This window comes from Phoenix dactylifera, chromosome 5 (genome assembly GCF_051530095.1).
Source record: "Phoenix dactylifera cultivar Ajwa chromosome 5, Ajwa_hap1_PhDact_Kaust_v1.1, whole genome shotgun sequence".
NCBI lineage: Eukaryota > Viridiplantae > Streptophyta > Magnoliopsida > Arecales > Arecaceae > Phoenix > Phoenix dactylifera.
This window is the reverse complement of record NC_143194.1, coordinates 20,559,945-20,630,850: the sequence shown is the minus strand read 5'-3', so window position 1 is coordinate 20,630,850 and position 70,906 is coordinate 20,559,945. Positions and strand designations below refer to the sequence as shown.

At 41.6% G+C, this 70,906-nt stretch overlaps 4 protein-coding genes, 1 long non-coding RNA gene, 1 other non-coding gene and 1 pseudogene across 6 annotated transcripts; 3 read left to right on the top strand and 4 right to left on the bottom strand.

Annotated features, from left to right (window-relative positions):
• Positions 1-3,791: 3,791 nt before the first annotated feature.
• On the bottom strand, positions 3,792-3,878 carry LOC149753485 (small nucleolar RNA U61). Its single transcript, XR_016395590.1, has one exon. It is a non-coding gene; the product is annotated as a small nucleolar RNA U61 (small nucleolar RNA).
• A 28,280-nt stretch (positions 3,879-32,158) lies between these two features.
• LOC148703451 (laccase-14-like) lies at positions 32,159-38,328 on the bottom strand. The gene is made up of 6 exons (XM_088721784.2): positions 37,965-38,328; positions 37,527-37,678; positions 35,744-35,988; positions 35,513-35,641; positions 33,244-34,197; positions 32,159-32,460 (listed from the first exon to the last, which is right to left on the bottom strand). Exons 1-6 carry the CDS (start codon positions 38,052-38,054, stop codon positions 32,330-32,332), a joined length of 1,701 nt encoding a protein of 566 aa, XP_088577910.2. The 5' UTR covers positions 38,055-38,328; the 3' UTR covers positions 32,159-32,329.
• Positions 38,329-39,456: 1,128 nt separating this feature from the next.
• On the top strand, positions 39,457-41,067 carry LOC149753484 (uncharacterized). Its single transcript, XM_089923529.1, has 5 exons — positions 39,457-39,895; positions 40,106-40,245; positions 40,366-40,635; positions 40,720-40,806; positions 40,996-41,067. Exons 1-5 carry the CDS (start codon positions 39,457-39,459, stop codon positions 41,065-41,067), a joined length of 1,008 nt encoding a protein of 335 aa, XP_089779655.1.
• A 7,239-nt stretch (positions 41,068-48,306) lies between these two features.
• On the bottom strand, positions 48,307-48,732 carry LOC149753483 (wall-associated receptor kinase-like 15 pseudogene; annotated as a pseudogene).
• A 5,986-nt stretch (positions 48,733-54,718) lies between these two features.
• Positions 54,719-55,906, top strand: LOC149753482 (uncharacterized). Its single transcript, XM_089923528.1, has 4 exons — positions 54,719-54,926; positions 55,007-55,251; positions 55,335-55,733; positions 55,831-55,906. The coding sequence occupies exons 1-3, from the start codon at positions 54,719-54,721 to the stop codon at positions 55,563-55,565; spliced, it is 684 nt and encodes a 227-aa protein (XP_089779654.1). The 3' UTR covers positions 55,566-55,733; positions 55,831-55,906.
• Positions 55,907-56,150: 244 nt separating this feature from the next.
• Positions 56,151-56,652, top strand: LOC148703449 (uncharacterized). Its single transcript, XR_015987756.2, has 2 exons — positions 56,151-56,375; positions 56,478-56,652. It is a non-coding gene; the product is annotated as an uncharacterized LOC148703449 (long non-coding RNA).
• Positions 56,653-60,584: 3,932 nt separating this feature from the next.
• On the bottom strand, positions 60,585-66,639 carry LOC148703448 (laccase-14-like). The gene is made up of 6 exons (XM_088721783.2): positions 66,381-66,639; positions 65,942-66,093; positions 64,147-64,391; positions 63,915-64,043; positions 61,672-62,625; positions 60,585-60,876 (listed from the first exon to the last, which is right to left on the bottom strand). The coding sequence occupies exons 1-6, from the start codon at positions 66,468-66,470 to the stop codon at positions 60,746-60,748; spliced, it is 1,701 nt and encodes a 566-aa protein (XP_088577909.2). The 5' UTR covers positions 66,471-66,639; the 3' UTR covers positions 60,585-60,745.
• Positions 66,640-70,906: the final 4,267 nt, after the last annotated feature.

The window sequence follows — 70,906 nt, the reverse complement described above, 5'->3', positions numbered from 1 at the left end:
GTTCTAAACTTAATTAATCTAGCACCCAATTAATCTCCGAATGCCCATCGAATAGGCTCTGAAGATTACTCCGTGAGGAGCCCCAAAGGAGGAATGAACCCTCGGGGTATTGGATCCAATCTAAAATGTTAGCGAAAAATCTATCTCTAGATAAGTTTTTAGATTCATACCTTTATGAAAATAGAAACAAATGGATCTAACGCCTGAGCTTCGCAGCCACACAGTCGTCTGGCCTCTACGGGTGATCCACGCGAAGCTCCTGAAGAGATCTTCTTCTGCGGGAGTGCTAGCAAGCGCAGAACAGTGAAGGCTGAGGGATCTTCTTCTTCTTCCTTTGTCTTTCTTTTCTCTTTGATCTTGATGAACTTCAAATCAGAAGGGATGAAGAGGAATGAGTGGAGGACTCAAGAGATGAAGAGGATCTATGATGGCGTGCTAAAGGAAGAGGGGAGATCGCATGAAGCTTTCCTTCATACGTTTTATCATCATCTTTTTTCATGGCGACAACCCTAAATGAACCTTTCTTAAGGATGTCGCCCACCCCCTCATTTTCCTCTTCTTCGCACGCCAAATCCCCTTAATTTAGGCTGATTATGGGTGGTGGGTTTAAACACTAGAGCTTGAATTCAAAATTCAAACTCAAAAGGAAAGTGGGTAAGTGGGAAATTAAACACATGTTTTAAACATGTGTGTTGACTCCTTTAAACTTGATGAAGATAATCTTCATCAAGTCGCCATGCATCAGCAAGAGGACAAGTGTCTTCCTGCACCGCTATGATGAGAGATCAACCACTTGCTCTCATCAAATTCAAATGTTTGAATTTCATCATGGCGCATGCATGGGAAAAGGACATGTGTCCTTTGGAGCATGGATTAGATGATCACATCATCCTATCCTTTAAATCAAATTTAATTCTTTCTTAAACGAGGAGCCATGCATGTCAAAAGGACAAGTGTACTTTAGAGTTCACATAAATTGGATCAAACCCAATCCTATTGAGTCAAGTCCCAATCGCCTTAGGTTGAACCTAATCAGATTAGATCCAAACCTAATGGAACACAGATTGAATCTAATTCAATTTGGCTTAGCCTAAACTCATTCACTCAATCAACTTGAGTTCATTAGCAATCTAATTGCTAATAAATTCTCCAATAATTACTTTAATTATTTTATAGCAACAATTGTTTAGGGTAATTTGCCAATTGAATTGACCAAATTATCCCTGAATGATTCTTAATCATCCGTCAGCCAACTTGATCAATCAGAAAATTTCTATGCGTGTGACCCCATAGGTTGTAGCCTAAGCCGGTAGCACAGGAACGTGATTAGTGCAACCATCTAGCAATGGCATCCGACGTCCAGATAGGCCGAATATATGCGAAGCAATATTCTGAAATTCTAGACTATGGTTACTGTATAATTCATCCCTTTGACTCTAAATGCCAGGATGAATACACAGTGCTGTCAACTCTGTAATCAGTACATCCACTTTGTGATTCAATTTTAGAAATCCCGTGACTCCTCACAAGGATTATCCTGGCCAAGATTTTGCTAAATTTAACACAAGGGTATTATCTCCTGTCACCAGAAGGGGTCAAATTCCATCTTGACTCACGCACCGATTTTCAAGTACCTGATTGCACCCAGTGGCTTTTCGTTCCTAAATTAGAAATTCAGCTAGTCTGGTACCAAAGTACAGTGAGTTGCTTGCTAATCACCGTGGTGATCTCAGGTTTGAGGGACACAAATACCTATATCCACTCGGAACATCTCTTGACAATAGAGTTTTGCGAAATTGGTCACGTTCAGTGAAGTGTACTCTTATACTTCACCTGTGTGACATATCAGTATCTCCACACTCCTTGGTTAAGAGGACAACCAGTGTATATATCACACAACAATCTAATCTCGACAATGCTGTCATCCTAGTAACAACATATCATTAGGTCGCGAACAAGTTTAAGGACTCACAGATAAATCATCCTTTATCACAAAAGGAGTCCTAAGGACTTCATCATATAAGAGTTCATTTGAAAGATGTATAACAATGATGAATAATGCCAAATAATATTTTATTAATTTATCAATTTATTTACAAATTCAATCATCAACATGCTGACAATTGACTCTTAGGATACAAATTCCAACATCGAGGTATGCCCCCTCCCTCTCTGTCTCTCTCACCCCGCCGACACGATCTCTATGTACTTAACTGGTTTCTGCTATCTTTTGATCTTTCCTGCTCGGTTCCGCTTTATAGTGATCTTCCTAGCTTGTGTTCTGATGAAACTGTTGCGTGCCATACCTCTGTATAGTCATCTTCCTAGCTGTCTTTTATAGAATAGATTAATTAATTAATGTTTGCACTAGGATTTTTGCATGTTAAGGGGATAAATTAATTGATTAGCATGTGGATTAGCTATTCTTTCCATGGCACAGCAGCCTTCAACCCCAATCTGGTGATTGCCCTGGAGTTGTGCTAATGCATTTCGCTTATATTCAAGGATTTACCTCTGGAAGGTCTGCATCCAATTTTTGTAAGTTCTTTGGGATCCCATGAATGGACCGAACTTGCATTTTTTGAATGTTTGAAAGTATTTAGGTTAGTGCTATTTGAGTTTGCTATGTTTTTATTGTTGGTCTTTGCCTTCTTGTTTGATTGTGTTGTATCAGGCATCCTAATTGCTCATACTTGGATTTTTCCTTCTTTTTGATTTGATTATTAGTGAAGTACTTCCATGTCATCTGATACAAGGAGATTAGTCTTGGGTTGAGAACTTTCCTCACTGTACTAAATTTCCCTGTTTCCCATTCTTAGCACCATGGAGGTTACAAACTGTAGCTTAGTTCTAGCATGGCTTAGAATTACTGTATGCAAGGAAACAACAGTCAACTTGCATTTACTTTTACGTAACAAACTTTCTATTTCTCTACCTATTCCAAAGTGGCAATTATACATGTTCTTAACTGAGACTTCTTTAGAAGATATGCACGATTTCCTATTGGAAGGGAGTTATGAACTCGACAGAAAAGTATGGAAAAATTGTGTAAATTTAAAAATTTTATTCAAAATAGGATTCTCATTCTGCATATCCACAGATTCTTTAAATTCTAGAACACATGAAGTCATCTATTTTAATTTTGGAAAAAAAAAGTATTCCACTGAAACAAAAAAGCAAAATCATGAAATTCTCATGACTTTGTAATAGATCAATTCCTCCTTAAAATGTCAGGATTCTAATTATTTGCATGCTCTTCTAGTTTACTGTCCGTGCTTGTTCTTCATTTATGCTGATTGATGTTTATGGTAACTACCGTATGAAAGCTTTGCTATTGAGAATCATCTAGGCAAAATGCAATCAAAAACCGAGATATGCACAAACTACACTCTTACCTGCATTAGAAGGTACATTTCGCCATCTCCTAGGCCATGGACCATGATGTAGTCTGATAGTAGCTTGTTTTCATAGCTTGTCCAAGCTCTCCCTTGTTTAGCCCCACTTCCTCACCATCTTCTCCCTGTATTTTCCTTGTCACCATGCACTGGGACTTGCATAATGCAGTTTCTTTGGTGGCACTTTTCATGACGCAATATAGCTATAGAGAATCGAAACCGTCCCGTTACGGTAATGTTTAAATTCAGATTTATGAATAGTCAGTTTTTATAAATTCAGGGGAAAAAAATTTATACTCATTCGAGAAATTCTTAAATTAAAATCATCGGCAAAGAGAAACTACCAACAGTAAATTAGCTTAAAAAATATGGGGAAAAAAAAGGATTGGCGAAGGAAGGCTCGGAACTTCTTAGAGGGTTGTGTTACCATCACCGATGGACGCATCCATCTCCGGTACATGAGATCACATATCATCACAATCTGAGTATGAGTAAGAAAAAGAAAGAGCTTTTCTTTTTATGCTATCCTTCTTCATATCCTAATTTTGTTTATCTTTTTTATATAAATTGTAGTTCAATCAATATTCTAATAGAATGGACAAAAGTTGTACAAATAAGTTGAGTTCAAGTATCGAATATTTGAATGGAGTTCAGAATTTCATTAAATTTGCTTTTGAAAAATCTAATATAAACGGAAAGATTTTATGCCCATATCAAAAATGTGTAAATGGTTCTGCTCTTGATCTAAAAATTGTTGAAGAACATTTGGTGTGGAATGGTTTTCTAAAGGATTATACTGAATGGGTACTTCATGGATAATTCATATTGCTGTCTCCATGTAACTAACCCTCCTATCTAGAACACACCTCAAGTTTGGATCCAGTGACACGGAACGAAATTCTGTACGAGAAGATGATATAAGGGGCTTACTCAGAGATGCTTTTGGACATAGTATTAGAAATTTAACAGATTTCAGTAGAGGACAAAAAGCAGCCGTAATAGGTGATAAGCGTACAGTTATTGATCAGTCCATGCATGTTGAGAAACCTATACATTCTGATGACATAACTCGGTATGATAACTTGGTGAGAGATTGTGATCAAGAACTGTATCCGGGTTGTAAGAATTTTTTGAAGATTTTTTTTCTTCTGCATCTATTATATTTGAAATATTTGAATGAGTGGTCCAGCAGGTCTTTTACTATACTTCTTCAATTATTAAAGGATGCATTTTCGGAAAGTGTTATTTTGCCATCATTTACATATAAAGCCAAAAAATAATAAAAGAGTTGCTACATCCTGCTACAATCTTTATATTCTTTGGTGCTACATCCTGCTGATAGGAAGCTCATAAAACTTGCTTGTGGTTTTTTAAATTTCGTGTATGCTGCACACGTCCTTATTTGGTCCCTCCAGCTTAGAATCATTATGCCATGAAGTTTTATGTCTCACAATTTGACTTATTATTATACACAAGATGAGGAAATAGATGAAATGACAAGGCAGGGTAGGTGTGTAGGCTTTTTTAGTGGCAGTTGAACAAGTATTATGTTGCATCTTGTTTTGTTACTTTTAACGTGTATCAATTAGTTTGATGTTTTCCAACTATGGTGTGGATAGGTTCCTTAAAAGATACATTATATAATAGGTCTAAAATGTTTATTATACATGTTAAATAGTTCAAATATGAAACAGCTCTTTCCTTAGAATTTTGACTTGTTGAATTGCATATCATCAATAAGCTCCAGATCTTACTCAACTACGTACGATCACACGGCTGGTCTATTTGAACATGTTATGGTTATTACTCTTCTGATATTAATTCCAATCCTAGAAATGCTTAATGGTTAGCTATCATTGAGATTCAAGTCATAGCTGAAGCTGATAGAATTAAAAGCATGCATTATCTTTAAGCTGTTTTTCTTCGATTAACTTTTGTTTTACAAAGCTGCTGCCTCCCTTCAAGGACCGCTGCATGGAATGAGCACATAAGCTTGATTGCTAGCTTGACTTTGCAGATAGGATGTTTAAGTGCATGGTTCCTTTATTGCCAATCACAAACTATGCCTAAGGTGCAAAATCAGTATATAGCAAGGTTTGTTGTACCGCCCTACCATATAGAGTGGGAACCGGTACGAAACCTAAGTTTGGATCGGTACAGGTCCTGCAGTGCCTCGTACCAAGGTGCATCACCTCTTATCAAGACGTACCAAAGTATACCGAGATGGGTACCAACCCGTACTGAGGCATACTGAGATAAAAAGTTAGAAAATGGTCAGAGGATTATTTCAGAACGAGATGCATACCATATGGTACTGATCATACTGTACCAAATCTATAAGGTATTGGTATGGTATCTAGTACCGAGATTATAGATGTTAGTATATAGTATAGGAATAATTTGACTAGAACATGGCAATAATGGATGGAAAAAATGTACTAATGATGCAAGGAACTTGTTAGTAACTGTAACATATATCAAATATTTCATCTTTCAGCAACTTTATTACCATGCAATCTGAAAATGTAATTTAAGGCATGGTATTGAACATCAATGTGAGAGGTCGTAACTGTGTATCATCTTCGTCGGTGTTTTAAAATGCAGTTCATAGTGCTGCGCGCATACTCGCCCACATGTATGCATGCCGTCTCTTGACTGCACCGGCACAAAAAAACAGTCAACTTGCACTGCAGCAAGATATCTAGCTTTCTTAGTATCATGCGACTGCATATGTTAGCCTACGTAGCATTCTAGAACCACATATACAATCCATTCCCATGTTGGCCATGTAGGTGAAATGGGTTCAATTTGATGGTTAGATTTGATATGTGTTTTAGGTGAGCATGAGATGGGTATTCATAATGCTAAAATGCTATTTATATTTATTGCTATTGGATGTTACAGACTAAGTAATAAGCACTAATTGTTAGTTGTTTTCGTTATTAATATTGCTACATTCATCCATAAAAAAAATACTATCATTTTTGTTGTTTTTGTTGCACATAATATATTATTTATATTGCTAAATAGTTAAAAATATATAGCACCCGCATGTGCTGCCCGCATATTGCGTATGCATCAGGTTTTCCCTTGACTGCCTGCACATTGCAGCTGCTTTTTAAAAACACTGGTTTTCATTAAGATGGTAGCGAGAGGGTAATGTTGACAGTGTTGAGTGGACACGAACATGAGAAGAAGATTCATGGAACAAGTCTATTTGACAAGTCTATCTTGGCAAGAGGAAAAGGAGATACATGGATATGTAAAAAAAATATTTTGAACCATATATAATATATCACATAAAGTAAAACATTCAAAGACATTATTTGTTAAGTTCTTTCAATATGTATGTTTCTCATTCTAACTTCCTAATTAGCTTAAGGATTATAGAAAAATGATAATTTGTAATAATATTTTAATGGTACGGTCTTAAACAATCTCTAGAAAAGAACAAAGCCTCATTTTAAGCATAATTATAATTGGTTAAAGGAATTGTTGGAGACAACTCTCTACCAATTTCAAAAAATTGAAATTAGTAAATTTTGATAAGTAGCCATGCATCCGATGCATATTTGACTTGGATACATGTTAGATATGGATTCTAGGAGTTGGGTGTGAATGTCCAGGTAACATGGACATTGACTCATGATGCTGGTGTTGTCTCTTATTCCAAACATATTAAGGTCTTATGTCTTTCTTAATGACTGAACCTCCCCAAATATAATCAGAAACGTGGAATGGCAGGGCCTTATGGAAACTCATATGCCGACGTTTAAGGAAAAGAATCCACAGCTAGAGGTGGTAACAGAGCTTATTCATGGTCAGCGCCCTCATTCGAAGGGCCTCTATAGTAAGATCTAGCTCTTTCTTTCTTTATTTTTTTTAGGTACCTATACACGTGTTCCATGTACTCAGAATATGAACTGAAATTTCTTATCAACTGATTATGCAACTGAGTGGAACACCCAATTTTTGAGTTTTTATGTATTTATTTTAGAAGGAAGGTTGATGGACTATTATACTTACCTTTAAAGTGAAATGAGGTTTTTATTACTAATTTTTTTGCAACATTTGCTGAATGACGCTAGGGGCATTGAGAGTTTTTTTTTTTTTTTTGAAACTAACTTCATGAGTACTAAAAAATATTTTTGTTTGAATATTCAGTATGCCATGTGGTTCATATCGTGTAGTTATTCACATGGAATAATACTTTCATCTGGATCTATATAGTTCACAGTCAATATAATCTTTTCTATCCGGTGTAATGACTAGCCGGAAAACACTCTTTAGTTTAGGTAAGAATCTCGCAATAAATGGTTTTGTCAATGTGCAAAAAACCATAACCAGCTGGTGATTTGTGACAAAAATGCGACACCAGAGGACATACTATTGCATGCAAACCAGTCTAAGGAGAATGCTTTGGGAAGGAAGGTTGCGAAGCTTAGGGCAAGGCGCGCATGTTACCAAGCACCCAAGTGTTCAAGGGGACAACTGCGCTCAAATTTTGCGTCGAGACAACCCAGTTTCTCTTAGGTGCTGCTGCTTCTATTACATGTCGAAGATATGCTCCTTTGAGTGGGCTCATGAGTCTGTGATTGCCGGATGGAATGCCAGCCAATCAAAAGAACTTACAGTTCATCTGTTGTCTTTTATGCATGTTTTTTAAGGTACTTGGTTTCATCTTTCTGACATTCAAACGTGTCATGGGCTTCTCTGTATTGGTGCACATTAAAGAACTGCGAGGACAATAATTTCGTAAAGATAATCTGTGAAGGCATTTGTAGAATAATACCAAGGCATGTGGGAACTCACAAGCATGCATGGTTGGCAGGTTCGCCACCGACTGCTTCAGAATGGGTCATTAATTGCATGGCACATGAGCATATAGATTGCTGTCGAGTGTCGAGTTGTCCTCCGCTAGGGTTCTCGTAGTATTTGCAAAGTTGCCGAGGCACAAGCAACCTCGGAAGGCAGGATAGAAGCATTAGAACTCTGGCACCGGGTTTTTCCTGCCCTCCTCCATGTTTGAATTATGTTCTTGGTAAGTGGCAAAATTATTGGTAAATCATAGAAGATGAGGATCTCGGAGTTACCAAGCGGGAAGTTGGTGGGGTGATGAGCTGATGACGGATGCCTGTGCCCCCATAGCCGTTGTTTGTCCACAAATCTTTCACCACCTTAGCTTTAAATCTTCCATATTCCCCAGGCCTCACATTGACCAAGCTGTTGATCAACTGCGAGAGGCGGCAGTAAAAGAATTCAAGTTTAGATTAGTTGCTTAGGTATGATTGAAACAAATGGAGATAAATCACGCATACAACTTGTATGATCACTATGTACGCTTTTGCGCAGCCTAACAGACCTTGTGAGCTAAGTACAATGCATGTTCGTATGTTACAGTGCCTTGCCAAATGCCACATCTATGACTATATACGCTTTTGCGCAACCTAACAGACCTTATGAGCTAAGTACGATGCATGTTCATTTGTTACATTGCTTGCCAAAAGCCACATGTATGACTATATACACTTTTGCGCAACCTAACAGACCTTATGAGCTAAATACGATGCATGTTCGTGTCCCATCTTAACTCTTCGAATTATTCTTTGTAAAGGAAATAATCAAGAACTACTCCATTTATCAAGAAAAAAACATGATTTATTTATAAATTGTTCATGACCGATTATGAAATATTTGTAAACAATATAAATCACCAGCAAATGCAGTATTGCTCATAGTATTTCTTTTTGAAATCATTTTTTGGTACTCTTGCCACTCCCCATGCATCCCAATGCAGTACTGGAGATTGGTTATCTATGATTTCTCTGTCTGTCCTCTTATTTATTTCCACTGCAAATATATATAAGCAGGACTTCTTTAATAACCACGCTCCTCAACAGCACTGGCCTACTTTGTCTAGCTCTTGAAAAATGGAAAAAATATACATGTAAGATAAAAGAATAAACTACACGCCAAGCAAATCTTATTTTTATTATAACGTGAGAAGAATATAAATTAAACCTCTAGCTAGAAAGGAGTGGGTGTGCTGAGCTGCTAAGTATAGCTTTCAATCACATTGAGTTGTAACTTGTAGCCAGTGCAGGCTCTTGGCTAATTTGAATCTTCACTATCTTTGCAAGGAAATTTTTGTTTGGTGTTCAGTGTGACAAAATGGCTTTCATCTTTTTGCCAGTTTTATTTGGGTCGAATTGAGTAGAATCGAGTTAGTAAGCAAAAAAAAAAAAAAAAAGGCATAGAACTACCTTATACGAGTTCTTATTTGAATATAAACAGAGGCCGTTTTTGACTTAGGAAACGAGTAAAAAAGGAACGGCAACATTCGTATATTCTTGCGAAAATAATCATATCATGCAGCATTACAATTCATTTTTTGATTACAATTTTTTTGAATAACTTTTATTTTGTAATCTTTTCGTTTATAAAAAAAATAATATGCATAAGTAATAACTTCGTTCTATGAATAATATATATCATCTCTTTTTCGAAGGGCATCAATCTCTCTATTCGGGAATCCGAGTTTAGGTCAATACGAAGAAAGAGATGCGGGTAACGCGAGAACGTGAGGTTAGAGTTTAACTATTTTAATTTGAAAGAAAAAGCGACCGGGATCTATTAAAAGATGTCCATGTCTGCCAAGTCTGTCGGTGACTTGCCATCCACCTACATGCGTATGAAGACGCGTGGACCATTTATTTAAAAAATACACACCCAAAAGAGCTCCATAGTTATTATATGCATCCATTCGACCAATGGAGTTGCTTTTCGTCGCAAATGGTGTTGAAGCTTGTGACATATGGGTTGGACTGCGAAGGAACACACCGACCTAACTTTGGCATGCTTTTCCACATAATCTAAGGAGTATCCCAAGATTCTCCTTTATGAGGTTGACTACGTATTAAAGTATCATCTTTTATAGCATATTAAACTTAAAAGTATCCTTTGAATCTACTAAATATATTTGCTTCCACACACGAAGATATGGGCATGAATCTAGGGGAAGGAAGAGCGAGTGGATGACACAATAAGATCTCATTTTCAAGAGACATTGTGAAAGCGAAGGGCATGGTAAGAGTTTTATTTGACATTTTGAGCAGATTATATGAATACTTTTTTAAAAAATTTATTGTATTGGTAATCATCATGTGGTCAAATCCACTACAGAGTCGGCCAACTTTGGTTGCTTTTAGGATATCATTTAAAATGAAGTAAATAAGTTCTCATCATGATATTATGAGGATGTTCTGATCATATTTCACAATCTCATGGAGTAGTTATTTGACCGACAAATTAAAATTATACTTAAAAGGAAAGTCATAATAGCTTGTTTGGGGGTTTCTTGTTAGATATATTGAATTTACCAACCTAATATAAAATTTGAGAACGATCTTCTGCATCCTCTGTTTCTTTGTGCTTAAACAAATTCTTTGCTCCGGTCGATATCCAAAGATTATCAAATCATGATAATTAGAAAATTCAGTAATGTCCGAACAATTAGCTTTCAAGAAAGTTTTATTTTTATTTTTTTATCTAAATTTATATCGTCGTCACCGACAAGCTTTACCTAATTGTTTGGATTCGTTTTATAACTTAATCACCCTGCATTACCTATTCGTATATTAATTTTATATTAGTGATTCAAAGTTGGACTTTTCTTTCTGCTAAAAATTTGAAGCATTGTTTGACTAATTGTTAAAATTATGTTAAAATTAAGGAGTATCCCAAGATTTTCCTTTATGAGGTTGACTATATGTTAAAGTATCATCTTTTATAGCATATTAAACTTAAAAGTATCCTTTGAATCTACTAAATACATTTGCTTCCACGCACAAAGAATTAAGATATGGGATGAATCTAGGGGAAGGAAGAGTGAGTGAATGACACAATAAGATCTCATTTGCAAGAGACATTGTGAAAGCGAAGGCACGTGGAAAGAGTTTGATTTGACATTTTGAGCAGATTATATGAATACTTTTTTTTTTTATCGCATTGCTAATCATCATGTGGTCAAATCCGCTACAAAGCTGGCCAACTTTGGTTGCTTTTAGGATATCATTTAAAATGAAGTAAATAAGTTGTCATCATGATATTAAGATTGTGAAAATGTTCTGATCATATTTTACAATCTCGTGAAATAGTTATTCGACCGACAAACTAAAATTATGCTTAAAAAAAAAGTCAAAATAGCTTGTTTGGAGGTTTCTTGTTAGATATATTAAATTTACCAACCTAATATAAAATTGTTCGCTTCTTTGTGCTTAAACAAATTTTTTGCTCCGATCGATATCCAAAGATTATCAAATCAAGGTAATTAGAAAATTTAGTAATGTCCAAATAATTCGCTTTCAAGAAAGTTTTATTTTTATTTCTTTATCTAAAATTTATATTGTTGTCACCGACAAACTTTACCTAATTATTTGGATTCGTTTTATAACTTAATCACTCTACATTACCTATTCGTATATTAACTTTATATTGGAGTTTGATTCAAAGTTGTACTCTCTTTTTTTTTAGGTGAAAATTTGAAACATTGTTTGACTAATTGTTAAAATTATGTTGGGATGAAAATAGTCAAATCCGCCGCCACTCGACAAATTGTTATATTATTGAAGGACTTAAGTTTGAGAATCAAGCAACAATTGAGGCTTTTTGAGGTTCCATTATGAACTCTGCCTAAGTTATGCGTAATATTTGATTAAACTATATTCATGACACATGGCATACTATACTTGTTTTGATGTAGTCTTGAGATAATCCAACTTTTATCTACCATGTTAAGTTGGACCAAAAATATGCCCATAGAATAGATGTCAATCCTAATTGAAGTTACTATTTAAAAATAGTATAAATATGAGCAGACATAAATTCTTTTTAAAAAAAAAAGATCTTTGAGCTTTGCTCATGTTGCACTTATGTAACTTGTTCTTGAAAAAAAATAATAATTGGTTTCTTTAAGTTACTTAAGTGACTTAATGCGACTCCGTTATCTATCTTTATTAACCCGATTGGAAAAAAAAAATTTCATGTGACCATTTAAAAATATTTTAGAACAAAATATCAAAAGAAGCTATTATGCGTAAAAGAAGCCAGCCATCCTAAAGCTAAAAAAAAAAAAAAAAGTCAGCCATCCGTGAGATCTGTAGGTTGGGACACCCGACATTGCAAGCAAAGTGTTGGATGAAATACCAACAATTAGAATGGATGACGGATTTGTGCATAATAATCGGTTCAAAGAAGCTCTTTGTTCTTTGGTTTCATTACCGACTCTCAGACCATGATGAATGTCCCTCTAGGTTTTATTGGTTATGGCTCGTATTGGACTACATGAGAGCATACAAGATAATGCTGTTAAGCTTGCCTAGATTTAGATGTCTTGGTGATGAATTCAGTGTTTTGATATGAAGCCAAGCTCTGAGAACTTAAAAGATCGCTAGACCTTTTCTCCATAAAAAAAAAACAACCAAGATTCGGTCTTGAGCGGGTGAGCGGGTGAGCGGGTGCATCAAGATTCGTGCACTGAGGGAGAGTCACAGCGACCTTTTGTGGAACGGGGGCTGGGTGTGGGTCATGGCGGATCTCGGAGCTGGAGCACCGGCCATGCTGGTGTCGGGGAAGTTCGGGGGGTTGAGCCATCCTGTCTTTGGGGATGAGGCGAAGGCTTCTTCATGGGCGGAGGTGGCGAAGGGTGCGTCGAGGCTTCCTGCTTGGACGAATCACCGCATCTCCCCTCGGAAGCTAGAGATGGTACAAAGTAAGTTCACCAAGGTTCTAGAGGTGCCGGACGAAGAGTTGGAGGGAGCTAGATCGGAATGGAGGAGCTCCATCGTCATTGTAAGGAGCCTAGGGAGAAGCGTTCCAATGGAATGGGTTGCTAAGGAGATCCGCCGGGTGGGCAAGTTGCAGTATGATGTGGAATGTTTCCTGCTGTCGGAGGGTTGCATTGCCGTAAGGTTTGCCAACGAAGGAGATCGGGAAGTGACATTGCTGAACGGTCCTTGGTCGGTAGCTGGGCGGCTGCTTGCCATGGATCGGTGGAGGCCTAACTTCGTCCCTGTTGCTGTATGGACTTGGTCGGGTGGTAGTATGGCTCCAGCTGCCGGGGCTCCCCTTGGACTATTGGAAGGAACCGACCATACTCTAGATTGCAGCGAAGGCGGGGACTCCTCTGGTGGTGGACAGCTTCATGGAGCAGGGGAAGCGCTTTGGCTTTGCAAGGGTGAAAGTGGTGTTGGATTGCACTGTCCCGCTGAAGCCGGGGATCTTCGTGAAGGGGAGATCGGAGGGGGCCGAGGAAAAATTCTGGCAGGGTTTCATCTACGAAAACCTGTCGGCCCCGTGCCCCCAATGTGGGAGGATTGGCCACCCATCGAAGGAGTGCGGCTTTCCTTCACCGGCGATGTTTGGAACGGGGGCGGTGGGCAGCTTGGACTCAGGGAAGCAGCCGGCCGAGGCGAGGCAGCCGAAGACTTCGATGCAGGCGGAGGGGATGGGAGGCGCCCCGGGGGAATCGGGAGTTTACGGCCCTTGGCTGGTTACGAACCACCTTCGACATCAACGGCCGGCTAAAGCCCCTACCCTGAGGAAGGAGACGACCGAGTCAGAGGGGAGGTAGAAAGCAGTGTCAACACCCGCCCGAGCTGCACCGAGTCCCATCGGAAACAGGCCGGACTCCAATTCCTCACCAATCGACCTTGAGGGATGGCAGAAGCCATCCAAGGTTGCCCGGTGGCGGACGCCGGAGAAGAACGTCTCGGTCGCCGGCTCGGTGTGTCCAGGGTAGAACCGAGTCAACCCGACTTAGAATCTGTGGAGTGATTGATTAAAACCCCATTTGATTTTGATGAGCTCAAAGCATTTGAGTATATCTTTTGATTACTAATGAATTCAATTGAGTGTTTCAGTGAAAATCCTGTCTAAGTGTCCCAAGACTTGGTTCATAATTTTTGGATAAGTTAAGGAGTCTGTTTGAACCAATGTCTGAGACTCGAGTCGACTCCCGAGTATCACGAGTCGACTCCAAGCGTATCAAGTTCACTGGCACGAGCTCGAGTCGACTCCAGATAAGTACGAGTCGACTCCGACTGAGAACAGACAGAAGGACAGAAAGCTTCAACTCAGAACCTGTCAGCGAGTCGACTCCCGAAGTGCGCGAGTCGACTCCGATGTTCACCGAGTCGACTCCAAGGAAGTAAGAGTCGACTCCAAGCAGTCACAGGCAGAAAAGTCAGAGAACAGTTTTCGGGTCTGAGATTCGAGTCGACTCCAGTGGAACGCGAGTCGACTCCGATAGGTGGCAAGTCGACTCCAGAGAAAGCAAGAGTCGACTCTCAGCGGTACACAAAGAAAAAGTCAGAGAGCATTTTATGGACTCTGAGATTCGAGTCGACTCCCGCAATACGCGAGTCGACTCCAAGACACCGCGACCCCAAGACAGACAGAAAACCAAGTTACTGCCTCTGAGATTCGAGTCGACTCCCAGACAGCTCGAGTCGACTCCAAGACAGCTTCACGTCAAAAGGCAGAAGACCATATTTCGGAAACTGAGAGCCGAGTCGACTCCAAGACTGGACGAGCCAAAAGACAGAGGATCGAGAGTTCGGGCTCTGAGATTCGAGTCGACTCCCAGGACAGTCGAGTCGACTCGAGTGGACAAAATTCAAAATTGGATCCACGGACTTCAGTGGATGAGCCGACTCCAAAATTGCCAAGTCAGCTCCAGAAGTTGACGAGTCGACTCCAGGTCAAGACGAGTCGACTCCCAGTCGTGAAGGCAACTTTAATTCAAATTTGGAACAGTTGCCGAGTCGACTCCGGAAAAGCTTGAGTCGACTCCCGCTACAGCCGAGTCGACTCCTGATCGCGCGAGTCGACTCCAACCCACCAACGGTCATATTGTCAGGCTGCGCAGAGTGTTCAGAACGGGCAGAAAAAGCACTCTAACGGCTAGTTTCCGTGGGGGTTGGCTTAAATAGCCACAGAGGACTGTAGCAAGGAAGAGAACAACCATTCCACTCCAACTAATCAAGCATTCAAGCTCTGCAACGTGCTCTTCAACGAAAAAGAGGAAGATCTGCATTTACTGCTTCCAACTACATCTTTCCAGCAATTAAAGCCTCCTTCTCCTGCATTCAAGTCGACTACTCTTTCTAGAGGAGACCAGAAGTTTAAGAAGCCATTCCTCATCTCCAATCTAAAAGCGTTTGAGGCTTCTTAACTTCATTTATTGTTCATATTGTTTTCATCTGCTTTTTGATAAGCTCATTTTCTGTTTTCTTTCTACAACTTGTATTTACTTGGTTCAATCAGGGATTGAATCAAGGGGATTGTGGTTGGTTGGTGAGCCGAGTTAAAACCAACGTGTGTAAGGGTTTGATTGTGATCCCGGGAAAACAATCGGGGCGGTTCTAGTCGGTGAGCCTGGGAAAACCGACCGAGTTCGTTGTGAGCTCGTAAAACAACAAGTTTGGTTGTGAGCTTGGAAAACAACCGGCTGTAATCCAAGGGGGTTATAGTGAATTCCCAAGTGAGACTTGGAGAGTGGACGTAGGAGCAAGGGTTAGCTCCGAACCACTATAAAACCTTGTGTTTGTGTTGGATTGTCTCTCTTCTTCTTCCCCTCACATCACTCACAGCACTTAGCATTAATTAAATAACTTGCAATACTTTTTAATTAATCAACCACATCGTTTTAATTATTCAAATTATTTTAAAACCCAATTCACCCCCCCTCTTGGGTTGTCTATCTGGGCAACAAGTGGTATCAGAGCCTAAAACTCTTCCACCCAAGAGTTAAAAGATCAAAATGACAACCCCATTTGGATCTTCCCACATTGAGGGTCAGTCCACCCAAAGACCCCCTTTCTTTAATGGATCCGACTACTCATACTGGAAGGCTAGGATGAGAATATTCATCCAAGCCCAAGACTATGAGATGTGGACCATTGTAGTAAATGGCCCATACATCCCATCCATATATGTAGAGGGTGCCAAGGTACCCAAACTAGAAAAGGATTGGGATGAACATGACATGAGGAAGGCACAACTTAATTCTAAAGCTATGAATGTACTTTATTGTGCCTTAGATAGAAATGAATTTAATAGGGTCTCTACTTGCAACTCTGCAAAAGAGATCTAGGATAGACTTGAAGTGACCCATGAGGGCACAAATCAAGTTAAAGAATCCAAAATTAATATATTGGTTCATAAATATGAACTATTTAAAATGGATTCTAATGAAACAATTACATGCATGTTCACTAGGTTTACTGATATTGTCAATGGCCTAAAAAGCCTTGGCAAGAACTATACTAACAGTGAGCTTGTCAGGAAAATCCTTCGGTGTCTACCAAGGTCTTGGGAAGCTAAAGTGACGGCAATCCAAGAAGCCAAGGACTTGAACAAATTACCACTCGAGGAGCTCCTTGGATCCTTGATGACGCACGAGCTAACCATGAAGCAACACAACGAGGAAGAGTCCTCTCATAAGAAAAAGGTATTAGCACTAAAATCTACTTCATCTAACAAGGACTTATCTTGCAGCAGCAGCAGTGAAAAAGAAGAAGATGAGGAAGATGATGGTGAGGCACTTCTTGTGCGCAAGTTCAAGAAATTTATCAACCACAAGAAGGCGTATCATCAAAGGAGAGGCCCCTCAAATTCCTACCGCAAGGACAAAGGTAAGGAAAGGGAAAATAAGGGGATTGGGTGTTACGAGTGCAAGAAGCCGGATCACATAAGAGCAGAGTGCCCCTTACTGAAGAAGGGGAGTAAGTACAAGAAGAAGAAGGCTCTTGTCACTACACTATCCGACTCCGACTCATCATCCTCCTCATCAGATGATGAACAAGAAGAGAAGGCCAATTTCTGCTTCATGGCCAACGAAAACGAGGTAACTTCCGATACGCATCTTGATTTTTCTTTTGATGAACTTTATGATGCATTTACTGAATTAATGGTAGAATATAAGGCCATAAATCTTAAGAATAAAGAACTAAAAATAGCTAATCAATCATACCTACATAAATACGCTAAATTAGTTAAGGATAAGGATTTAATCATCAAAGAAAATATAGAACTTAAGACAAGCAACCAACTTTTAACTCAAAAGAATAGTACCTTAACTAAAGATAATGAAAAACTAACTAAGGAACTTTCAGAACTTAAAAATCATAAACAAATCTTAAATAAGGATCTCACAAAAGAACTTAATGACCTAAAAGCAGAAAATCAAACTCTAACTAAAGAACTTAACAAATACAAACCCTTAGTTGAAAAATTTACATATAGTTCTGAAAAATTAAACATGATACTTAATAGTCAACGAGCCGTATTTAACAAAGCGGATTTAGGGTATAAACCAAAAAATAAACAAAAACTTCTTAGTAACTTCTTTGTTAAAGCTGGAAAAACTAAAACTAAGAAAATAACTTGCTTTTGCTGTGGTACTATAGGTCATAAAGCAAATGTGTGTAATTTTAGGAAACATAAAACAAACAGGAAAATTAAAAGGGTATGGGTTCCAAAAGAAACCAACTTGACTAACCATGAAGGACCCAAGAAAACTTGGGTACCTAAGATGACATGATTTGCTTGTGTAGGAGTGTCTTGCAGCCAAGGTCAACAAAAACTGCTGGTACTTGGATAGTGGCTGCTCAAGGCACATGACGGGTGACAAAGATCAATTTTTCACCCTTGAAGCTAAGAAGGGAGGTGCTGTGACTTTTGGAGACAACAACCAAGGTCACATCATTGGTATTGGTAAAGTTCAAATCACCCCTTCTACTTTTATTGATAATGTTAGATATGTTGATGGTCTTAAGCATAACTTATTAAGCATTAGTCAATTATGTGATAAAGGGTATGATGTTATGTTTAAGCCATCACTATGCATTATAACAAACCCTAATGATAATAGTTTAGTTTTTAAAGGGATTAGACGTGGAAATGTATATGTTGTAGACCTAGAAGATTTTGCAAAACATAACCAATGTTTAGTTGTAAATGAAACTAAAGATAATGATGCTAGTTGGTTATGGCACCGTAAGTTAGGTCATGCAAGCATGGACACAATAACTAAACTAGTTAAAAGAGACTCCGTGATAGGTTTGCCAAAATTAAAATTTGAAAAGAACAAAATATGTGAAGCATGTCAATTTGGCAAACAATCTAGGAACTCTTTTAAATCCATAAAATGTGTCTCTATCTCTAGGCCTCTAGAATTATTACACATGGACCTATTTGGTCCAACTAGAACAACAAGCCTAGGTGGAAATAAATATGGTCTAGTTATAGTAGATGATTACTCTAGGTACACATGGGTCATGTTCCTAGTGCATAAGGATCAAGCATTTTCTATGTTTAAGAAGTTCCATAAGGAAGTAACAAATGCTAGAGAGTCTTCAGTCATAGCCATTAGAAGTGACCATGGTACCGAATTCGAAAATCAGTCATTTAATGAATTTTGTAGTAAGAAAGGGATAACCCATAATTTCTCAGCACCTAGGACACCACAACAAAATGGAGTGGTGGAAAGGAAGAATAGAACACTAGAGGAAATGGCTAGAACTATGTTATGTGAAAGTAACCTCCCTAAGTACTTTTGGGGAGAAGCCATTAATACCTCTTGTCACATACTAAATAGAGTTCTATTGAGACCCATTATAAAGAAAACACCTTATGAACTGTGGAAAAACAGAAAACCAAAGGTTAATTATTTTCATGTTTTTGGATGTAGGTGTTTTGTGCATAATAATGGGAAAGATAATCTAGGAAAATTTGACCCTAAATCTGATGAAGGAATATTCTTAGGTTATTCTACAACTAGTAAAGCCTATAGAGTCTTTAATAAAAGAACCTTAGTTATAGAAGAATCTATACATGTTGTTTTTGATGACTCTAGTGACATCTCGTCTAGTAAGAAGGTTAATTTTGATGATGATGTTGAAATACTTGAAGAAAAGATAGATAAGATGGGATTACAAGATGATAATCAAAAGTTGATTGAAGGAGAATCATCAAGCCAAGAGGCTATTATGGATCATGGGCTAACTAAAGCTTGGAGGTATGCTCATGGGCATCCTAAGGAACTAATTCTAGATGATCCATCTCAACCCGTTAGGACTAGAGCATCTCTTAAGAATTTGAATAACCATCTAGCTTTTGTTTCATACTTTGAGCCCAAACATATAGAAGAAGCCGAAAATGATGTAAATTGGATAAATGCAATGCAAGAAGAACTAAACCAATTTACTAGAAACAAAGTATGGAATCTAGTAGAGAGACCTTCTGAATATCCAATTATTGGTACTAAATGGATTTATAAAAATAAACTTGATGAAAATGGAATTGTTATAAGGAATAAGGCTAGACTAGTAGCAAAGGGGTATAATCAAGAAGAAGGTATAGATTTTGATGAAACCTTTGCTCTCGTAGCTAGACTTGAGGCGATTAGACTACTATTAGCATATGCATGCTCTAAGGACTTCAAACTATTTCAAATGGATGTAAAAAGTGCATTTTTAAATGGGTATATTAATGAGGAGGTATATGTAGAACAACCTCCTGGTTTTGAAAATCATCAATACCCTAATCATGTATATAAACTGAACAAAGCACTTTATGGCTTAAAACAAGCACCTAGAGCATGGTATGAGAGGCTTAGCAAATTTCTATTAGAACATGAATTCTCTAGGAGAAATGTAGACACAACATTATTTCTGAAAAAGCAAAATAAAGATATGTTATTAGTACAGATTTATGTTGATGATATCATTTTCGGTGCTACTAACAATCGCCTCTGTGAGGAATTTGCTGATTTGATGCAGAGTGAGTTTGAGATGAGCATGATGGGAGAGCTGAACTACTTTCTCGGGCTTCAAATCAAACAGTCTGAAGGAGGCATCTTCATCAATCAAGCCAAATATATCAAGGAGATGCTCAAGAAGTTTGACATGGAGGGAAACAAGTCAATCAGCACCCCCATGAGCTCATCATGCAAGTTAGACCAAGATGAATCAGGTAAATCTGTAGATCAAAAACTTTATAGAGGTATGATAGGATCTTTACTGTATCTTACTGCAAGTAGACCTGATATTATGTTTAGTGTGTGCATGTGTGCTAGATATCAGGCTAATCCTAAAGAATCACATCTAGTTGCAGTTAAGAGAATTTTTAAATACTTAATAGGAACTAAGAACATAGGGCTATGGTACTCTAAAGAATCTAGCTTAAACTTAATAGGGTACACAGATTCAGACTTCGCTGGATGTAAGCTTGATAGAAAAAGTACCAGCGGGTCGTGTCAATTTCTAGGAGAAAACCTTATCTCATGGTTTAGCAAGAAACAAAACTCGGTTGCATTATCCACTGCAGAAGCTGAATATGTTGCAGCCGGGAGTTGTTGTGCTCAAATCTTATGGATTAAACAACAATTAGAAGATTATGGCATTAAACAAGATAAAATTCTCATTAATTGTGATAATACAAGTGCCATAAACCTAACTAAAAATCCAATTCAACATTCAAGAACTAAACACATTGAGATAAGACATCACTTCATAAGAGATCATGTATTGAATGGTGATGTGACACTCCAATTTGTTTGTACTGATAATCAATTAGCAGATCCTAAGTGAAGAGAGGTTTAGTGTGCTTAGGAGGGGATTAGGAGTGATTGATCCATCTTAGTGGTAGTTTCCACTAGATTCATTGATTTTGATGATTACAATGTGGTTAAAATAGAGTTCCTTTTCAATGATCATCAAATCAGATCTTAATTAGGTGATTTTCCCTCATTTGGCACGATTATAGCATGATTTTTAGGTGCGTGCCAAGGTTAGAGACGACTCGAGTAAGTTTCAGAGCCGGCTCCTAAGGGGGAGTCGACTCGCGCATTGGCGGGAGTCGACTCGCAAAGATGGCAGCAGAGGGGGAGTCGACTCGCATACTGTCGGGAGTCGACTCGAGGTCCACAGGCGCATAAGGAGAGTCGACTCGCGCATATTCTGGAGTCGACTCGAGGTCGAGTCGACTCGCGACTCAGTGGAGTCGACTCGCAGTCGGGATCCGACTTTTTAACCCTAGATTTGTCGTTTCGAAAACACTTTTCTTTCAAGCCGCCACTGTTCAAAAAGCCCTAGAGCCGACTCCAAGGTCGTCCCCGATCGTCTCCAAGCCATTTTTCCGTCGATTCTTCGCCGGACATTGAGTTCTCCTCCCTTCCTAGGTCATTCCCGGTCGGTTCCGAGTCTTTTCCGTCGGTCCTTCACCGTCCTCTTTTTTTTTTCTCTCAGTTTAGGTCAAAATGCCGCGTAAGACCGTAGTTAGGAAGAGGTCCCGACCCGAGGCCGGTCCCGAGCGGCGCTCCAAGGCACGGCACGATCCCGCGAGGCAACCACCTCCGGCTCGTTCCCCGCCTAGTGCGGTTCCCGCGAGGCCATTGGCCGGGAAGGTCGTCTCCACCGGGAGGTATGTCGATTTCGACTTCCTCTCCCGGGAAGGGTTCACCATAGGTGATAGACTTAGGGCCCAGGGCCTAGAGTACTTCCTTACACTGGACCTCCCCACTTACCCGGGCCTTATTAGAGAGTTCTATGGTACCGTCCATCGGGGAGATGGAGGTATCGAGGGCACAGTAGCCGGTGTCCCTTTGCGTGTCACGGAGGATCTTATTGCCCACATCCTCCACCTTCCATTAGCAGGGGTGGCTCCCGCACACCCTGAGGATAGGGTTGAGGCCCTTACGGCCGTTCTAGGACATCCACCCCAGTCACCTCTAGACGAGATATCCGCGAGCTCACTGCCGATTGAGGTGCGGATCCTCTTGAGTATTTTGTCTAGGTCCATCTTCCCTAAGACAGAGAGATTTGATTTTGTAAATGAGAGAGACCTAGCTCTTATGTTCTATATCCTTCAGGACACCCCAATCAACTTCCCTAAGCTCATCTATAGGTATATGTGTGAGCCCCTAGATAGACCTAGGCTCACCCTCCCATACGGCATGATTTTCACCCTTCTTTTTAGGGAGTACGAGGTTCCCATTCCTGAGGGGGAGCCCTTTCGCGCTTTGCGATGGACTGATCGCACGCGTGCGGGGACCCTACACAGGATGGGGTTTCGGAAGAGAGAGGGGGTATGGGTTAGGAAGTCTACCCTCACCGCTCAGACCACCAGACCTTCACCCAGTCCTGAGCCCGATTCAGACTACCCAGACCTTCCAGACCATCCAGACCTTCCATCCACTCCTCCTGCTCCTACCACCTCTGCCGGACCTTCCTCCTCGGCTCCACCATCCATGGAAGTCCGGATTGATCCTGAGCAGCTCCGGGAGCTGCGACAGGAGATAGTCAGAGATGTGAGGGATGAGCTGCTTCGGGAGCTCCGAGGTGCGGTGCCTGCTCCCACTCCTGCACCCGTATCTTCTCAGTTGGTCCCTTCCTTGACAGCCGTGACTGACATGACGGCTCATGTACGGGAAGAGATCTACAATGTCCGGAGTTTGGTCCAGGCCCAGTTCCACAGCATGAGTGAGGTCACGAGCACCACTCGACAGATGCGAGAGGACATAGGTCGTGACATGCACACCACCACCGAGGGGGCCGAGCGCTTGTCGAATGTACTCATCGACAAGCTGGACGCACTTCAGACGTCGGTGACTGGGCTTCAGACGTCGGTGACTGAGCTCTCCACTACACATAGCAGAGCCACTACGTCTATTATCACGCAGCTTGGCCATGTTACAGATGCAGTCACCCTCCTCATGGAGCAGAGCCGATTGAGAGGAGGAGCCACATCCACGAGAGGAGGACCCACATCCTCGAGAGGAGGTGCCTCATCCTCGAGGAGGCCATAGATGTTTTTGTGTTTTGTCTTGTTTTACTTTACTTATTGTATTCTCACATGTATTCACATTCATATCAATACAATGAGTAGACATTTTATCTTCAATTATGTGCCATTTGATGATTGGTTGTGCCATTGATTGTGTGTGATTATCTCCTTTTTGATATGATGACAAAAAGGGGGAGAAATAAAATATGTAAAAAAAGGGGAGAAATATGTATAAAGTATGTAGAAGGGGCGAAATATGTAAAAGAAATCAATGGAAATCAATAAAAACATAAAACTCTTAAAAACACACAAATTTAAATCAATAAAAACATAAAACTCTTAAAAACACACAAATTTGTTCTAAGTGGATTCGGTACCTCGAGGCTCATTATCTCTCTTTTGGGGCTCCTAATGGAGTAATCTTCAGAATCTATTCAAGGGATATTCGGAGATTAGCTGAATCCTACACAAGAACAAATTGACAGATTTTTCCTCTAAATACAAAAAATTCAGTTCAAAAACTTCAAAGCATTAAAAGGAAATTCAGAGAATCAAAACATAGTTGAATGCATATGTTGAGGGGGAGAATCTGAATTTTAATCAAACTAAATCATTAATGACATATAAGCCAAACAATTGATTGCATAATATGAAGGCTTATATAATTCCAAATGAAAGGGGGAGCTTTAACTCCGAAATTTATTGTTTCACTCCTTTCAAGCTTGGATAAATTGAATTACCAGACATTTGAATTCATTTATGGATTTTATTTCATTATTTATTGAGCAATTTATTTTACATATACTCAAAGTTTTGTCATCATCAAAAAGGGGGAGATTGTGGAGTGATTGATTAAAACCCCATTTGATTTTGATGAGCTCAAAGCATTTGAGTATATCTTTTGATTACTAATGAATTCAATTGAGTGTTTCAGTAAAAATCCTGTCTAAGTGTCCCAAGACTTGGTTCATAATTTTTGGATAAGTTAAGGAGTCTGTTTGAACCAATGTCTGAGACTCGAGTCGACTCCCGAGTATCACGAGTCGACTCCAAGCGTATCAAGTTCACTGGCACGAGCTCGAGTCGACTCCAGATAAGTACGAGTCGACTCCGACTGAGAACAGACAGAAGGACAGAAAGCTTCAACTCAGAATCTGTCAGCGAGTCGACTCCCGAAGTGCGCGAGTCGACTCCGATGTTCACCGAGTCGACTCCAAGGAAGTAAGAGTCGACTCCAAGCAGTCACAGGCAGAAAAGTCAGAGAACAGTTTTCGGGTCTGAGATTCGAGTCGACTCCAGTGGAACGCGAGTCGACTCCGATAGGTGGCAAGTCGACTCCAGAGAAAGCAAGAGTCGACTCTCAGCGGTACACAAAGAAAAAGTCAGAGAGCATTTTATGGACTCTGAGATTCGAGTCGACTCCCGCAATACGCGAGTCGACTCCAAGACACCGCGACCCCAAGACAGACAGAAAACCAAGTTACTGCCTCTGAGATTCGAGTCGACTCCCAGACAGCTCGAGTCGACTCCAAGACAGCTTCACGTCAAAAGGCAGAAGACCATATTTCGGAAACTGAGAGCCGAGTCGACTCCAAGGAAGTTCAAGTCGACTCCAAGACTGGACGAGCCAAAAGACAGAGGATCGAGAGTTCGGGCTCTGAGATTCGAGTCGACTCCCAGGACAGTCGAGTCGACTCGAGTGGACAAAATTCAAAATTGGATCCACGGACTTCAGTGGATGAGCCGACTCCAAAATTGCCAAGTCAGCTCCAGAAGTTGACGAGTCGACTCCAGGTCAAGACGAGTCGACTCCCAGTCGTGAAGGCAACTTTAATTCAAATTTGGAACAGTTGCCGAGTCGACTCCGGAAAAGCTTGAGTCGACTCCCGCTACAGCCGAGTCGACTCCTGATCGCGCGAGTCGACTCCAACCCACCAACGGTCATATTGTCAGGCTGCGCAGAGTGTTCAGAACGGGCAGAAAAAGCACTCTAACGGCTAGTTTCCGTGGGGGTTGGCTTAAATAGCCACAGAGGACTGTAGCAAGGAAGAGAACAACCATTCCACTCCAACTAATCAAGCATTCAAGCTCTGCAACGTGCTCTTCAACGAAAAAGAGGAAGATCTGCATTTACTGCTTCCAACTACATCTTCCCAGCAATTAAAGCCTCCTTCTCCTGCATTCAAGTCGACTACTCTTTCTAGAGGAGACCAGAAGTTTAAGAAGCCATTCCTCATCTCCAATCTAAAAGCGTTTGAGGCTTTTTAACTTCATTTATTGTTCATATTGTTTTCATCTGCTTTTTGGGAAGCTCATTTTCTGTTTTCTTTCTACAACTTGTATTTACTTGGTTCAATCGGGGATTGAATCAAGGGGATTGTGGTTGGTTGGTGAGCCGAGTTAAAACCAACGTGTGTAAGGGTTTGATTGTGATCCCGGGAAAACAATCGGGGCGGTTCTAGTCGGTGAGCCTGGGAAAACCGATCGAGTTCGTTGTGAGCTCGTAAAACAACAAGTTTGGTTGTGAGCTTGGAAAACAACCGGCTGTAATCCAAGGGGGTTATAGTGAATTCCCAAGTGAGACTTGGGGAGTGGACGTAGGAGCAAGGGTTAGCTCCGAACCACTATAAAACCTTGTGTTTGTGTTGGATTGTCTCTCTTCTTCTTCCCCTCACATCACTCACAGCACTTAGCATTAATTAAATAACTTGCAATAGTTTTTAATTAATCAACCACATCGTTTTAATTATTCAAATTATTTTAAAACCCAATTCACCCCCCCCCCCCCTCTTGGGTTGTCTATCTGGGCAACAGAATCTGAGTCTCAGACCGAGTCGGGGAGGATGACGGGCCCGTGTGGGTCTAGTTCCGCTACAGGCCAGGCCGATGTTGGGCCCATGGGGGAGCCTGTTCCGTGCTCAGGTGGGCTGGGTCGAAGTCCGATGAAGCGGTCCAGGTCCCCTGGTGTCTGGGCCCCAGTCCAGTCCTGGGGGGGATGCGGCCTTCGACCGGGGTCAGGGAGGATGACGGGCCCGTGTGGGTCTAGTTCCGCTATAGGCCAGGCCGATGTTGGGCCCATGGGGGAGCCTGTTCCGCGCTCGGGTGGGCTAGGTCGAATTCCGATGAAGCAGTCCAGGTCCCCTAGTGTCTGGGCCCCAGTCCGGTCTTGGGGGGAATGCAGCCTCCGACCGGGGATTCGAAGAAGATGGAGGGCGTCCGACACTGGAGAAGCCGGAGCTCCCCTCCACCCCAAGCGGCGGTGCGACATCGGCCTCCTCGGGTGGAATCTAACCTCCGGGGAGCTATCGGGATGAGTCGAGCTGGAGGTGAGGTGAAATTGGGGTGGAAGCTGACGCTGACCTTCTCGGCGGCAGCGGGCCTGGCGGGGATGGAGGCGATAGCGACGGCCAGTGCGACGCCCGGGAAGGTTAGGGTGGAACGACCGGGCGTAGCTCGGGTGGTTGATGGAGTCGGCTCTCGTTTGCTGGGAGCGGCCACGGGCAGTGAGGAGTTGCCCTCAGTCAGCACAGCATGCCATTTGGCACGGACAAATAGTGATCCCAGCCTTTTGACGAAATTGGCACACAGAGGGGATGGTCATGGCTCTGGTGCCAATGGGAAGCAAGGAGATGTTGTGGACTCTGGTATGAAATTTGGGGATCCAGGGTGTAGTATGGCACAGGCAAACAAAGAAGGGGATCATATGCAGGTCTTGTTCCAATTAAGGGCTTCAATCAAGGAAGTCAGAATTGATGATCTTGCAAGGGAGGGGCCCTTGAATGCAGAGGTAGATTGTGGGAGTGGCCCCGGGGAAGTGGGCCATGTTAATTTGTCGTGTGATCAATAAAGGTTATTCTATGGAACTAACGTGGTGCGGGGAAGCCGTCTTTTGCCCCGGCTTTTCGTAGGTTGGTGCATCAGCACAATTTGAACATATGTGTATTGTTTGAGACCCGGTTATCTGGGAGAGGCCTTCAGAAGGCAAGGAGAGTACTGCCGAGGGGATGGGGATTCTATGCAGTAGAATCTCAAGAACTTTCTGGAGGTATTATTGTTACTTGGGCTTAGGGGTGTTGTCGTTTGGACATATTCAATGTTTGCAATCAAGATGTGATCATGGTCATTTCGAAGGGTAATAGAAGCCCATGGGTCCTGTCAGCTGTGTATGCGAGCACAGACTATAGGGTGAGGAGGATCTTGTGGAAGGAGGCTACTCAGTTGATCAGTCAGGGATACTCTATGTTAATGGCAAGTGACTTTAATTACATTGTTGATCACCAGAAGAAGAGGGGGGGACCCTTCTCTTATAAAAGGAAGATTAGGGAGTTCGAGGACTTCCTTATATTGAATGGTTTGGTTGATCTGGGGTTCTCCGGCCCGAAGTTTACATGGTGTAACAACCAGCAGGGACAGGCCAGAGTCTGGAAGCGACTAGATAGAGCATATGCCACTGCTAGATGGATTCAGTATTTTTCTGACTACCAGGTTAGACATCTACCCGAATTGCATCAGACCACAGTTCACTATTGGTGAGCACTGAGGTGCGTGTTCCTGCCCGTTCCCCATTTAGGTTTGAGAAGTTTTGGCTCAGTTACCCTCGGTCTTGGGAGATGGTTCGGGAGGCATGGAGGACACCAGTTAGGGGAGATGCTATGTATCAGGTCTCTCGCCGACTAGAGTTGACAAGGAGACGGCTGCGGAGGTGAAACTATGAGGAGGTGGGGGACATCTTCAGGAGGGTAGAAGATCTAGAGGGGACTATCACCAGTCTACAGGCTCAGGAGGCTCGGAGGGGAGGTTTATCAGAGGAGGAGGTGGTGGAGCTCAGATCACACTTGGCATTGCATGATTCTCTACTCAGACAGCAGAAAATATTCTAGAGACAGAAGTCGAGGATTTAGTGGTTGATGGAGGGGGACCGGAATACTAGGTTTTTTCATCAGGCGACAGTCATTAGGAGGCACTAAAACAGAATCAGAGCTATTAGGGGTGAGGATGGGCAGTTGTCGGAGGACCCTGATCAGATACGGCAGATTATGGAGAGTTTTTTCAGGACTCGGTGGACTGAGCAGTTAGGGGGTGGTAGTTCAAATGACATATCGGCGCCTGAGGTTGAGGTGTCGGCGAAGGAGACTGCAGCACTAATTAGGCCGGTTTCGGCAAGGGAGGTTAGGGAGGCGGTCTGGTCCCTTGAGAGGGACAAGGCCCCGGGGCCTGATGGTTTTCCACCTCTATTCTTTCGGAGGTACTGGACGATAGTTGGACAAGATGTGACAGCCGCCATATAGCAGTTTTTCAAGACATTCGCGATGTCGACGGATTGGCAGTGGATCTTTATCACACTGATACCGAAACGGCAGGACACCACTGAGCCGGGACACTTTCGCCCAATTAGTCTTTGTACGACCTTGTACAAGGCTACGGTGAAGATTCTTGCCGTCAGGTTGAGGGATATTTTGCTAAGGTTGATCAGTCTGGAGCAGGATGCTTTTTTGGAAGGGCGGAGTATTTCGAATAATATGCTGATTGCCTAGGAGTTTATATTTGACTTGCGCAGGGCACCGATGAGGAGGAGCTTGATGGAGATCAAGCTCGGCATGGAGAGGGCGTACAACAGGATGTGCTGGGATTTTTTGATGCGGTCTATGCAGGGGTTTGACTTTCATAAGACATGGATCGGATAGGTCATGAGCTGTGTGAGGGTTCCATCATTCGCCATCTTGGTGAATGGCTCACCATTCCGATTTTTTGAGTCTGCTGGAGGGCTACGCCAGGGATGTCCCCTTTCTCCACTGCTATTCATGATGTGTGTGGACGCGCTATCCAGAACTCTCAAACAGGCGATGGCCACTTAGGAGTTGGAGGCTTATAGCCCTGTGGTGGGGGGTCCTTCATTCTCTCATCTACTTTTTGCTGATGACTGCTTATTGTTTGCCCGGGCTTCGAGGCAGGCCACAGGGGTCCTCCGCAGGATTCTTTGGCACTACTGTCAAGTGTCGGGGTAGCGAGTCAACTTGCTGAAGTCATCTGTATGTTTCAGCCCGAAGATCAGGCAGACAGTGAAGATCTCTATCTTGGAAACTTTGGGGGTGGGTGAGCAGGAGGGCATATTGAGGTATCTGGGGGTCCCGATCAGTGGACGGCGGTTGTGCAGCGGGGACTGTTCCTCACTTGAGATTAGCGTCAGGCACAGATAGGAGGGATGGCAAATGCATACTCTCTCTATGATGGGGAGGATTACCCTAGTTCGGTCAGTCCTTTCTTCGATCCCCATTTATTTATTATCCAATTTCTTTATTCCTGTATCTTTTGTGGGGATCCTTGAGTAGCTCTTTAGGAACTTTGTGTGGGGGAGGAGCATGGGTAGAGGTGGTATCCACTTGTTGGCATGAGAGGTGGTGTGTCAGCCGAGTAGGTATGGAGGCTTGGGACTGTTGTCTCTGGAGGTGAGACGGGAGGCTCTAGTGAATATTATGTGGTCCTTGTTGATGAGGGCCAAATATGGAGCGTTGCTACGTGGAGCACGAGGGGGCCAGCTCCACTCTTCGGTTTGGAGAGAGATGTGTGCTAGACCAGCGTTGGTGCTTCCGAAGATCAGATGGGCTATTGGAGATGGGCGGTCCATAGATGTTTCGGAGGATAGCTGGGTGACTGAGCAGCCGATCAGCCGACTCCCGACCATGGTAGACTCGACGAGGATTGCTGGATATAGGGTCAGCTACCTGATGGACCCAGATGGGGACCGGTGGAAGGAGGGATTGATATGGGAGGTGTTTGGGGAGCAGCTGGCAGAGGTGATCATGGGTCTCCCAGTTCCTACCCAGGAGGTGCCTGACAGGTTAGTATGGTTGCCGACCGGTCGGTCGCAGGTACGAGCCAGGGATCTCTATACTTTGATTAGGAGAGCGCCAGATCGGCAGATCGGAGGGAGGATGGATATGGAGGATGCGGGTTCACTCGCGGGTGGCGCTTTTCGTTAGGAAGGTGGCATGGGGCTGCCTTCCGACCAAGAGTCTGCTAGCGAGCCGGGGCATACGGATTTCTCGAGTTTGCGATTTGTGTATAGATACATAGGAGACCATTGATCATGTTCTATTACAGTGCCCCAGGGCCAGAGAGATATGGAGTAGGTCTCCTGTTCCACTTTCTACTTCGGTGGAGTCGGCACAGGACCTTATTCACGTGCTGAGAGCATCAGTGCAGAGCCCCAGTTTGGTTGAGGCAGGCATTCTACTCACACACTTGACTTACTATATCTGATTGCATAGAAATGCTGGACTCTTTAAGGGGAGGAGGTGGTCCTCGAGGATGGTGGTGGATCGAGCTGTGCTACAGGCAGGGGAGGTCATCGGTGCTACCACTTTGTTTTCTTCTAGGATGGCCAAGGACATCTGGGGTACTCTCTCCGCTGTTATAGCAACTAGGTTCGCCCTTGTTTCATGGGTGCCCCCACCCCCTGATCATCTCAAGGTTAACTTTGACGATAGTCGGTCGATGGACGGTGCTTCTGGAGGTGTGGGTTTTGTGATCAGAAACTCCCTGGGCAGGTTGATAGCTGCTGGGGGACGACGCATGTCAGGGCTCATCGTTGTTGGGGCTGAGCTGCGGGCTGCTTGAGAGAGCTTATCCTTCGCAAGGAGGATCCTCGGCGCCGAGCGGGTGCATCTCGAGGGGGACTCTTTTGCGGTGATCGATTGGATCCGGGGTGTGGATAGGTACGGTGACGGTCACCCGCTCATCCTGGAGACTCGGAGTTTTGTTCAAGTGATGGGTGATTTTTAAACAACATATGTGTATCGGGAGGCGAACAGAGCAGCTGACTGGATCGCCTCCTATAGCTGACATTCCCACTTTTTTGTACTCTTTAATTTCTTTGGATTTGGTTGGATGTACTCAAGTTAGAGCTATATGAATTGCCGTTTTCACAAAAAAAAAAAAAAAGAAAAAAGAATTGTTTGTTATGGATGCTGTTACCACCCTGTGCCCTTTTGGAATATATAAAAAGAGAGAGCTATCCATGGATATGGATCGGAATTCCTTATCAAGAATTCTCTGGTCACAGTATATTCCAAGTTTGACTAAAATACCATTTAATTGTATAAAGAATATGAGTTTATCATGGATTGCAATCATCTCAGATTATGTCCGGAATGGTGAAATGACACTGTAATGGGTTAGACGAAATGACGCTGTAATGGGTCCTCGCTTCTTTTTTATAGTTTTGTCAACATTAAAAGGTATTTCGCCAATTTTTAAGGCTTACGTGAGATCCAAAACGGATCAATTTTTCCTACGTCTTCGGCCCGAACTTGGTCTACCAGACGCGGCTGGTCGAGGAGATTGGATCTGAATGGGCCGACCACGTGGGTTCGGGCGGCTAATTGGGCCTGTGAACGCAATTTGGCAGGCTGGTTAACCTACCACCGGAGCTTTCTTTTACTAAATTGGGCCAATTGTGAGACCATGTTATAAATATTTTATACTTTCATAGACAATTATTTTGATGTTTCAAACAAATATATTTTTGGTGCTATTAAATTAAAGAATAATGCAAGGGTTTCATCAAAGTTGTTGGATTGCTCAATCCAATAAAAATGTTCCTAAATGCCTTTGTTATATATCGTAAAATTTCTAGCCGGAAATGCAGCCCTAATTCATGGATTGATTACTTGGATTATTTCCTTTTATTATCAGTTGAGAATAGGTCCATCAATCCATAGAAATTATGTTTGTTTCGCTGGTGCGTGGTGCAGCAGATGATGGAGTTACAGGATTTCTGCTTGGAGTTCCATCAATCCTTGTTAGCATTGCTCTTCCAACAACAATCTCAGAGCCCATCGTTCATATATATATATATATATATATATATATATATATATATATATATATATATGTGCTTGAGCATGGGCATCAATCACTGATTGAAAATGGTAGGAATTATTCTTCTAATATGATCTTGTCAAAGCTTTCACAGCCAACATCAAATACAAACAGTATTTTCTCACAATATATAATAGATGAAACCTAAGAATCCATAACAAGCTCGTCTAAATAACAAATATGGATCCAATTGTGCTTCCAGGTAGGGTTTAACACGGAGGCATGTGAGGAGGTGGAGGCAGCAGCTTTGCCTCCGGGCCCTCACCATCTTTCACTATGAGCACGGTGGCCATTCCCCAGATGAGATGGCGCTCCAAATGGCAGTGCAAGAGCCACACCCCTGACCACAATGCATGATCTACGTTAGCATAATTAAATAGGAGGAATAACAAACTAGGGCATTCATACAGCAGGTAGGGTTTGCTCGCTTGATCGACCTACACCTAAGGTATGTTGCTCTTATGCCTCAACAAGCTTGGTTAGGCAATGGCAAGAAACTCTAGTGTTCATGACATTTGCTAGCTTTCATTGTACTTGATCAGAAGTTAATTTTGTTTCGGTACGAGACAAGGGTTGAATCCTGACATGCAAATCTAGGTCAAGAATACTGAATCCATGAACGAGTTTATGCATTGCGCACCGGTGCGGCACAGCAGCACATGCTTGGAAGTGGTTTCTCGTAATTTCATTCTAGTCTAGGTGAGCACGTGGATTAGGCATGCTCAGGGGTAATCCTAAATTTGCACAAAGATTGGCTTAATTACTTGACTCAAACAACACAAAATTCTACTTGTAGCCTGACCCCTGTGCATACCTGGAGCTAAGTTGTGATGCAGAGTGATGCTTTCAAATTTTTGTGCAAGCAGTATATTGCACCAAGCACAGAATCTCAAAGCCCCAGTAGAGACTCTTTTGCAATGGACCTGAACTGCACCTTTCTTAATGCGGGTCCTGCTTATAAGGAGTACTCTAATATAGCTTAGGGTAGTGCTTCTTTCGGGTTTTCATTAATTTTTTTCTTGGGCCCTTTCTTATGATTTTAGCAAAACAATTTATACACATCAAAAAAAGATTTCTTAACAAAAATATAACCCTTAGACTCTACCGAATTAATGAAACTTACCAGGATTATTAGCTGTAAACCTGACGGCCACCCATCCATTCCTTGGAACTCCAATTGTATTCTTCAGCGGAGGGTCCTCCAAGTTATATCCTAATGGATCCTTCTCTTCGTTAAAATTCCCAAATCCCCACCCCACCACGTAAAAGCTGAAGCCATGCAAGTGCATGGGATGGCTCTCAGCCCTCACCAGCGACGTGCCCTGGAACACAATCTCCACCGTCGCCCCATACTCCAAAACCCTAACCATCGTCCCCAGCCTAGGCTTCAAAAGCTCCAGCGGCTGGTACTCCGCTGTGAAATTGTAGTAGTGCAAGGGCCTGCTCGGAAAACTTGTACCAAAAACCCCATTTATCCCCTTGTAATATGCTTCAAGGATATCTATGGGCGGGTTCACGAAGCTTATGTTGTTAAGACTCGATGAGAGCCTGGTGCCATTAGGTCCTTCACACGAGCCACTTAATTGGCACTCGAGCTCGTTCACGGCCACTGCTATTATCATCCGTTGGTCGAACCTTTGAGGGCAATTGATGGGCCAGTGCATGCCTGCGGGACTACGGATTGAAAAGCTGAACTTGGAAGCTGCTTCAGTATCGTTGTAGAAGGGAAGAGTTGGGAGGAGAGGGTTGGTGGACCGTTGGGTGTAATGGGACTTGTATTGGACGATGGCAGTGGTGGTGGTGTTGTCGATATTGTTGACCGGTTGATAGCTAAATGCTCTTGCCGCCATGTAGTAGAGGTTTCTAGGGGATTGGTTGGCATTCAGTAGCAGGTCCATGGTCTCGCCTGGGCTTATCAGGATGTAGTCTGTAGTTAGTGCTTTGGTGTAGCTCCCATCAGACCCAACAAGAGTGAGCAGGTGATCGGCGATCGAGAAGAATAGGCCGTCATCCATTGCAGCATTCACCATTCGGAGGAGGTAGGTCTTGCCATGTTCTACAAGCATTCTGAAAGTACCTGCAAGAGATGCACAAAACTAGGGAGATGCTAAAAGTTCTGATTTCTCAAACAAGGTAGTTTACTTTGGATGTAAATTTTGGTAATTTACATACATACATACATACATACATACATACATACATACATACATATATATATATATATATATATATATAGGAGCCCTCCTTTCCGTAAATTGTTCCAGGCGAGGGCTAAAGTGAAGTGCATCTCAATCTAGATTTTTGATCTTATTCTGATTTTTAGCCTCTCCTGGGCAAAAGACATATAACATTTTGGAGCTAAAAGCCTTGCCTAGGGAAAACGGTGTCTCCTTGTTCAGTGAAGAGTAAAAGTAAAGACTTGACAGGATATACTCGCATTCGAGCTATTTGAATTGCCGTTCTCACCCAAAAAAAAAAAGAAGAGTAAAAGTAAATATGGTCAAAACGTGAGCTAATTATCAATCCATATACATCTATCCACCTATGAAATTTGAATTTATACTAGGAAGTATTCAGAACTATTTCTGTTGACAAAGATGGTTTTCTACGGTACCATGTAAAGATTCCATCGCCAATCACTCTTTGCTGGTGCTGTGAGTGGTGAATATATAGAAGGTGCGGTACAGCTTTCTCTGTTGGAAGAACTAAACCTCAAAAGCCAACCTGGATTCAACTCATCAACTTTGTGAGTGGAATCTTGTTTGGTAGTAATTGTAACTAGCTAGGCCATGGCTAGCTTTTACATAAATCTCTCTCTCTCAACTCCCCCCAACCACCCCAAAACATACACGGACAATTTCTTGTACTTAAATCTCAATAAACGAGGCAAGATATACGTGTAGGATGTTTCAGGAGAGCGACCTGACTGGTTAGTAGCCCTATATAGGACGATGACCAGTTGTTTCCATGTGATGCCAATTAGACTCATTAGCTGGATGATTCCTGTTCCGTACGTGAACAATAGAAGTTTTGTCATATGTGGCAAGGGGATTGGTTTGAATCACGAGAATTATTGTTATGCACAGAAGGCAGTTGAGCACTAAATAGATTGCCAACCCGGCATTAATGGGGGAAGAAAAAAGAAGGAAAAAAACTTTTGGAGTAAACTAGTGGGCATCCAAAGCATTTTGGAGCCCTAAACGGCATGTCATTTATTAATTGGAAGGGCAAGCTAGCATATAAGGCGTCACCTGTTTTGATGGATGGGGGCCTTCGAATACTTCTATAAAACGATAAGTTCCCGAGGGCTTGAAGAGAAAAGGTACTAAAAAAAGTGGACCAAACGTTACCATGAAGTTTTGTTCAATTAGAGCTGTAGAACAGGAACCTACCTGGCTTGGAGCACGGGTAGAGATCGCCGGGTTGTCCATTAATAGTGAACGAATCCGACGCGTTAGGCTCTCCTCCTGTTTCAAGGGCCTTCTCAAGTACTGTATTCACGTCCTTGTTCCACCACTCTCCTGCAACCAGTAATCGAAAGAGAGAGAGAGAAAAAAATATGTACTCAACTGTGCATGTGAATTAATGCCCCATGCAAAAGCAAAACATGCATCTACACGCACCGAGTACTATGACGACTTCTCCACTGGGCTTTGGGAAGGGGTACGAGGTCCCATGTCTGGGGTACACGACGATGGCGCCGTGAACGGTGGCCCGGGTGTAGTCATTGTGGGCGTGCCACCAAAGCGTGCCTTCTTCGTCGGTGAACGTGATGGTGTAGATGAAGGAGGATCCGGGCTGGATAGCGCATTGGGTAATGGATTCAGGGCCATCTGACCATGGATTCCTTGGTTGCTTTACTCCATGCCTGCATGCATTTTCACATGCAGACAGAATTAGGCTAAACCTAATCTTTCTTCTTCTTTTTTTTTAAAAAAAAAACAATTTTTTTTTTAAAAAACAATCGGGTAGGTCATGATAGTTCAAAAGGGTAACCTATCATTACTTCTTAATATGGCCTATTACCTGTGCAAATATTTGGATATAGCTATATAATGTGTGTACGTACCTCACGACAGCAGGACCAAGTTATTGCTCAAAGAGCGACATCAACGTAAGGTTTTGGTAAAGGAATAATGATGTCGATCGTATGCTTCTGTGTTTCTCCGAAATGCACACAATCAATCGCATCGCATCCCAATTTTCATGTCATCAGTTGTAGGAAGGTTTTGCGTAATCAATAAGTAATCGACGTTGCAGATTGATCAACTCCGGTTCCCAGAAAATTTCGTTCACGGTTCACGAGGTAATTGGTGGGATTCACAAGTGGTTTCGGTTCAAAATATCAATTCCTCCATGTACGTGGTAGAGCTGTGAGGCCCGCTAGCTCCTATGTACATAGGGTACTGCACTACCAACTACAAACTTCCAAACGCAACCCCGCAGCCATGCATTGATGGATACTTATGTGGCGAAGTCGTTGTAGTAGGTGAGCCAGCCATGATTTGCGTTACCAAACACATGGGTGCATGACAGCGATCACAAGTACTATAAAAAGCCTTGTTATTTAAAAGGGAAATGCTTAATTATTACGTCTTAAGTTGCATCTGTTATATATATATATATATATATATATATATATGCGTGTGTGGATATGGCTCTTGTCCCTTGGTGATGAACACTTGCATCAGGTCAAGGCTCGGAAGGTTGTGTTTGGCTTATGGAAATAGGAAAAAGTCGCATATACTGGAATAACCATACCATAAGTTATTCTATTTTTTGTTTGATTATAGTTTTTGGAGTAGGTTTTAGATGACAATTGTCTTCTCCATAGAAAAGTAAAAAGTAATAATAGCTTTACACCAAAAAATACTTTATGGTATTCAGAGAGGTCAACTGCGCGACAGATTGGGTGGTATCTTATATGGTTGATCACTCTGAAAATTTTATTTGGAAGAATCACGTCTCTATTTTATCTCCCTTGCATTGTCTTTCTGATTTTTCTCGTTGTATTTACACTCGTTGTGTATAAACTGTCGATGTACCAAAAAAAAAAAAACTTTATGACAACTCTTATACGGAATAGTTATATTCGACATAAGTAAGTTTGATCGGTATAATTGTTCCTTGCTTATACTTGCTTTCCCAATACTGTTTGATCCAAGTCTTATACCTGTTTTATTTACCAACTGCATGCATGCTGCCTACAGGAACACTACCTTGTGGCTATTTTGTGTGGTGATTTGCCCACATCCTTGGGGTGAGCACGGCACGTATGCACCTTCAAGGTGCACAACTACACCAATCACCGAATATCTGTACTTCTTTCTATAGATATTTAGGTATACTTGGTGATCGATTTGGTGCACCAGATCAAAGCAATTATGGGGGCTTAGCTAATCATACCAGTGTAAGGTTACATTCTCTTGTGCAATGTTGTAGACCTTGACGACCAACTTGTCTCCTCTGTAAGCATGTAAAGTAGGCCCCGGAAACTGTCCGTTGACCGTCAAAATCTTCTTCGTTCTGCACAACCGAGTGTAAGATGCCTCTTTCACCTGCACCCACATTTCAAACTAAACACGTCAACACCCAGACACACCCTCTAATACAAACGCAAGCTCAGTTTTTGTTCTCAAAATCCGTGAGATTAGATTTGGTGCAGCACCATCCTATGATGGAGGCATCACAAATTGCGTATTAAAAGATCACCATAAGATTCATGCATGGGAACAAAAAGACCATATCTCAGGAAAAAGCAGAGGGCCTATTGATGACATAGTAGTAAAGCTATAGTGAAATGCCTTGCTAGCCCTCAACAATGAGGAGATGAATGATACTTACATGGAAGACATGGTGATAGGTCTCGCACCAGCCTGGGCAAAAGAGTAGCGCAAAGAACGCCACCACCACAAGCGATAACAACGATGTCATCCTCGTCTCTCTGGAGCATATAAGAGAAGCCCTCTGCTTGCTATCCAAACTGAAGTCTGCCTCGAAAGTTATATGGGGACATTTTATAGGGAAATTAAGGTGGGTGTACGTACCTCAATCAATGGACAGTTTGGTATAAGGGGGCAATGATCGAGACGTAGCAGGTGAGCTGGGACCATCAGGTACAGAGTGAAGCATTTAAAGGCTTGCTATGTTTGACTTCGGGACGATGAAGTAGATGGAAGGATTAAAGAGGTGAAACACTAACTGGAGTGAACCTCTGGTGTTTTTGGAAACGGAGGCTTAACGAGGATCTGCTGATGTTCCTGAACAGCAAAATGGCGCGCCGATGTAATCCTAGCCGTGGGTCCGGTTGGCTCTTTGACGATAATATCGATTGATGATGGTTGTGATTTGCCAAGCAGCTTCCTTGCTGTTGGAAACAGAACAGGGAAGAAGATTCCAACTACGGTGTCGTGGGATCGTCGATAAAACGATTAGGGGGGGAGCAGTGGGAACGCCGAAGAGTAGGATGCCGTGGGTAAGTTTTAGCAATCGGAAACTTTTACCCACAGCTTGGCAAGCTTCTACTGGCTGAGATGGTGGGCCCTGGATGACAAATGCCGTACGTGCGTCGCTGTGGAATAAAGATGAAGCTGAGGTGGTGCCCTGCATGTAAGCTTCGTCAAGAGACTGTATCATGTTGGTTGGCGGATCAAATCATAATGTTGGGGATCGATGCAAGCGACGTAGATGGTGATTCGAGGAGGTTGGCGGATCAATTCAAGCTGGATGGGGATGTTTGCTGGCTCTCTCTCTCTTTCTCTCTCTCTCTTTCTCTCTCTCTGGCTGTATAGCATTGTATTTCTTGGGCATGTGATCTCTAAGAACAGAATTTCAGTGGACCCAAAGAAGATTGAAGCAGTAGTGAACTAGCTTCGTCCTACTAATGTGACGGAGATCAGAAGCTTCTTGGGTCTGGCTGGATACTACCGGAGGTTTGTGGAGGGATTTTTTCAGATAGACACCCCTTTGACTCATTTGACTGAAAAACGAGCAAAGTACGACTAGAGTGGAGAATGTGAGCAAAGTTTTCAGGAACTGAAGCAGTGATTAGTATATGCTCCTGTCTTCACCCTACCAAGTTCTGGAGGTTTCACCATCTTTAGTGATACTTCTAAAAAAGGACCGGGTTGTGTTCTAATGCAAAATGATAAAGTGGTGGCTTATGCCTCTAGATAGTTGAAGCCATATTAGCAGAACTATCCAATACATGATCTGGAATTGGCAGCGGTAGTCTTTGCTTTGAAGATTTGGAGGCATTATTTGTATGGAGAACCATGTGGAAGTCTTCACTGATCATAAAAATTTGAAGTATATATTTACATAGAAGGAGCTTAACATGAGACAAAGGAGATGGCTTGAATTGCTGAAAGATTATGACCTAAGTATTAAATACCATCCAGAAAAGGCCAATGTAGTGGCTGACGCTCTCAGTAGAAAGTCTACAGTAGGCACCACAGCTCTGCTCACTACTCAGAAGCAGATTGTAAGAGATCTCGACATGATGAATATCGAGGTGACTACTATGATTACTGGGGGTATGTTGGCTTGTTTGATGGTGCAACCAACATTACTTGAAAGAATTAAGGCTGTCCAACAGATGGATGCTCACTTATGTCAGCTAAAAGAAGATGTAGAAACAGGGTTGCAACCTGAGCTCAGTATTCATCAGGATGGTGCTCTTCGATTTGGTAGCCGCTTATGTGTACCATATGATATCGAATTGAAGAAGAAAATTATGGAGGAAGCTCATCAGTCCTGCTTCTCCGTCCATCCAGGTAGCACAAAAATGTACAGAGATATGAGGGAGCATTTTTGGTAGAATGGCATGAAAAGAGAAATAGCCGATTTTGTGGCTCGGTGCTTGGTATGTCAACAGGTGAAAGTTGAACATCAAAGGCCTGCAGGTTTGTTGGAACCGTTGGAGATACCAAAATGGAAGTGGAAATATACCACTATTAATTTTGTTATTGGACTTCCCAAGACAGTTAAGAAGAATGATGCAGTGTGGGTGATTATTGATCGTCTCACAAAATCAGCTCACTTCTTACTCTTTAGGGTTGGCACTCCTCTTAAGAAGCTGGCACTGAGATATATTGATGAAGTTGTGCGCCAACATGGCATACCGGTTAGTATTGTATTTGATCGGGATCCACGATTTGTATCTAGATTCTAGAGGAGCTTTCAGAATGCTATGGGAACTGAATTGAGGCTCAGTACTGCTTATCATCCTCAAACTAATGGTCAGTCAGAGCGGACGATTCAGACTTTGGAGGATATTTTGAGGTCATGTATTGTTGATCTTAGAGGTTGCTGGGATGATCATATAGCCCAGGTAGAATTTGCTTATAATAATAATTATCATTCTAGCATCCAAATGGCACATTATAAAGCCCTTTATGGAAGAAAGTGCAGATCTCCTGTACATTGGGATGAGGTTGGAGAGAAAAAGTTGCTGGGTCCTGAGTTAGTGCAGGTTACCAGAGAGAAGATTTTACTGATCAGAGAAAGGCTCAAGGTAGCTCAGGACAGACAGAAGAGTTGGGCAGACAAAAGAAGAAGAGAATTGGAATTTCCTAAGGGTGACTTTGTTTTTTTGAAGGTGTCTTTCTCGAAGGAAGTTATGAGATTTGGAAGACATAGTAAGCTGAGTCCTCGCTACATTGGTCCTTTTAAAATTCTGAACAAGGTGAGAGAGGTTGCTTACAGATTAGCCTTACCACCAGACCTATCAAATGTACACAATGTCTTCCATTTTTCTCTACTACGAAAATATATTGCAGATCCCAGTCATGTAGTAGAGTATGAACCATTATAGGTTGAAAAGGATCTGACTTATAAAGAGTGTTCTCTACACATCATTGATCATAAAGAGCAGGTTTTGAGACGGCGCACCATTCCCTATGTGAAGGTTCAGTGGAATAACCATTCTGAAAGGGAAGCAACTTGAGAACTCAAAGACGAAATGCGTATGAGTTATCCACAGCTTTTTGCTGGCTAAGGTACGTAAAATTTTGAGGACGAAATTTCTTTTAAGGAGGAAAGAATGTAAACTCCAGACTAGATGGACCGACACGGACCAAAGTTGGCGGTCCATCTGAAGACTTTGGAAGGAAGGCGGTGGAGATTGGCAGCTGTTGAGGCAGTTATAACCGCCTAACAGCCGCGGTCCCCCACCCCTCCTAGCTCGGAGCGAGGGTTATAAAATGCCATGGAGTCCTCAGTGAAGGACTCCATCGACCACCCTCTTACCTTCCTCACCCTTCTTCCTTCTATGCAAGGAGCTATATCAGGAGCAGCGGCGTCGGAGGAGGAGGGACCTACTGCTTGTCACCACCCTGTGCTGCCGGAGCAGACACAGTAGTTCACCGGGAACACTTCACGGCTCCTCGGAGTAGGTAAACCCTTAACCCTTCCTTATATTTATGATTTACATGCTGTTAGGCTAGATCTAATCTAGCTAGGAGATGGTTAATAGAGAAAGAAGGGTAGAGAGATGATGTAGTGGAGGGGAAGATTTCACCATGGGCGGCATCCATCCGGCATTGGATCGGTTGACCGAAGGCCATCGACGGCCCATACCGAAGAACCTTCCCCTTCCACTCAATGATGGCTTCCCTTTCCATTAAAATCCTAGATCTAAAAATCCTAAAATGTATACCTACCTTCTGATTTACGGAAGGGTTCTCGGCTCGGGCAAATCCGGTTCCCATGGGTGGAACCGGTTTGATCTCAGCCGAAAGTGGTCGAAGAAGAAGTGCCAAAGGGGATCTCCCTATTTTAGCCATGGACGCTGCCAGCTCGGAGCACTGTGGACGCCATCGGGCCGACCGCAGACGTCGGCCGTGCACTACGTAAGCACCGCCGGCTTCGGCTGGGCAACTCTGGTTCTCGATGGGTGCCTGTGCCCCATCTCCTCCACCGAGGGTGGAGGAGGAGAGCGCCTAGCCGGGCTGCAGCTGCTGCAGGGCAGACCGCGGCCGCGGGCGCCGCTGGTTGGCCGCAGTGCCGCCGACTTCGGGCCGGCCTCCTCCCGAGCGCTTTTCCGAGCTGGCCTCCTAGTTTCATGGGAGACGAGGAGAAAAGGAGGAGGAGATCGGGAAGGGAAGAAGAAAGAAAGGAGAAGAAGGCTTGGGAAGGGAGGAGAAGAAAGAAAAGAAAAAGAAGAAAAGAAAAGAAAAAAAGGAAGAAAAGAAGGAAAAGAAAAGGAGAAAGAAAAATAAAATAAAAAATTGTTGTGGGCCGAATTGGGCCTGATTCCGAAGTGGGCTTCAAATAAATTTGACTTTAGCAGCCCGAGGCCGGGCTAGGCTCTGGTTAGAATCCAATATTCTTAAACCTAGAATTTACTGAACCAGTATACAATTGACCTAGATCTGAACCAGTAATTGGGTCAGATCTGAACCAGTATGCAATTAACCCAAACCTGAAAATCAGAAATTGGGTCAGATCTGAACCAGTATGTAATTGACTCAGACCTAAACTAGAAATGTCAGACCTGAACCAATATACAATTGACTCAGACCTGAACCAGAAATTGGGCCAGATCTGAACCAATATGCAATTGACCCAGACCTGAACCAAAAATTGGGTCAGATCTGAACCAGTATGCAATTGGTTTAGACTTGAACCAGAATAGTATTTAGACCCAAAATAATACATTGGGCCAGACCCAAATTGAGGATTTGAGTAGACCTAAATCCGAAATTGAACCAGGTTAGAGACCTAAGAGTGAAATTGAGTCCTATAGATGGGTTGTAAATTGGTTAATTAAGAAAGAATCTAAATAAATGAAGTTGAACGTGCAATTAATAAGTAATTTGATGATGTTGTTAGGTAATTGAAGAATTGGCACTCAAACCTAAGGTTGGTGGGCAAACTAAGATAAGTAACCCTGATATAATCTTATGGTTATCAAATACTTATGATTACTTGATTATGAAATTATATATGATTATTTATGTTTTTACAAAATTAAGATCAAGCATGTGTCAGTAATAGTTGCATGATTTTAATTAGATGACATTCATTATGAATATCATAATATGTATATAAATTTATGATGATACAGAAGTTGTACCAAAATCAAAGTTTTCAGCATGATCATGAATTTTATTTATCATGATGCCATTATTCAGTTTCCAATGTTTCTATGAAATAAGATTTTATGAAAAGTATTATGTTTTAAGAACTCTCAAATCGCTATGTATGACCCCCACCAGTGGGTAACAATAACTAGGCATACGATTCCCGCCAGTGGATCAAAGTAACTTGGCTTTACGACTCCCGCCAGTGGGTAATAGTAACTAGAAGATGACCCTGCAGTGATAAAGGCTTTACCGTGGGAATAAGAGCGGCCATAGCTATACTACCATATGAGAATACGGATTTCAAAACATGGAATAATGGCAAAAATTTTATGATGCATAATCATATTCATGAAGTTGCATGAATGGACATGTATTGTTTTATAACTGATTTGATTATATAAAATGATTATCTTGTTATAACTGTTGGATTTTCAAATAGTGCACTGGCATCAAAAACATTATGCTTGATTTGATAAGATTATGCTTGGTTACTTACTGAGCTTTATAGCTCACACTAATTTATTTATGTTCCTACAGATGAATAGGAGATGCTAGAAACAATTTAGGGTTATGGAAAAAATTAAATATTAAATGTTGCTATTTTTAGACGCTTTGTAATCAATCTTTACGGATGAAATATTTGATGACATTCAAGAATATAATTGTTCATAATTGATTTGAAGTTTTAAAATGGTTGTGTTATTGTATGTTTAATTTTGCAATAGCACAGCCGTGTCATGATCCGAATTCGGGGCGTGACATAACATAAACGAATTTAGATCGTAAATGGGTCAACCCATCTAAACCTGTTTATTAAATAGATTGGATTCATGTTTAAATCTTTGACCTGTTTAATAATTGAGTCGGGTTATGACCCAACCCGTTTAACCTGTTTAAAAACTATTTAATCTGTTTGAAATTTGCTTAATCTATTTCTGACATGTTTAATCCGACCCGTTTAATCAGTTTAAATCTATTTCTAATAAAGACATCGTCTTTATTAGAATTTAGTCAGATATAGCAATGAATGATGAGAAAGTCAGATTCGAGGGGGCCAGGTAGTGCGGTCAAGAGAATTAGGTTGCCGTGAGATACTTAACGTAAAGGGAGACATGGTTGGGATTAAAGAAATCCAAGTCATTTACCAACTCCACCAAGGAAAATACTTGGGCAACCCTAACATATCACTCAAAAAAACAGAAACTCAAAAATCTATCCAAACAATTCCGCCGGTTGAAACTCTCAGAGGCAAACTTAAATTCACCAACTTTGTTTATATAGTTTCACTAGGAAGTAAGCATTGGTTATTCCCACCAAGTAATGTCATGGTTTGGCAGTGTGCGGAGGCTTTTCCAGATGCTTCCGCTCACAAAAGCAAGTCACACTACACAAAAAAAAGTAAATTACCGACTCTTATTTGCCGCCGACGCTTATTCCAAGCGTCGGCAAAAATTTTTTTCCCGTCAATATTTGCCGACGCTTTTTAAAAGCGTCGGCTAATGACGACGCTTAAAAGCGTCGTCAAAGTCAATATGTAATTGACGTGACTTTTAACGACGCTTTTTAGCATTGTTAAATAACGACGCTTAAAAGCGTCGTTAAAAGCGTCGTCGGAAGCTAAAAGACCATCCCATTTTAGTCCCACATCGGCGGATCTGAAAAAAAATAACTGTTTATATAGCCAAACCCAACCATTCCGCACGGATGGAATAAAGGTACCGATCGGGGAGGTTGTTTGTATTTCTGAATGGGGGAAGATGCAGACAGCAAATGGTATTTTTTTTTGCAAATGGTAATTCGCGACGCTTTAAAGCGTCGGAAAAGCAAGATCAGGGGAAACCAGTTTCCAAGAAAACACAAGCGCAGCACTAGCACGCAGCTCGAATCGAAGGCCTGGGTTAAGCATTCCTGGATTGAATTTCACCTACCACTGGAAGCCAATAATGGAAACACCTTATAAGGAATTTTAGGAATTTTCTATTGATCTATTGAATAACATACAGTTATGCATAGACAATGAACAAAAAAAGAAGCGTCGCTAAATTGGAATTAGCGATGCTTTTAAAAGCGTCGGAAAATATTTTTTCCACTGTAGCATAGGCGACGCTTTACCGACGCTTTGGAAAGCGTCGGGATGGTTTCTACCGACGCTTAAAAACGTCGCTAATAGCCAAAAAAAGCGTCGCTAATGTCCAAGTTTCTTGTAGTGTTATCTACTTTCTTGTCATTTGTAGATGCTAAGGAATAGTGCGGATTTCATCATAAGTTGTATCCTCAAGAGCTTAGGGTCTATTTGATTTTCTTATTTAGATTAAATTTTTGTATTGGAAAAATGTTGCGTACAACCATTTGATAATTTGGAGGCAGTGTCTTGGTTAATCTTAAATTATTAATATGGAATCATTAATATGATTTTTTTATGTTAGAGGTTATAGATGCTCTAATTCTTTTACCAGTTTTTGTTATAGTGCACAGAGGATCTATTTTGGAATTAAGAAATTGAATTTTTTTGCATGAATACCCTCCTAATTATCAAATTTTACATGAATACCCTTCCAAAATTGATATTTGCATGTATACTTTCGTAAAACACTTGTTTTGCTATTTTGTCATTTTTTTATCCTTATTTTTGCATATGTACCCAGATCATCTAACATCGTTAAAAAATTAATAGTTTCAAATTAGAATGACTAAAATATCCTTAATGGGTAGATGTGCAAAAAAAATTATTTATAAGGCGATCGCAATGGGAGACTAAAAAGTAATTTCAAATTTTTATTTAATTTTTAATTAAAATAAATATTGTTTTTATTAATGGTGTTAGAATAACCATTTTATTAGGGGGAAAACAGTATTTTATGACAGTACAAAAATAAATATAAATTTTAAAAAGGTATTCATGCAAATTTGAATTTTTAGAAGGATATTTATGCAAAAAAACTCTAAAAAATTCTAGTGAGTCCTTGCATGTCTTATCGGGCCAAGCCCTATCGAATGTGTAGTAGTCTATCACGTGCCCAGCTCATGTAGTGAGGATTAATTGCTGATGGTGATATACCAGAAGATGGACTCCTTTAGCTGGTAGAGCAGCTCCCTCATCTAGAGATGATCTAGGATGAGCCTACATGGTGATGTAGAAGATTGAGTACTTGTGTAGAGAAAGTAGCCCTGTTAGTTGGAGCTAACTTAGGGTGAGTTTACTGATGTTGGTGCGCTAGCAACTTGAGTATCTGATAAGGGTTAAGTTCATGTTGGCTTATAGTGTTCCATGGGTCCAATTCAATCCCATAAAGAGGCCTACATTGTTTTGGGCCTATTGTATGCCTGGTGGTCAGCACATAGGTAGGAATTTCCCAACTAAAGTGAGATTTTTTTGGCTCCCATGCGTGGAGTGAGGGAAAAAGAGAAAAAAGAGAAGAGAGGGAGAGATTGGGGGTTGCTCTAGGCTTTTGCTAGAGAGAGAGAGAGAGAGAGAGGTTCTTGTACCAAAGCAAGGAGAAGAGTTAGAGAAGGGAGCAAAGACTAGTGCTATTCCTAAGTTTAGACAAGCTTGGAGAGAGGTCACTATAGGGTGAGAGGAAGAAAGGGAGATCGGTCTTGTGTACCCCAAAACCTAAGGCAAAATTTTGAGAGATCATCAGATTTTTATACTGGAGTTCTCTTCCTGCCCTATGGTTTTTCTTCTGTATGAGAGTTTTCCACGTAAAATATTGTTGCTTTGTTACCGTTCATAGACTCGGTTATATATTAATGATGCATCTATGATGTTGCTTGATCAGTTTTCTCTGTAGTTCTTAGTTGGATATGGTTGTTTTTGCCTATGCCATCTCCAACAAGTATGTTTTTTTATTCCCATCATGGCCAAATTCAACTGCTCTATTTCTACCTCATTCTAGCTATTTGCATATGTTTCTACCTATGGTTGCATAATTTAAGAATTAGGTTTGGACTCCTATTTCCATGGAGACCTGTTCCACTTGGACTTTGTGATTTCCTAGATTTTAATGACTGCGGTGTAGCGAATCAATGAAGCAAATGGACTCGATGGAGCAAGGCGTTGTGTTTGAGCGTGGACTTAATGTGGTGCACTTGAATAGAATTGAGTAGTACCTCAGATGCAAGAGGGAGCTGAAGAAGATGCAAGTGGTATTCATACATAAGAGGAAGATTTTACTATTGGATGTAGGGCTAACTTTTTACACAGGAATTCTCGATATTTTCCTATTATCTTAAGCTTATGGGTTTAATTGCTTAGCTAATGTAAAACTAAATCTCAGGTTCGCTGGTGGTCACAAGTTTGAATCACACTGATGCCAACTGTTTGTTTAATTTATCCAGTCCGTAGTCTAGTTTTCCGTATGCATGTCGGATCATGACGTCACTACAGAAAAAGCTAGATTTTCCGACGTTTTTTTCCCGATGCTAGGAGGAAGCGTCGGGAAATCTTTGTTCGGCGCCAAACTTTGCCGACGCTTTTAAAAACGTCGGTAAAACTGGACCTAAGATGACGCTTAAAAGCGTCGCCGAAGGTCTGAACGTAAGACGACGCTTATAAGCGTCGTCGGAGGCCAAATCCCTTCACAATATTGATTGATGCCCTAGCTACACCCTGCACCGACCCAATCCCTTAAAATCTCTCCTCTCCTCTCCTCCTCTCATACCCCTGCGCCGACCTCAATCCCTTAAAATCTCTCCTCTCCTCTCCTCCTCTCATCGTTAGATCTCTTCTCTCTCAGTCCCAGCCGCCATGCCCGACTCCTCCCTCCTCAAGCTCTCCCTCTTCGTCGCTGGCGACCCCGCCGACTAGGGCTGGAAGTGGGCTCGGGCCGGCCCGAAGCCCATCGGGCTGGGCCGCCTGCGGGCCGGGCTATGGGCTCGACCCAATGAATTTCGGGCCGGGCTCGGGCTGCAAACTTAAGCCCAATTTTATTTCGGGCCGGGCTCGGGTTTCCCATTGGCCCGGCCCTGGCCCGGACCAAGCCCGAGCCCAATGACAGCCCGAACCAAGCCCAAATTCACGGCCCGAATTCACGCCTCATACTCATACACCCCCTTTCCCCCCACCCCCACTCTCTCCGGCGTGTCCTCTTCTCTCCGCTTCACACCCTCGACGCACAGCAGGACCAGAAACTCATGTTCGGCCTCCTCTTCTCCCTCCGCTCCTTCACAACCAAGGGTCCAAGATAGACGTTGAAGGGGAGGGAGCTGTTGAGCATGATGCCCTGGGAGTGGAGGTCCGTGGTGACGCAGGCGGAGGCGAAGGGGGCGGGGCGGATGACGAGGCACTGGATGGAGGGGTGGATGGACGTGATGGGGTAGGAGGAGCCGTTGAGGGCGTCGAAGAAGAGGGAACGCGTCGTATTATCGCATCGGATCTTGTACAGGGGGTCCCCGCAGCCCTCCGCCGTGCTCAGAGGGTACGGCACGGCGGTGGAGCCGCACGAGGGGCACACCTTGGCGCCGGCCAAACAAGAGGAGTACACGAGGAAGAGGAGCAATGTGGGAAGGAGGAGGGGCTTCGCCATTTGTGGGTTGGGGTTAGACGGTTGGGAGAATTGGGGGCGGAGACACAGGAGGAGGAGGAGGAGGAAGGGGAGAAGAGTGGACTTAAGAACTTGAAATGGATTGATGGGCGGAAGGGCTTTTAATGTGCGAACAGCTGAATGGATGGGAGAGATTTATTTTTTATTTTTTTCCTTTTACTTGTTGCAAATTTAATGCAATAGTAATTGGGATGTCAGTTGCTTTACCTAATAAGCTCGACGACTTTCTCTTATTGGAAGACAAGGTACCATGTGTAAGTACCGGGGGGCCCATCAGGTCCGGATTTAGGGTTCTATGTCAAAACGGGCCGGCCCAAACGGGCCGGCCCAGGTTAGGGCCCAACTGGGCCGGCCCAAATGGGCTCGGGCCGGGCTCGGGCTGGGCTCGGGCCTTGTTCCTTAAAAATTTTTCGGGCCCCGGCCCGGCCCGAAGCTCGGAAAAAAAATTCGGGCCGGGCTCGGGTAGGGGTTTGGCCCGACCCGGCCCGGCCCACTTCCAGCCCTACCGCCGACCCTCCGGCCGCCCGCTCCCCCCGAAGCTTCGCCGACGGTGCCGTCGGCCTCGGCAACTCCATCAGGAAGAGGGCGTACTTTGGCGACGGCTCCGAGGTCGTCACTGGAGCCGTCCACAGGGTTCGTGTGGTGCTCTTCGAGATGCCGCCGTCACTGGGGCCTTCCTCCTTTTGGGTGAGCAACCTGTTATTGTTCTTCGTTCTAGATTTCTTATGATAGTGTTTGGAAAGAAGATTCATCTTTCCCTTTAACAAGCCTCTTTCCCTTCCCAGCCTTCTTTGAGCAGAGAAACACCTTCGGTTGCTTCAGAAATGCTTTCTTGGTTTGCTTGGCCATGATTGAATCAGGCGGAGGAGGGCCTTCGAGTGCGGGAAGGAGACGCGAGCAGCGGCGGTGGTTGTAGTGGGAGAGAGGCGGCAAAAAGGAGACTCTGGTGTTGCAGCCTCCCGAGTAATCCATGGTGAGTTGAGGTTCTTGTGGTTTCTAACAATCACATGGTGAGTTACAGCCTCCCAAGTAACCCACTTTCTTGGCTTCGACGCCGAGGTTAGGGTAGCCGCTGAGGGATCGAGCTCCGGCTCATCTTTGTCCTTGCCGGCGGCTCATCTTCTGAAGAAAATTATTTTTTTTAAAAAAAATTGAGGCTTTTAGCGACGCTTCTAGAAAGCGTCGCGATCTTTTACAACGCTTTCCCAAAGCGTCGAGAAAAACTTTTCCCACTCATGTATCGCCGACGCTTCAGCGACGCTTTTGGTAGCGTCGGACGGACCTTTACCGACCCTTATAAGCGTCGTGAAAGACCTTAAAAAGCGTCGCTAATTCTCCTTTTTCTTGTAGTGCAAGAAACCAGCTATATATAATTTGCTCCAGGTCTTGTCCCATGTGCATCATCCTTCGTGGACTAGAAATATATACGCCATTTTTTAAGCCCTTAATATCAAGGTTAAACCAGGTTTGCTGACCTCTTTCCGGATATCATTCAACCTAAGATCGATATGGGGCTCCATCCACTTGAGCTTTAGCATTAGATCAATATTCCCGAATTGGTGTAATTGTTCCTAGAAACTACTATATTTTTATTTATATAAATATTATAAAAAAATAATCTACTCGAATAAAATCAGAAGGTTGAAAAAAGCTTGTCTAGATCGAAGCATATGATATACACTGTTCTAAAAACGTGATTCGCCCCCTACAAGTAGGTCTATGGCGATTTTGTCCCCAAGGTACAACAATCCGGCTCAACTTGATCCTCCTCTAACGAGCACAATCACTGAGGAGGCTTAACTCGATCGACTCTTTCAGTTGCCCAGATGAAAAGAGAATTTTAAAAAAAGATTTGAAAGAAGAGAACAAGAAAAAAGAGATAAATTCTTTGTTTCGCCTCAAGAAGCAAAGAAGTAGTAATGTGGATTGAGTATTTTAAAATATTGGATCCATAGCCTATTTTTAGACTCTGCCTGGTGACCGAAATGGTGCAGTATTTCCGAAGAAGCAATGTTTTAGAAACATCGCAAACCAATGTTATCGCAACTCTTCTGAAAGAAACATCTGAAAAAATAGATAAGAGTTTTAAAATTTTTAAACTATTTAAAATTTAGAAAATCAAATTAGTATATTTATTTTTTAAAATTATTTTTTTAAAGTTAAAACTCCAACGGTACTAAGACATCCTTCTTCTCCAAAATGAATGAGGCTCTAGTACGCTCCACTTAGGTTTCTCCTCCTCCCATTTGATTAAAATACTAGCTCACTCCCATGCATGCATTCGTACGTACAAATCCACAGATAGACATCACTACAGAAAAATGGGCCTTTCCCGACGCCTTTTTACCGACGCTAGGACGAAGCGTCGGGAAAAATTTCACCGCTCATACATTTGCCGACGCTTTCATTTAGCGTCGGAAATTCTTAGGAATAGACGACGCTTATTAGCGTCGTCGTATTTTCGCGCCTAAAACGACGCTTATAAGCGTCGTCAAAAGTCAAATTCACATCAAAACCAGCGGCCGCCCCCCTCCTCCTCATTTTGCATCCCAATCGATCAAACCCTAGCTCCTTTGGCTCCTCCTTCCTCCTCTCCGACGACGAGCGACCGACCGACCCTTGTCCTCTCCGGCACCGAGCGACGTCCGATGCCAAGCTCCTCTCGTCCTCTCTCCTCTCCGGCGCCGAGCGACCGTCCGCATCCTCCTCTCTCGTCTCCGGCGCCAAGCGACCGACCACCAGTACGGACACCGCTTCGAGAGCTCAAAAAGCGAAGAGGCTCCGGACCATCTACGACAAGCTCTCGCTCGAAGGTTTCTTTGCCGATCAAATCGAAAAGGCTTTCTCTGCTCTCAAGGTTATTTTTCTTTTCTCATGTACATTTTTTTCTCCTCATATCACAAAGTTCCCTTTCTCAACTTGGGGTTCAAGAAACACAAATTGGTTGATTTTTCTGGATTATTTCTAGTTTCTAATGTCCAAACCAGACCTAGACTTGATCCATAACCCCTGGGCTTTGATGAAACTGTCTGCCATGCGATTAGATAAAACGTAAAAGAGTACTAGAACTTGCTTTTGATTCTTATCCATGCGGCTTCAAGAAACATGGACTGGTTTTTTTCTTTCGGATTTCTTTTAACTGGTATTTGTTCATCAGTGAAGAGGTCAATTAATTCCCAGAAAGTGAGCATTTTAGTTTCACTGATAAGCAAGAAAGAGGGCAAAATAGGGATGTATTGCACTTCCACATATGTAAGCTTGTTCGAGCCAAAATTCATCAACATCATATGTTTTCTACTATATTATTTGGTTTACTAGACGGTAACATAATTCAGTCGTCTCTATTCAAGGAGTGAGCGCCATTGTACCCAATTCTACTGGAGATACATAGAGGACAAATGTTTAGATGCTTTATAAGAAAAGCAAATGATACCTTCTGATCTTTCTGACAGAACCTGTATCTCATGCACTCGATGAGAGAGTTTCTTTCAGATCCTTGCTTGACATTTGCATGCATTTGTCGCCTGAGGCATACATCACAAGCTAGAGAAATAAGAAGCTTCAAATTTGTAATTCCTCTTGCTGCATTTCTAGAAGCAAGGAGTGATGAGTGATTCTGTGGACCATTTCTGTCAACAATTAGATAATAGCTCTGTGGGAATTCACTCTACGATTTCACGTTTATCTGAACTCTTAAAAGGTAATGATGAAGAGCTATGGCGACATCTTGAGAACTTGAAGGTTAGTTGATGAATTTTCATATGCTGACACATTTATGTATTTGACTTGTTTCTATGTGGTCAACTTCATCCTTTTTATGTTTAGCATTTCCAATGTCTGTTAAAGATACCCTGCTTTTCATTAAGGATCCAGTTTCATGCTTGTTAATGGACTCTTCTTTAATTCTCTTTTTTCCCGGGTGGTAACTGCATGAATTAATAAGTTGCGGGCATATTGCTACAAGCCTATTGTTTGCTTTTACTGAGACCTCGTGTTTGTATATTTCCATCTGTTCTGTCATGCTTCTCCCTTGGTAAGGAAACTGGAGAAACATGGTCACATTTATCTGCAATTAGAGTATACAGAATTAATGTTAAAATCTATCAATCAGTCAAACTGAAGTACAAATCACAAATATATCTAACTCTCTTGTTGGCCACATACGTTTTTAACTCCCTTTTATGCTACTCTCTTGTTAAGAATTTTGGGAAAATCATGGTTGCTTTCAGTTTGCCATCATAGTACACACCATAGAGGATAAATGTCGATGTTGGTTAGGGCTGTCAACGTACCGAGCTACTCGGGCTCGGCTCGGGCCCGGCTCGGTTAAAGCCCGGCTCGGGCTCGGCTCGTTAGTCAAACGAGCCCGAGCCCGAGCCTAAAATGAGGCCCGTTTAAATCCAAGCCCGAGCAGCTCACGAGCCCAAACGAGCCCAAATGAGGGCTCAGTCCAATTAACAATTTAATTGGGTTCCAATTAAATTTGGACTCAACCCAATTAAATTTTATTTGGCTCAATCAATTTAAATCCCAATCTAATTGAACCCAGTTGGATTTAGATCAGACCCAACCCGAGCTAACCCAAATCCATTTAATTTCTTTAAATCGAATTGAATTGATTCGGGTTCGGACTCAACCCATTAACCGAACCCAACCCGTTAACCCATTTTTAATTTCTTTAATTTCTTTCTTCTCGGTTTCTCCAGAACATTCCCTAGCCCTAGCCCTCCTTTCTTCTCCGTTCTCCTCGCCGGCTCGCCCCCAAGCTCGAAGCCGATGCCCCCTCCCCTCCGACGATGATGACGACGCCGTACACCCGATCCCAGCTCTCCGAGAAGCTTCGTCGCAACCTCCTCTCCCTTCTCCGCCCCCGATGCCGTCGCCTCCGGCGGGGAAGGCAACAAGCGTGAAGCGCCGCCGCCCCATCCGGCCGTTTCTGCATCGAGGTCCCCCCTACCCCCTTCCTTTCATAGTGAAAGTTTCACTCCCTCCTCCGCGGCCGAGCCTCCGGCGCCCGCAGCGCCTGCGGTCGACCCGCGGCCGACGCCCGTGCCGGTGGTGCTCGCGGCCGCCCCCTTCTTTCTTCTCTTCTTTCTTGTTTTCTTTATTTCCTTCGTTCTTCTCTCCTCCCGTCCTCCGATGAATGATAGAGATGGGGCGCCGGCCGCCGGGGCAGGCTCGGGCTCGGGCAAACGAGCCTCACGAGCTCGAGCCCGAGTCGGGGCTGTGCCAGGCGAGCCCGAGCCCGAGCCCAGTACAGGGCTCGGTACCGAGCCCGAGCCTGAGCCCGAGCCTAGACTTTTATGGAACGAGCCGAGCCGAGCCTGCTGTGGCTCGGGCTCGGCTCGGCTCGTTGACAGCCCTAATGTTGGTCACTCTTTATTGACGTCAATTGGTTTTACTTATACAATACTCACCCTCAGTAGTAAAAATGTTGCTTCTTTATTTGTGGTTGTTTACAAGAATTATTTTATCACGATGCTAGCCATATGGTGTTTTATATTTTGTTGGTTTTGTTAGGTTTTAAGTGTAGATGACAAAAGTAATTCCCTTCTATTATTTAATACTTGGATGGTTCATTTATTATTACTTTATGTATTTTTTTATTTTACATTTTGTAATATAACATTTCTTTATCCTTGATTTTGATTGAAGATAGTGTAATATTTTTTGTTTTCCTAAATAATATATGGATATTTGCTTTTAACTTGTCATGTCTGATAAGAGGATATTCTTGAACAAGAGGGCTCCTGTTCATTCAGTCCATCACATTCTGTTCCTCAAAGCATTGCCTACATTGCAATCCGAGCTTCACATTGCACGCTCTTTATACGTTGGGCCAATTGTACCTGATTATAGTGTCCAGGTGCAGTTTTCCAGGTGCCAGCTCAACAGGCTTTCAATCCTTTTTTTTTATTCTTCTTTTGATGAAAATCTTTGATTCTTTCTGTGCATACTAGGTAACAACATGCCGCGAGGAAAACGATTCAGAGATGTTGAGTTTCAGCACACATCCGTGGGATCTTCTTCCGATCAATTCCTACGGTCCCAGCAGCCCGACGAGCCCCAGCAGCACGAGTCCCATTCTCAGCACGAGTTCCATACTCAACACGAGTCTCAGTCTGAGCACGTGTCACCTGCTGATTGTCCAGACATGGATGACGTGCATATCCAGGGTAATTTGATTTACATTTTATATATTAAATCATTTTCCTTTAATGTTTTAATTAATGTATATTTTATTTTATTTTTATAGATGGACTGGGGAGAGTGAGGAGGACACGAGGACCCACTCGAGCACGGGATGTGTGGAATCTACATGAGGATGAGAAGATCGTTGTCCATTGCAATGAACTGGGGCAGCCCATCAAGAGGGCTGCAAGCATTTTATCGACTTTTCTAGGATCGGTTGCGCGGAAGGGTCAGTTGTGTCCGCTCAACTATACGAAATGGAATGAAATGCTTCCTTCGTATAAGGTTGAGCTTCTTAAAGTTATTGAGGTAAATAATTGAATTTGCTTACTATCACAATTTTATTTTTTGATTTAATATTGTTATAACATTCTTTAATTACTTTGGTGTAGCGTAAGTTTTTGTTTCCTAAAGAGAGCCATGATTGGGTGTTGAAGTCCGTCAACCGCAAGTGGAAAGAATATAAGGCCAAGTTAAAGGCGGACTGGAAGCACGATGGTCTGACAGAAGAGGAGGTTGCCCATGTTTGTCCTCCTGATGTAATCCCTCATCAGTGGAGGGAGCTTGTCCACTACTGGTTTTTCGAGAAAGCTCAGGTTGTGTATATTTTTTCAATACTTTAGATTGTATTTACTAATAATATAGATTACAAATTTATACATTAAATATATTATATTGTTTATTCTTTTTTTGGGAAGATATATTCCAACATTGGTAGAGCTGCACGAGCCTCTCAGACTGTTCCTCATACTTCAGGCTCGATGAGTTATGCTAGGCGTAGAGCTGAATTCGTAAGTTTTTTTTGAAATTCTTTGAAACTATTTTTAACTACTCTATCATATAGCATGTATCAAGATAACTAGCTTGCCAATATACTTTTTGTTGTAGATGGATGATAATGGGAGGGAGCCTGGTAAGGTGGAGTTTTATAAGATGACTCACACCCATCGAGATGGCAGTTTTGTTTCGGGAGGAGTCAAGAAATATAGTTGTATGTATTCATCTTTGAATCTTTCAACGATATTATTATTAGTTCTATTATTGGCATACATTAATTTGACTTTTTCTTTTGAGAGATATAGGACAGGGCAACAACTCTTATTTCAGAGCGCGTCGGAGAGTCATCATCATCTGACGCGGCCAGTCATGTCGAAGCTCAGGTGCTCGCTGAATTATTGGGCCCAGAGCGTTATAGTCGAGTGAGGGGTTATGGCGTTGGAGTTACCCCCACTCAGTTGTCTGCAGTGGGCATGTATACAAGAAATGCTGGAGAAGGCAGTAGCAATGCAGAAGTTAGTAGACTTCGGGCAACAATTGAAGATATGAAGGATCGCCATCAGGCAGAGTTGGCAGAGCTGAAGCAGAACCAACAAACTTTGCAGTCTCAGCTTGAGCATATTTCATCTATGTTACAGCGATTTCTCCCTCCTCAGGTAAATAACTATATGTATTTGATGACTATACATAATTATTATTTTGCATGAGTTAATGATTTTCATATTCCTAACTTCTAAAGTTTCTTTTTTTTTTTTTAGGTTCCTGATACTTCAACAGCTCGCAGAGATGATAATGGGGCTAAATGCGGTCCCTGATATTTTTTAGACTGTTATTTAATGAGTTTTATATGTATCTTTCTTATATTTTTCAAAATACATTGTAATTCTAAACTTATGTAAATTTAATCTTATATGACAATATGAATGTTTCGAATGATCTGTATGTTTGTCTTGATGTAAATGTAATGCAGGTTCATATTGCTATAATATATTTTTTAATATGCTTTTGTTTCTTTTTTTTTATAAAAAAATCTACTCCCGACGCTTTAAAGCGTCGTTAAAAACCCTCTTTGGCACGGGCTGGCACGCCATCGCCGACGCTTAAAAAGCGTCGGTAAAAATAGCTTTAGGCGACGCTATATAAGCGTCGTTATAGCATTGGTTTTACCGACGCTTTAAGTGTCGGCGAAAACTCAGGCTTTCTTTGGACTTTCCTGATGCTTTAAAGCGTCGGCGAATCTCAATTTGCCGACGCTTTCATTAGCGTCGGGAAAGTCCAGTTTTTGCTGACGCTTTCTATTAGCGTCGGCAGAAACATTTGCCACTCCGGTATCGCCCATGCTTTTGCGACGCTTCTGTTTGCGTTGCGGAAACTTTAGCCACGCTTATAAGCGTCGGTAAAGATTATAAAAAGCGCCGGGAAAGATGAGATTTCTTGTAGTGTCAGGAATTATGAATATCCCCTCCCCCCCCCCCCCCCCCCCCCCAAAGGTTCAGCTACCAGTGTGGGACCCAATGTTAGGTAGGTTGATCACAGACAGATAGTTGGCTAAGAATTGTCAAACTTTTTCCCTCTCTAGTTTTGGATTTCTTTTTCCTCCTTCAAGTCACCATTCATGAGACATGGAATTGAAGCAAGAACCTCTCTCTCTCTCTCTCTCTCTCTCTCTCTCTCGGTAGGAAGCAAGAAACTATCTCCATCAATCAAACCTTTTAAAAGAGTAACATGGAAGCAGCAAAACAAGAGAGAGGGAGAGATAGAATAAGAAAGAGGAGTGACGGAGATTGTGGGAGACAAAAGAGTGTGAGAGGGTGACTCATTTTGGCAGGTGAAGGACTTGGCTTTTCCTACGTTGCTTTTTCCGGATGGAGGAGCGCGCATCAAGTCTGGCCGTCTCAGGCCAACCAGCTTTTCCCTCGATCTCGTGAGAGGTCCGTAACAATTTGATGGCCTTGGTCCTTTGTTGGATTAGGACGTCATCATTAACGATGTATTTTAAACTGATCATAATGGACATGGCACATCGAATAATTAGAGCTCGCTAAACTCTCTCTCTCTCTCTCTCTCTCTCTCTCTCTCTCTCTCTCTCTCTCTCTCTCTCTGGATGGCGACACCTTGACTACAATCACAGGCGGTTACATGATTTTCGTGACATGCTGTTGGTTACCAAAAATAGCCTATCTGTACATCTGAATTTTTCGCGACAGGTGCCGACTCTTGCCTATATCCCAAGATTCTCCTTTATGAGGTTGACTATATATTAAAGTATCATCTTTTATAGCATATTAAACTTAATTAAAAATATCCTTTGAATCTACTAAATACATTTGCTTCCACACACAAAGAAGATATGGGATGAATCTAGGGGAAGGAAGAGTGAGTGAATGACACAATAAGATCTCATTTTCAAGGGACATTGTGAAAGCGAAGGCATGCGGAAAGAGTTTGATTTGACATTTTGAGCAGATTATATGAATACTTTTTTTTTATTTGTTGCATTGCTAACCATCATGTGGTCAAATCCACTACGTACAAAGTTAGCCAACTTTGGTTGCTTTTAGGAATCATTTAAAATGAAGTAAATAAGTTGTCATCATGTTATTAAGATTGGAAGAATGTTCTGATCATATTTCACAATCTCATGAAGTAGTTATTCAACCGACAAACTAAAATTATGCTTAAAAAAAAGTCAAAATAGCTTGTTTGGAGGTTTCTTGTTAGATATATTAAATTTACCAACCCAATATAAAATTGTTCGTTTCTTTATGCTTAAACAAATTTTCTGCTCCGGTCGATATCCAAAGATTATCAAATCAGGGTAATTAGAAAATTTAGTAATGTCCAAATAATTCGCTTTCAAGAAAGTTTTGTTTTTATTTCTTTATCTAAAATTTATATTGTTGTCACCGACAAACTTTACCTAATTTTTTGGATTTGTTTTATAACTTAATCACTCTGCATTACCTATCCGTATATTAATTTTATATTGGAGTTTGATTCAAAATTGTACTCTCTTTTTTTTGCTGAAAAGTTGAAACATTGTTTGACTAACTGTTAAAATTATGTTTGGATAAAAATAGCCAAATCTGTCGCCACTCGACAAATTGTTATATTATTGTAGGACTTAAGTTTGAGAATCAAGCAACACAATTGAGGCTTTTTGACGTTCCATTATGAACTCTGCCTAAGTTATGCGTAATATTTGATTAAACTATATTCATAACACATGGCATACTATACTTGTTTTGATGTAGTGTTGAGATAATCCAACTTTTATCTACCATGTTAAGTTGGACCAAAAATATGCTCATAGAATAGATGTCAATCCTAATTGAAGTTACTATTTAAAACTAATATAAAAATGAGCAGACATAAATTCTTTTTTTAAAAAAAATAATTGGTTTCTTTAAGTTACTTAAGTGACTTAATGCGACTCTATTATCTATCTTTATTAACCCGATTGGAAGAATTTTTTTTTTTCATGTGACCATTTAAAAATATTTTAGAACAAAATATCAAAAGAAGTTATTATGGGTGAAAGAAGTCAGCCATCTGTGAAATCTGTAGGTTGGGACAACCGACATTACAAGTAAAAGTGTTCGACGAAATACCAACAATAGAATGGCTGACGGATTTGTGCATAATAATCTGTTCAAAGCTGCTCTTTGTTATTTGGTTTCATTACCGGCTCTCAAACCATGATGAATGTCCCTCTAGGTTTTATTGGTTATGGCTCGTATTGGACTACATGAGAGCATACAAGATAATGCTGTTAAGCTTGCCTAGATTTAGATGTCTTGGTGATGAATTCAGTGTTTTGATATGTAGCCGATCTTTGAGAACTTAAAAGATCACTAGAACATTTTTCAGAGAACTGTTTGTTATGGATGTTGTTACCATCCTGTGCACTTTTGGAATATATAAAAAGAGAGAGCTATCCGTTGATATGGATCGGAATTCCTTTTCAAGAATTCTCTAGTCACAGTATATTCCGAGTTTGGCTAAAATACCATATAATTGTATGAAGGATAAGAGTTTATCATGGATTGCCATCATCTCAGATTATGTCCGGAATGGTGAAAGGACCCTGCAATGGGTTAGCAGCCCCGAGGCGTGGCCAAGAGCCCACCAATTGTTGGATAAAATGACGCTATAATGAGTCCTCTCTTCTTTTTATAGTTTTGTCAACAACGTTAAAAGGTATTTCGCCAATTTTTAAGGCTTACGTGGATCCAAAATGGATCAATTTTTTCTACGTTTTCGGCCCGAACCTGGTTTACCAGACGCGGCTGGTCGAGGAGATTGCATCTGGCCGACCACGTGGGTTCGGGCGGACTATTGGGCCTCGTGAACGCTGATTTGGCTGGCTGGTTAAGCTACCACCGGAGCTTTCTTTTACTAAATTGGGCCAATTGTGAGACCATGTTATAAATATTTATACTTTCCCAGACAATTATTTTGATGTTTCAAACAAATATATTTTTTGTGCTATTAAATTATAGAATAATGCAAGGGTTTCATCAAAGTTGTTGGATTGTTCAGGCTCAATCCAATAAAAATGTTCCTAAATGCCTTTGTTGTATATCAGCCGGAAATGCAGCCCTAATTCATGGATTGATTACTTGGATTATTTCCTTTTATTATCAGTTGAGAATAGGTCCATCAATCCATAGAAATTATGTTTGTTTCGCTGGTGCGTGGTGCAGCAGATGATGGAGTTACAGGATTTCTACTTGGAGTTCCATCAATCCTTGTTAGCATTGCTCTTCCAACAACAATCTCAGAGCCCATCGTTCATATATATATATATATATATATATATATATATATATGCTTGAGCATGGGCGTCAATCACTGATTGAAAATGGTAGGAATTATTCTTCTAATATGATATTGTCAAAGCTTTCACTGCCAACATCAAATACAAACAGTATTTTCTCACAATATATAATAGATGAAACCAAACAATCCATAACAAACTCGTCCAAAGAACAAATGTGGATCCAATTGTGCTTCCAGGTAGGGTTTAACATGGAGGCATGTGAGGAGGTGGAGGCAGCAGCTTTGTCCCCGGGCCCTCACCATCTTTCACTAGGAACACGGTGTTCATTCCCCATATGAGATGGCGCTCCAAATGGCAGTGCAAGAGCCACACCCCTGAACAGAATGCATGATCTAAGTTAGCATAATTAAATAGGAGGAATAACAAACTAGGGCATTCATACAGCAGGTAGGGTTCGCTTGCATGATGGACCTACAGCTAAGGTATGTTGCTTTTATGCCTCAACAAGCTTGGTTAGGCAATGGCAAGAAACTATAGTGTTCGTGACATTTGCTAGCTTTCGTTGTACTTGATCAGAAGTTAATTTTGTTTCCGTACGAGACAAGGGCTGAATCCTGACATGCAAATCTAGGTCAAGAATACTGAATCCATGAACGAGTTTATGCATTGCACACCGGTGTGGCACAGCAGCACATGCTTGGAAGTGGTTTCTCATAATTCATTATACTTCCATTCTAGTCTAGGTGAGCACATGGATTGGGCATGCTCGATCAGGGGTAATCCTAAATTTGCACAAAGATTGGCTTAATTACTTGACTCAAACAACACAAAATTCTACTTGTAGCCTGACCCCTGTGCATACCTGGAGCTAAGTTGTGATGCAGAGTGATGCTTTCACATTTTTGTGCAAGCAGTATATTGCACCAAGCACAGAATCTCAAAGCCCCAGTAGAGACTCTTTTGCAATGGACCTTAACTGCACCTTTCTCAATGCGGGTCCTGCTTATAAGGAATACTCTAATAGCTTAGGGTAGTGCTTCTTTCGGGTTTTCATTAATTTTTTTCTTGGGCCCTTTCTTATGATTTTAGCAAAACTATTTATGCATATCAAAAAAAGATTTCTTAACAAAAATATAACCCTTAGACTCTACCGAATTAATGAAACTTACCAGGATTATTAGCTGTAAACCTGACGGCCACCCATCCATTCCTTGGAACTCCAATTGTATTCTTCAGCGGAGGGTCCTCCAAGTTATATCCTAATGGATCCTTCTTTTCGTTAAAATTCCCAAATCCCCACCCCACCACGTAAAAGCTGAAGCCATGCAAGTGCATGGGATGGCTCTCAGCCCTCACCAGCGACGTGCCCTGGAAAACAATCTCCACCGTTGCCCCATACTCCAAAACCCTAACCATCGTCCCCAGCCTAGGCTTCAAAAGCTCCAGCGGCTGGTACTCCGCTGTGAAATTGTAGTACTGTAAGGGCCTGCTCGGAAAACTTGCACCAAAAACCCCATTTATCCCCTTGTAATATGCTTCAAGGATATCTATGGGCGGGTTCACGAAGCTTATGTTGTTAAGACTCGCTGAGAGCCTGGTGCCATTAGGTCCTTCACACGAGCCACTTAATTGGCACTCGAGCTCGTTCACGGCCACTGCTATTATCATCCGTTGGTCGAACCTTTGAGGGCAACTGATGGGCCAGTGCATGCCTGCGGGACTACGGATTGAAAAGCTGAACTTGGAAGCTGCTTCAGTATCGTTGTAGAAGGGAAGAGTTGGGAGGAGAGGGTTGGTGGACCGTTGGGTGTAATGGGACTTGTATTGGACGATGGCAGTGGTGGTGGTGTTGTCGATATTGTTGACCGGTTGATAGCTAAATGCTCTTGCCGCCATGTAGTAGAGGTTTCTAGGGGATTGGTTGGCTTTCAGTAGCAGGTCCATGGTCTCGCCTGGGCTTATCAGGATGTAGTCTGTAGTTAGTGCTTTGGTGTAGCTCCCATCAGACCCAACAAGAGTGAGCAGGTGATCGGCGATCGAGAAGAATAGGCCGTCATCCATTGCGGCATTCACCACTCGGAGGAGGTAGGTCTTGCCATGTTCTACAAGCATTCTGAAAGTTCCTGCAAGAGATGCACAAAACTAGGGAGGTGTTAAAAGTTCTGATTTCTCAAACAAGGTAGTTTACTTTGGATGTAAATTTTGGTAATTTACATACATACATACATATATAGGAGCCCTCCTTTCCGTAAATTGTTCAAGGCGAGGGCTAAAGTGAAGTGCATCTCAATCTAGATTTTTGATCTTATTCTGATTTTTAGCCTCCCCTTGGCAAAGGACATATAACATTTTGGAGCTAAAAGCCTTGCCTAGGGAAAACGGGGTCTCCTTGTTCAGTGAAGAGTAAAAGTAAATACTTGACAGAATATACTCACATTCGAGCTATATGAGTTGCCGTTCTCAACAAAAAAAAAAAAAAAAAAAAAAAAAAAAAAAAGAGTAAAAGTAAATATGGTCAAAACGTGAGCTAATTATCAATCCATATACATCTATCCAACTATGAAATTTGAATTTATACTAGGAATTAAGTATTCAGAACTATTTTCTGTTGACAAAGATGGTTTTCTACGGTACCATGTAAAGATTCCATCGCCAATCACTCTTTGCTGGTGCTGTGAGTGGTGAATATATAGAAGGTGCGGTACAGCTTTTTCTGTTGTAAGAACTAAACCTCAAAAGCCAACCTGGATTCAACTCATCAACTTTGTGAGTGGAATCTTGTTTGGTAGTAATTGTAACTAGCTAGGCCATGGCTAGCTTTTACATAAATCTCTCTCTCTCAACTCCCCCCAACCACCCCAAAACATACACAGACAATTTCTTGTACTTAAATCTCAATAAACGAGGCAAGATATACGTGTAGGATGTTTCAGGAGAGCGACCTGACTGGTTAGTAGCCCTATATAGGACGATGACCAGTTGTTTCCATGTGATGCCAATTAGACTCATTAGCTGAATGATTCCTGTTCCGTACGTGAACAATAGAAGTTTTGTCATATGTGGCAAGGGGATTGGTTTGAATCACGAGAATTATTGTTATGCACAGAAGGCAGTTGAGCACTAATTAGATTGCCAACCCGGCATTAATGGGGGAAGAAAAAAGAAGGAAAAAAACTTTTGGAGTAAACTAGTGGGCATCCAAAGCATTTTGGAGCCCTAAACGGCATGTCATTTATTAATTGGAAGGGCAAGCTAGCATATAAGGCGTCACCTGTTTTGATGGATGGGGGCCTTCGAATACTTCTATAAAACGATAAGTTCCCGAGGGCTTGAAGAGAAAAGGTACTAAAAAAAGTGGACCAAACGTTACCATGAAGTTTTGTTCAATTAGAGCTGTAGAACAGGAACCTACCTGGCTTGGAGCACGGGTAGAGATCGCCGGGTTGTCCATTAATAGTGAACGAATCCGACGCGTTAGGCTCTCCTCCTGTTTCAAGGGCCTTCTCAAGTACTGCATTCACGTCCTTGTTCCACCACTCTCCTGCAACCAGTAATCGAAAGAGAGAGAGAGAAAAAAAATATGTACTCAACTGTGCATGTGAATTAATGCCCCATGCAAAAGCAAAACATGCATCTATACGCACCGAGTACTATGACGACTTCTCCACTGGGCTTTGGGAAGGGGTACGAGGTCCCATGTCTGGGGTACACGACGATGGCGCCGTGAACGGTGGCCCGGGTGTAGTCATTGTGGGCGTGCCACCAAAGCGTGCCTTCTTCGTCGGTGAACGTGATGGTGTAGATGAAGGAGGATCCGGGCTGGATAGCGCATTGGGTGATGTATTCGGAGCCATCTGACCATGGATTCCTTGGTTGCTTTACTCCATGCCTGCATGCATTTTTACATGCAGACACAATTAGGCTAAACCTAATCTTTCTTCTTTTTTATTTTTTAAAAAAAAACAATCGGGTAGGTCATGATAGTTCAAAAGGGAAACCTATCATTACTTCTTAATATGGCCTATTACCTGTAATATATGGATATAGCTAATGTGTGTGCGTACCTCACGACAGCAGGACCAAGTTATTACTCAAAGAGCGACATCAACGTAAGGTTTTGGTAAAGGAATTAATGATGTCGTATGCTTCTGTGTTTCTCCGAAATGCAGGCTATCCATCGCATCGCATCCCAATTTTCATGTCATCAGTTGTAGGAAGGTTTTGCGTAATCAATTAAGTAATCGACGTTGGAGGTTCAACACCCGTTCCCAGAAAATTTCCTTCACGGTTCACGAGGTAATTGGTGGGATTCACAAGTGATTTCGGTTCAAAATATCAATCCCTCCATGTACGTGGCATGCGAGCATCGGAGGGAGAGCCATGCATTAAAGGGTACTGGACTACCAACTACAAACTTCCAAACGCAACCCCGCAGCCATGCATGCATCAATGGATACTTATGTGGCGAAGTCGTTGTAGTAGGTGAGCCAGCCATGATTTGCGTTACCAAACACATGGGTGCATGACAGCGGTCACAAGTACTATAAAAAACCTTGTTATTTAAAAGGGAAATGCTTAATTATTACGTCTTAAATTGCATCTGTTATATATATATATATATATATGCGTGTGTGTGTGTGTGTGTCTGCGTGTGTGTGGATATGGTTCTTGTCCCTTGGTGATGACCACTTGCATCAGGTCAAGGCTCGGAAGGAATAAGTACTTAGGCAACTCTTCATGTATATAATGTTGTGTTTGGCTTATGGAAATAGGAAAAAGTCACATATACAGGAAGAACCATACCACAAGTTATTCTAATTTTTGTTTGATTATAGTTTTTGGAGTAGGTTTTAGATGACAATTGTCTTCTCCGTAGAAAAGTAAAAAGTAATAATAGCTTTACACCAAAAAATACTTTATGGTATTCAGAGAGGTCAATAGTGCGACAGATTGGATGGTATCTTATCTGATCACTCCTAAAATTTTATCTGAAAGAATCACGTCTCTATTTTATCTCCCTTGCATTGTCTTTCTGATTTTTTCGTTGTACTTACACTCGTTGTGTGTAAACTGTCGATGTACCCAAAAAAAAAAAAACTTTATGACAGCTCTTATATAGAATAGTTATATTCGACATGAGTAAGTTTGATCGGTATAATTGTTCCTTGCTTATACTTGTTTTCCCAATACTGTTTGATCCAAGTATTATACCTGTTTTATTTACCAACTGCATGCTGCCTAGAGGAACACTACCTTGTGGCTATTTTGTGTGGTGATTTGCCCACATCCTTGGGGGGAGCACGGCACGTATGCACCTTCAAGGTGCACAACTACACCAATCACAGAATATCTGTACTTCTTTCTATAGATATTTAGGTATACTTGGTGATCATTTGGTGCACCAGATCAAAGCAATTATGAGGGCTTAGCTAATTATACCAGTGTATGGTTACATTCTCTTGTGCAATGTTGTAGACCTTGACGACCAACTTGTCTCCTCTGTAAGCATATAAAGTAGGCCCAGGAAACTGTCCGTTGACCGTCAAAATCTTCTTCGTCCTGCACAACCGAGTGTAAGATGCCTCTTTCACCTGCACCCACATTTCAAACTAAACACGTCAACACCCAGACACACCCTCTAATACAAACGAAAGCTCAGTTTTTGTTCTCAAAATCCGTGAGATTAGATTTTGTGCAGCACCATCCTATGATGGAGGCATCACAAAATTGCGTATTAAAAGATCACCATAAGATTCATGCATGGGAACAAAAAGACCATATCTCAGGAAAAAGCAAAGGGCCTATTGATGACATAGTAGTAAAGCGATATTGAAATGCCTTGCTAGCCCTCAACAATGAGGAGATGAATGATACTTACATGGAAGACATGGTGATAGGTCTCGCACCAGCCTGGGCAAAAGAGTAGCGCAAAGAACGCCACCACCACAAGCGATAACAACGATGTCATCCTCGTCTCTCTGGAGCATATAAGAGAAGCCCTCTGCTTGCTATCCAAACTGAAGTCTGCCTCGAAAGTTATGTGGGGACATTTTAAAGGGAAATTAAGGTGGGTGTACGTACCTCAATCAATGGACCGTTTGGTATAAGGGGGCAATGATCGAGACGTAGCAGGTGAGCTGGGACCATCAGGTACAGAGTGAAGCATTTAAAGGCTTGCTATGTTTGACTTCGGGACGATAATGAAGTAGATGGAAGGATTAAAGAGGTGAAACACTAACTGGAGTGAACCTCTGGTGTTTTTGGAAACGGAGGCTTAACGAGGATCTGCTGATGTTCCTGAACAGCAAAAAGGCGTGCCGATGTAATCCTAGCCGTGGGTCCGATTGGCTCTTTGACGATAATGTCGATTGATGATGGTTGTGATTTGCCAAGCAGCTTCCTTGCTGTTGGAAACAGAACAGGGAAGAAGATTCCAACTACTGTGTCGTGGGATCGTCGATAAAACGATTAGGGGGGGAGCAGTTGGAACGCCGAAGAGTAGGAGGCCGTTGGTAAGTTCTAGCATTCGGAAACTTTTACCCACAGCTTGGCAAGCTTCAGCTGGCTGAGATGGTGGGCCCTGCATGACAAATGCCGTACGTGCGTCGCGGTGGAATAGAGATGAAGCTGAGGTGGTGCCCTGCATATAAGCTTCGTCAAGAGACTCTATCATGTTTGTTGGCGGATCAAATCATAGATGGTGTTGGAAAAAATTTTAAATGGGCACGCGGTCAATTCCCGGGAAAAAAAAAATGGAAATGCCAATAGGCTCCGCGTGAAGGACGCGGACGCTTCCGCGGAATGCGCGGACGTGTCACAAAATTATCGAAATGCCCCTACATAAAAATATAAAATTCCTATATAAATCTTCTATTTCATTCTATTTAAAATACGAAAATTTTAAAAAAAAATATCAAAAAAATTCTGAAGAAAAGTTTTTCCTCTTAGCCTCTTTTCATTTTCATTTTTGCAATTCTATTAAGTTTATTTTATTCTTTTTCATTCGTTCTTCGCTGGATCTGCAAGTCCGATCAGGTTCGTTTTGATTTCTTCCGAGACGTACCGAATAAGTTGTAGGGTCGTCGTATCTCAGAGGAGGATTGCCGGAAGACCCGTACGTGGGGGCAAACGTTTCTTTGGGATAGCGTTTACGCGCTTCGATCTGCCTTCAATCAGGCTATTTCCTTCTACCTTTATTTTTTTTAATTTAATATTAGTAGATTCGTAGGATTTGCATTTTTATGATTTAAATCTATTAAATGAATAGATTTATTTTGTGCTAGAATATATTTTGTTTGTGTCAAAATAGAATTATTGGAAGCCGAACAAAATATATATATATTATTATGTTTAAGATTTTTCATTAATTACAATTTTTAGATTTATTTGTTTATTTAGATAATATATTGCTAACAATCCAAAGAAGCGTCTGTTTATTTTTTGTTAATAATATACAATTCATTAAATCCTTTATTGCAATTGTGACATATTAGATTTCAATTACGATAATTGTTCTGTTAGCACAAAATTAATAATTCCTTATTCTAAAAAGATAAATAATTTGTTTAACTTCCAAGAGGTTTATCATACCTCCATTTGGATTTCTTAAAGAGTAATTTCCAGATCCCATTCAAATGAAAAATTCAAAAATTGGTTAATACATAATAATTAATTCATTGAATTGACTTATTAGATCTCAATCAATTATTCTAATAAGATAATACATCAATTCTAATTTATATATTTCATTGAATTGATATTTTAGATCTCAATTACAGTAATTGTTTTGCTACACAAAATTGGTAATCAATTATTCTAATAAGATTATAAATCAATTCTAATTTATATAATTTATTGAAATTACATTTTAGATCTCAATTACAATAATTGATTTGCTACACAAAATTAGTAATCAATTATTCTAATAAGGTAATAAATCTTATAATTCATTGAATTGACATATTAGATCTCAATTATAATATTTGATTTGCTGACATAAAATTAGTAATCAATTATTAATAATTCAGAAAATCCAAACAGAAAATTTGAAAATTAATTCGTAACAACAAATTTAAGTTTGCACTTAGGTTTTTATAAAAATTAAATTTGTGTAATTTCTAGTGACTATATCTACTAACTTATAGTGTCAAAGAAAAGCTTGTCAAAAAGACATACGTGCCTAAGAAAGGCTGGTACTTAAGTGAGCCTAGTGCTCTACCACCGATCTGGAGCTGATCTGGCTATTATTTTTTGGATATATCAATTAGACATCCAAAGTTCAATATAAATATTAGTGCAATCTTTTGACATAGACTTTTTGCCTTCATTCAGGTTTCTATCTCTATCCTGTAACCTTAATCCTATGGCCTCAAACACCAGTGACAACCTTAGTGTCAAATCTAAAAAATTTGATGGCCATAACTTTAGAAGGTGGCAGAACCAAATACGGTTCTGGCTCACCATATTAGGGTTAATCTCAGCCATAGGTGAAAACACTACTGAAGTTGATAACGGATCTAACCCAACTACTTCACGATATGCTACTCATCAAAACTTGACCTTCTCTAACACTGAACCTTCTGCCTCCACCAGCACACGCTCTAGGACACTTGATGAGATAGACTATCATTCCATCAATAGAATCCTAGATGCCCTTTCTGAGAGGCTGTATAATATCTATTACACAGCCAAGAGTGCCAAAGAACTCTGAAACACTCTAGATAGCAAATATGGTATTGATGATGCTGGGGTAAAGAGGTTCAAGGCCTCAGACTTCAATAATTTTAGGATGGTGGACTCAAATCCTATGAATGACCAAATCCATGATTTTGAAATCCTGATCCACCAGCTTAGGCCTAATGGAACCATTTTGGATGAATCATTCCAGGTAGCCTGTCTGATAGATAAACTACCTACTTCCTAGTCCGATTTTGCTAAGACCCTGAGCCATACCCAAGGATTTCTCATCCTAACCCAAGTCTTGAACTCCATTAGGATTGAAGAACAGTACAGGCTCAGAAGTAATACCTTTACTGGACACAAGAATAATGCTTATAATATAGAGGCTCCACCTAAGAAAAATCAGAACCGACCATTCAAAAATAAGCATTACAAAAAGAAATCTTACAACCCTAGAAACTCTAACCACCACAATGGGAAACTTATCCAATCCCAGGAGCAGAAGAAGAAGAAAGAGGATGGTGGTGTCCGTTTCTGTTATGTGTGTGGTCGGACCAACCATTTATCTTTCCAGTGTTTTTATAAGAAGACTGCACCTCTTCAATCTAAGAAGAAGGGTCCATACACAACTAGTGCTCAAGTCAACATGGTGACTTCCGGCGCTGACTCCTCTGAGACAACTTTTAGGTCTGTTTCCTTCACTCCTGAAGTTAATATGACTTTATAAGCACTTGATTGGTGGATTGATACCGGAGATAGTATTCATATTTGTTCGGATCGCTCCTGATTTTCTTCTTACCAGATCTCAAGTGGAGGAGCTGTGATTATGGCAAACAGCTCGGAGGTGCGTGTGCTAGGAGTGGGACGTGTGGACTTAAAGCTTACCTCTGGAAAAGTCCTATCCCTGCACGGCATCCAACATGTTCCAGTTGTTAGGAAAAACCTCATTAGTAGTTCCTTGCTTGTCTAGCAAGGCTATCAGCAAGGCTATCGTCTTATTTTTGAGTCCAATAAAGTTGTAACTTCTCATATTGTAATGTTTATTGGAAAAGGGTTCCTAAGTGAAAGATTGTTTAAGTTGAATGTAATAGCTCCTTCAATGAATGAAAATTCTTTGATTATGAACATAGAACCTCCTTCTATTTGGCATGGTAGATTAGGTCAAGTAAATTATAATTCAATTAAGCAACTTATGAACCTAAATCTAATACCAAAAAGTGATTTTAAGAACCATGAGAAATGTCAAATTTGTGTAGAAGCCAAAATCCCTAGAAAACCTTTTAAATCTATTAATAGGAATTCGAATCTATTAGAGTTGATCCATAGTGATGTTTGTGACTCGGGTAGAACTTCTAGGAGAGGTAACAGATACTTTGTAACCTTCATAGATGATCTATCCAAGTTTTGTTACATCTACCTAATTAAAACCAAGGATGAGGTGCTCAGCAATTTAAGATTTTTAAGATCAAAGCTGAGAACCAACAGGAAAAGAAAATTAAAATTCTTAGATCAGATCGGAGAGGTGAATATACATCTAATGATATGACTCAATTTTATGAAGATCATTGAATCATTCATGAAGTGACTGCACCCTATTCTCCCCAATCAAATGGAGTAGCAGAAAGGAAGAATGGAACTTTAATAGATATGGTTAACTCCATGCTTATAAGCTCAGAAGTACCAAAGAATTTGTGGGGGGAAGCTCTAGTTTCAGCCTGTTATATC

What these genes read in the sequence shown, in the direction of transcription:
- LOC148703448 (XM_088721783.2), bottom strand. Translation starts at nt 66,470, where the DNA reads ATGACATCGTTGTTATCGCTTGTGGTGGTGGCGTTCTTTGCGCTACTC. An exon ending in GAGAATGTAACCATACACTG is followed by an intron (nt 64,392 to 65,941) that starts GTATAATTAGCT and finishes AAATGCATGCAG; the next exon opens with GCATGGAGTAAAGCAACCAA. An exon ending in AGAAGTCGTCATAGTACTCG is followed by an intron (nt 64,044 to 64,146) that starts GTGCGTATAGAT and finishes TACTGGTTGCAG; the next exon opens with GAGAGTGGTGGAACAAGGAC.
- LOC149753484 (XM_089923529.1), top strand. Translation starts at nt 39,457, where the DNA reads ATGAGACAAAGGAGATGGCTTGAATTGCTGAAAGATTATGACCTAAGT. An exon ending in CTGCTTCTCCGTCCATCCAG is followed by an intron (nt 39,896 to 40,105) that starts GTAGCACAAAAA and finishes TTCCCAAGACAG; the next exon opens with TTAAGAAGAATGATGCAGTG. An exon ending in CTTTTAAAATTCTGAACAAG is followed by an intron (nt 40,807 to 40,995) that starts GTGAGAGAGGTT and finishes CATAAAGAGCAG; the next exon opens with GTTTTGAGACGGCGCACCAT.
- LOC148703451 (XM_088721784.2), bottom strand. Translation starts at nt 38,054, where the DNA reads ATGACATCGTTGTTATCGCTTGTGGTGGTGGCGTTCTTTGCGCTACTC. An exon ending in CCTATCACCATGTCTTCCAT is followed by an intron (nt 37,679 to 37,964) that starts GTAAGTATCATT and finishes ATGTGGGTGCAG; the next exon opens with GTGAAAGAGGCATCTTACAC. An exon ending in GAGAATGTAACCTTACACTG is followed by an intron (nt 35,989 to 37,526) that starts GTATGATTAGCT and finishes AAATGCATGCAG; the next exon opens with GCATGGAGTAAAGCAACCAA.
- LOC149753482 (XM_089923528.1), top strand. Translation starts at nt 54,719, where the DNA reads ATGCCGCGAGGAAAACGATTCAGAGATGTTGAGTTTCAGCACACATCC. An exon ending in GGATGACGTGCATATCCAGG is followed by an intron (nt 54,927 to 55,006) that starts GTAATTTGATTT and finishes TTATTTTTATAG; the next exon opens with ATGGACTGGGGAGAGTGAGG. An exon ending in AGCTTCTTAAAGTTATTGAG is followed by an intron (nt 55,252 to 55,334) that starts GTAAATAATTGA and finishes ACTTTGGTGTAG; the next exon opens with CGTAAGTTTTTGTTTCCTAA.